This window comes from Sorex araneus, chromosome 6, assembly GCF_027595985.1.
Source record: "Sorex araneus isolate mSorAra2 chromosome 6, mSorAra2.pri, whole genome shotgun sequence".
Lineage (NCBI taxonomy): Eukaryota > Metazoa > Chordata > Mammalia > Eulipotyphla > Soricidae > Sorex > Sorex araneus.
The window spans coordinates 168,791,394-168,859,799 of record NC_073307.1 but is presented as its reverse complement, the minus strand read 5'-3'; the positions used below and the strand labels follow the sequence as shown (position 1 = coordinate 168,859,799).

The 68,406-nt window shown below is 51.9% G+C and overlaps 6 protein-coding genes across 6 annotated transcripts; 4 read left to right on the top strand and 2 right to left on the bottom strand.

Moving 5' to 3' along the window:
- Window positions 1-21,557: 21,557 nt before the first annotated feature.
- NLRP6 (NLR family pyrin domain containing 6) lies at window positions 21,558-26,508 on the top strand. Its single transcript, XM_004603154.2, has 7 exons — window positions 21,558-21,846; window positions 22,004-22,042; window positions 22,128-23,895; window positions 24,603-24,698; window positions 25,596-25,766; window positions 25,843-26,010; window positions 26,370-26,508. Exons 1-7 carry the CDS (start codon window positions 21,558-21,560, stop codon window positions 26,506-26,508), a joined length of 2,670 nt encoding a protein of 889 aa, XP_004603211.2.
- A 3,168-nt stretch (window positions 26,509-29,676) lies between these two features.
- PGGHG (protein-glucosylgalactosylhydroxylysine glucosidase) lies at window positions 29,677-36,063 on the top strand. Its single transcript, XM_004603153.2, has 14 exons — window positions 29,677-29,730; window positions 30,299-30,614; window positions 30,864-31,074; window positions 31,150-31,585; window positions 32,599-32,718; window positions 33,474-33,605; window positions 33,702-33,813; window positions 33,936-34,008; window positions 34,079-34,215; window positions 34,293-34,426; window positions 34,512-34,607; window positions 34,681-34,778; window positions 34,846-35,057; window positions 35,137-36,063. Exons 2-14 carry the CDS (start codon window positions 30,323-30,325, stop codon window positions 35,271-35,273), a joined length of 2,190 nt encoding a protein of 729 aa, XP_004603210.2. The 5' UTR covers window positions 29,677-29,730; window positions 30,299-30,322; the 3' UTR covers window positions 35,274-36,063.
- A 508-nt stretch (window positions 36,064-36,571) lies between these two features.
- IFITM5 (interferon induced transmembrane protein 5) lies at window positions 36,572-38,025 on the bottom strand. The gene is made up of 2 exons (XM_004602887.2): window positions 37,801-38,025; window positions 36,572-36,917 (listed from the first exon to the last, which is right to left on the bottom strand). Exons 1-2 carry the CDS (start codon window positions 37,975-37,977, stop codon window positions 36,705-36,707), a joined length of 390 nt encoding a protein of 129 aa, XP_004602944.1. The 5' UTR covers window positions 37,978-38,025; the 3' UTR covers window positions 36,572-36,704.
- A 2,721-nt stretch (window positions 38,026-40,746) lies between these two features.
- Window positions 40,747-42,853, top strand: LOC101552964 (interferon-induced transmembrane protein 1). The gene is made up of 2 exons (XM_055141718.1): window positions 40,747-41,039; window positions 42,547-42,853. The coding sequence occupies exons 1-2, from the start codon at window positions 40,821-40,823 to the stop codon at window positions 42,736-42,738; spliced, it is 411 nt and encodes a 136-aa protein (XP_054997693.1). The 5' UTR covers window positions 40,747-40,820; the 3' UTR covers window positions 42,739-42,853.
- A 6,888-nt stretch (window positions 42,854-49,741) lies between these two features.
- LOC101552691 (interferon-induced transmembrane protein 3-like) lies at window positions 49,742-51,300 on the top strand. The gene is made up of 2 exons (XM_012936165.2): window positions 49,742-49,994; window positions 51,089-51,300. The coding sequence occupies exons 1-2, from the start codon at window positions 49,803-49,805 to the stop codon at window positions 51,278-51,280; spliced, it is 384 nt and encodes a 127-aa protein (XP_012791619.2). The 5' UTR covers window positions 49,742-49,802; the 3' UTR covers window positions 51,281-51,300.
- An 8,901-nt stretch (window positions 51,301-60,201) lies between these two features.
- On the bottom strand, window positions 60,202-61,477 carry LOC101552436 (interferon-induced transmembrane protein 3-like). The gene is made up of 2 exons (XM_004603150.2): window positions 61,208-61,477; window positions 60,202-60,393 (listed from the first exon to the last, which is right to left on the bottom strand). The coding sequence occupies exons 1-2, from the start codon at window positions 61,454-61,456 to the stop codon at window positions 60,202-60,204; spliced, it is 441 nt and encodes a 146-aa protein (XP_004603207.2). The 5' UTR covers window positions 61,457-61,477.
- Between the last annotated feature and the right edge of the window lie 6,929 nt (window positions 61,478-68,406).

Below are 68,406 nucleotides of genomic sequence, written 5' to 3'. Positions count from 1 at the left end.
CTGGTTCAAAGGGAACACAACCTAGAGGCATTACAAAGCCCTGGTATACTGCCAGTAGGCAAAATACTTCTTAAGGGTTTTTTCTCCTTTTCTTAGTCCAAACAGTCATTAACATCTTAATACTAGTTTTTTTTGTATGGACATAGCAAGAGATACATTGAGGCTGGCAAGGCAGCTCTCCTGGCAACATCTTGCCACAGACTCAAGACTACAGCACTCAGGCCAGATTAATCACTCCTAACCCTAGCAGGGTCCGAATCTAGTTATCACTGTTTGGATCATGACAGCACTTGTCCATGACCAAGCTCTTAACTTATAGTTAAGCATTAGGCACTTTAGCCAGGCCCATCTCAATGCCAGAGTAGCACACAACTCACTGCTTGCCCTGGATCCATCCCGTCCTTCGTCAGGACCCTGCTTTTGGGGATGCTAGGAAGTAAGGGCAGCTGAGGCTTAGGTCCAGAGAACAGATGCCCAGGAGGAAAATATCATGTAGAGTCAAAAGCATAGCATTTGCTAAGTCTTCCTGTGTCCATACAAAAGGACATGGCTCTGAATAAACTATGCAAAGAACTCAAGGAGAAGAGAAAAACAATATTTAGAAGTCAACAGAACACAAAGAAAGAAGCTACAAATAAACACAGAGGAATGGAGCACTGTGAATGGAGTAACCCAATAAACCTAAGCTACCTGAGGCTATGTTATCCTACAGGGAACCATATGGGATGCTGATTATCGAACCCAGGTGGGCCATGTGCAAGGCAAATGCCCTACCGGCTGGACTATCGATCTGGCCCCTTGGGCTGCAATTTTGATTGCTTGAACTTTCCTTAACATTCATTTGGGAAATGAGGGGAGGGAAAGAGAGAACATGGGCCTCACCGGCATGGAGAAGACAGAGCAATACCCCATACAGAGCACAGGGAATCCCCAGGATGGGGAATGTGCACCCTAAAGAAAGTGCACTTGGCAGGCAGATGCAGGAAAATAGTCTCACCCTCCAGTCCAGATTTCCCAGCATTGGAGCAGGAGCAATAGCACAGTGGGTCAGATGCTGGCCTTGTATGTGGACACCCTGGGTTCAATACCCAGCATCCCACATGGGCCCTGAGCATTTCAAGGAATTATCCCTAAGTGCAAAACCAGGAATAATCCTAAGCAGCCCTGGGTGTGGCCTCAAAAAAAAACAAAAACCCAACCCAACCCCGAGTTCCCGGCATCAATTTGGTTGTCAAGTCCCAGCAGACACCACCCAGTTCAGGACGTGGAGCCACTTCTCTGAGATTCCACAGAAAGGGGCCTGCTCCAGGGGCAGGCTGGAGTGTCTGAGGGAGGAGGAAGAGCCAGTGAAGGCAGCGGGCTTGATCCCAACGCTGAAATTGTTCAGGCTCCTCTCCTGCCCTGTGAAAGGCCAGCCACCAGCTACCCAGTCTGGCAGGGGGTAGTGGGTGGGGGAGGGGAGGGGTTGGGAGGTCTGGAGGAAGCGGCTGACACGACCCTGCCTCCCAGCCAACAGCGGAAGTGGCCAGAGATGTGAAGGGAAAGAATGTCTGACCTTCATAACTCTGACACTGAATCATTCCTTGCATAGCCCGGAGCCAAGAGTGTGATGAGCATTAACTGTTGCAGGCACACAGACAGGGGCCCTCTAGTGACAAGGCTTTCCTTTAGCAATAAAACCAAAATGTGATCAGGGGTCAGAGCAGTAGTCCAGTGGGAAGGGGACTGGCCTGTGAAAGTTCTGGGGACAGGCTTGCAGAAAGGAAGAAAGAGAGACCAAGAGGAGAGTCAGGCTGAAAGAGGCTATTGAAGTGCTCCTGGGCGAGGTACACGGGTTTCTAAAGAGACCTGTTTCAGGGCGGATTTACAGGGATGGAAAGGAGGTGTAGCATGGGGGAGGGACGCGCAGTTACTCGGTACCATCTCCTCTTTCTGCCTGATGAGAGGGTTGGCTCACAGCAGAGCCTGTCAAATGAGGGTCTTGGTGTGAGTCCTAAGTTGCCCCTCAACCTTGAGCCCCCTGGACTGACCCAACACCTTGCACATGGCCAACTCCACTTATCCCTAGCACCACATATGGTCCCCTGAGCACCACTAGGAGGGATACTGCAGTGCAGAGCCAGGAGTAAGCCCTGAGGACTGCCAGGGGTGGCCCCAACAAAGAAACAAATGTGATTAAAACTGCTTAGTCACCACCTCTGACACTGCCAAGGCACAACGACTTGAGAATGTTGGAGGTGGAGAACATGAGGCACCACCAGGAAAGAGTGAACTCCCTCAGCAAAGAAGCTTCAGACTCACTCTCCCTTTGTAGGATGACATTGCTTTGTCCTTTCTCCCCTGCCACAAGGAGCTTAGGTTTATAGGGTCACACCCGTCAAAGTGCTCCCGAGTCACTCCCATTCCTTTGTTTATCTGTAACCACTTCTCTATGCTCTCTTCCCCAACCAGATAATGGGCTTTCCCGCCTGCGCCCCCCGCCCCCCCCCCACCAATCAGTCTCTGTTGATTTGTAAGGTCAGATCTTTCTAGGACATTAAACTTGTATTGTAAGTTAATATTGCCTTTCTCCTCTCCTTGTGTTTTTTGAATAGTTTACTTTAAAGCAATATCCTTTTTGTATGGACAAAGGAAGACAGTTAAATTATGCTTTTGTAGGGGCTGGAGCAATAGCACAGCGGGTAGGGCGTTTGCCTTGCACCCCACCAACCTGGGTTCGATTCCCAGCATCCCATATGGTCCCCTGAGCACAGCCAGGGGTAATTCCTGAGTGCAGAGCCAGGAATAACCCCTGTGCATCGCCAGGTGTGACCCAAAAAGAAAAAAAAAATTATTATGCTTTTGTAACTTGGGATTTAATTGACTTCGAATATTATTCATTCCTGGGCATCTGCTTTCTCGACTTAAGCCTCAGTAGCCCTTAGTTCCTAGCACCCCTAAAGCAGGGTCCCGAGGAGGGACTGAAGAGACCCAGGGCATGCTGTGAGCTACCCTGGCATCGATATGGGCTAGGCCAAAGCGCCACGATTCTTCACTATAAGTTAAGAGCTTGATCATGGACACATGCTGTCATGATCCAAAAGCCAAGACAAGACTAGGACCCTGCTAGGGATAGGAAAGACTAATCTGGCCTGAGCACTTTAGTCTGAGATCGAGATGACCCCAGGAGAGCAATTCTATAAGATTAATGTATCTCTTACTGCATCCATACAAAATGATTAATATTATGAATGCTTATATGTTTGTTGGACAAGGAGATGAGAAATATACCCATGGGATTTTGCCCTTGGGTGGGTCGTCTTGCTGAAAGAGAATCTCCTAAAAGAAGCATCCCCTGAGGGGAAAAAAAACTTTACCCCTATTGATTGTGACCACACCTATGTGTAAGCCCCAACCCCTCACACCTCGGAGCTTTAATGAAGCTGGGGGGAGAGGGGCGAGGGGTTATGGGGAGAAACAGAGAGAGAGAGAGACAGGAGTGTATAGAGAGGAGATTGGAATAAATAGCAATTGAGGCCAACCAGCCTGGCTCCCATTCCTTCCTTTGCCTGCCCATAGTTATCGACCTTCCCAGGGTGTGGGAAGCAGCGTGAGACTACCGAAAGCGGGCGGTGGGAGAGATAGAGTGCCGCTGCCCCCTTTTTGTGTTTACACACTCTTGAGCATACATTTCTTCTCTTTCTCTCCCCCAAGTCTAAGTAAATTTTGTTCAGTAAAAATGATCTTGCTTCATACACACACAAAAAAAAACTTGAAAAAACTGAAGACTGTGATAAGAACATGAAAAAGACTCTCAAGAAATGGCCAGAGCAATAGTACAGCTGAAGGGCACTTGCCTTGCATACGGTAGATCCAGTTCAATGTCCAGCACCACATGCCCCAGAGCCAGCCTGGAGAAGTTCATGCATGTTATCTGTCTCTGTCTCTGTGTCTTTCTGTCTCTGTGTCTGTCTTTTTTTTTTTTTTCTTTCTGAGTCACACCCAGCAATGCTCAGGGGTTACTCCTGGCTCTGCACTTAGGCATTACTTCTGGCAGTGCTTGGGGTACCATATGGGATGCCGAGGATTGAACTCGGGTCGGCCGCATGCAAGGCAAACTCACTACCCACTGTACTATTGCTCGGCCCCTGAAATTCTTTTCTATGAGGAAACAGTGACTGACCTGAAAAGCCTGGGTAAAATTTAGGGCTGATTTTCCTTTCCTGCAAAGAGCATTTCCCCAGCCAGCCTGGGATCCCCCAGAAATCAGGTGGGATTATATCCAACACATGGCAAAACAAGTGGAATCAGATGCTATATGACAACTTCATGGGGCTCGTGAGACACCTGTGTGCTGCAGAGACTCATTCTTACCTTGATCTAGGAATCTTAATCTAGATCCAGATCTGTACTCTCAGCCCTAGAGTTTCCCAGACCCTTCCCTGCTGACAGGGGAGCAAGAGGCAAGTACGAGGCTCCCTTCTCAAGGCTGCTACTTCTTTCCCCTCTCTGGGAAACCTTACTCTGCTGTTAGGCGTCACGTCTCCCACCAGCAACAACAGGACCAATCAAGCTGGGCAGGTGGTAGGAAAATCCTGTGGACAAGTGAGATGAGGCTTGGATCAGGGCAGAGGCTGTATAGGAGGTGAGACTAATCTTGGTGAGAGAACCAGCAGACCTCTGTGAAGAGTAGGTGGGTTTGGAGAGTGCATGTGGAAGTCCAAGATGAATCCAGGGCTTAGGATCTAAGGACAGAAAAGGGGAGTGGCCAGCCTCTGAGATGGGGAGGGGGTCAGGTGAAGCAGCCGTAATCATCTCCAGGACATGATCCAGAGAGACAGGCAGTTAGAGCTGAGGTGGGAGTTTAGGAAAAGGAGAAATCTGGTGCAAATCCTAAATCTGGGAGACTCAGCCTCTAGACAGAAAAGTCATGGGTCCAAAGAAGAGGACCAGGGAGAGGAAGGCAGCAGGAGGGGAGCCAAAGGGAAGGAGAGCAGCCCCAGAGACAGGGCTGAGGCATAGGGCTGGGGCACAGGGTTAGGGTTAGGTGTTTTAAAATGCAAGGTGTTTTCAGCTATCTCCCTCCTACAGGAAGGAGACATTGGAGGGAGGGAGGGAGGGAGGCAGGGAGGGAGGGAGATGGTAACTGTTTCAGGGGCTGTGGGGAAGGAAGATGCCCAGGCTGGTCACCTCCAGCCTACTCCAATTCATGGGCCTGGAGTGGTAGTTGGGCTAATGGAGGCAAAGGGCAGCAAGGGCTCCTCACTGGTCTGTGTGTGGCAGGCCCAGGTAGGCTATCGAGGACAGCAGCAGAACTCCCAGCCTTCCTACATCTACTGGCCTGCCCCAGGGATGCCCTCAGCAGCCATGAAGGACCTGCCTGGAAGAATATCTACAGATGACAAGCATGACCCAAGTTCTCTCCCAGAAGGGAGTTGTGTTCAGGTGCTTCTGCTCCGGCTGGGCCTATTCCTCTGGACGCTGGACCTCCCACAGAGATGGAAGTCCTTCTTGTCCTTGTCATGAGGCACAAAAGTGGTGCCTGTCCCTGAATTGGGGGAGGGGTGGAGATCTGATTCATGGGCCTCCTCCAAGCCCCACCCTGGAGGGCCCTGGAGGTCTGGCAGGTTTGAGAATCTCAGAGCCCTGCACAGCTGAATATCTGCCCCTCTCTCAAGCAGGCGGTACTGTGACCAAAGGTTTGGACACCCTGCCAGGCACTCCTGCTGCTAAAGGCAGGGAGTGATTCCGTCCTAGGGTGCCTCAGAAGCTACCTGCCCAGGATCCAAAGGGAGAAGAACTTGGGGCCCATAGCAGGCCCCTGCTTCTCGGGGGTGGCAAGGGTCAGTAGGAGATAAGCTGGATAAAACTTTATGGGCCTGTTCCCTAGGGTGGAGCACTTTAATGTTCTCAAGGTCCTGCTAACAGACCTTCCTGTCTCAACAAAGAAACTGGTTTCTGACTTATCTGGGGAGAACACGAGCTAATAATTAATCAGCTCTCAGAAACATTGGCTTTCAATGTCTTATTCGCAATTGTTGTAAAATACACCTGACCAGCAATTTCCCGTTGTAACTGTGCCCTGTGCAAGGCTCAGGCACGAAGCACAGCCAAAGGGTTGGGCAACCTCCTTCCTATTCTCCAGGCCATTCTCCTCCTTCACACTGATCCTCTGTCCTAGCCCCCAGCTCCTTCCCTCTGCTCACGCTGACTCCAGGTCCTGGAGTGAGTAGGATCCCACAGTGCTTATTTTTTGTGATGGGTTTGTTTCACTTAGCATGAGGTCCATCCCCTGCCTTTTAAGGCTGATTGATAGGTCTGTCTCCTTTTTAAGACCAGTGTAGCCTTTGGTTATTTGTTCCTACCTTGTTGTATATCTTAGAACTGATCCACACAATTGAGTTGGGGGTAAGGGGCACTTGGAGTCCTTGGGGGAGGGAGGTACACTGGTGATGGGTATGATGTTGGAATCATGTACATGGAAAACCACCAATAACAGAACCATAAATCACAAAACTTCAATCAATCAATTAAAATAAATTTTATAAATAAATAAAATAAAGGCCAGTATAAACATTCCTTTTTGGCTGCTATCAGACCTCTAGGGAGAGCAGATGCCCAGCAATGGAACTTCCTGGGGAAGGAGCCTCCTTTCAAGCTCCGGGGAGAAGTCATTCCTAGAGAAAATGACCCTTGGTCTGGCTCTTACAGCAGCAGCTGCATAGTCACAGGGGGGCAAGTTCAAGGCCAAGTGCACAGTTGAAGAACTTTAGAGGTGGCCCTGAGGGTGCCTGATTCTCTCCTGCCTCTCCTGCCACGGAAAAGTGTTCCTCCCCAGGCCCTGTGTACATGTGCTTGTAGGACATAGGGGAGAGAGGAGAGGGCACAGGCTGTGCCTCCCACCAAGCCCCAGTGGGGACACAGTGGCTTTCCCACAAAAAAATATCCAACTCCCTCCTGCACGTGGTTTTCTCCTGAGTTTTGCTTTGCTTGCAGAAGGCACCAAACTAACCCACAGGAATTGTGGTTTGCTGGGGGGAGGTGGTGCCTCAGGGGTGCTGAGAGGAAGTGTGAGTTTTTGTTGTTTTGGTTTGGGGGTTGGGGGTACACATAGCAGTGCTCAGGGCTTACTCCTGGCTCTGCACTTAAGGATGTCTCCTGGCTGGTTCAGGGGATCATATATGGTGCCTGAGATCAAACCCAGGTCAGCACCCTACCTGTTGTACTATGTGTTGGAAAGAGAGCTTAGAAGGCCCTTGACCAAGTGCTCGTGTTGGTGGGGCTTTTCTGTACCTCTCAAAAGAAGCAGGCAAAGGGAAGGGGGCCAGGCCAGCCCATAAGAGACACTAGTTTGTTATTTCCCTTCCTTGTCATGTTGTTGGTTTCAGAGATAGTGGTTGTTTAATCTAAATTTAATCCAACTAAGAAGTGTTCCCTAGGCCAGAGTGATAAGACAGTCTGTAAGGCTCTTGCCTCGAATGTAACCAACTGGATTTGATCTTTGGCCCCCCATATAGTCCCCAGAGCCTGTCAGGAGTGTTCCCTGAGTGCAAAGCCAGGAGCAATCCCTGAGCACTGCTGGCTGTGGTACAAAAAACAAACAACAACAACAAAAGAAGTGTTCTCTCTGCTTCTATTTATGCACCTACCCTACGGAGTGTAGTCCCGGGAGGGTGTGTGCACCACCACCAGATGTGGAACTGACCATCTCAGCAATAGCAGCAGTGAAAGGAAGGGAAGGGGACATCTTAGTAGGATTGTCTGGGCCTGGTCTCTTTTTTTATGTTTATTAAAGCACAATATCGGCAACTATCGCCCAATCTGCCTGTTGTCTGTTGTTCACTCGAGTCATCCTGAATAGAATAGGCAGAACACTAGATGAAGGACAACCATGCGAGCAAGCCGGGTTCTGAAAAGGATTTAGCACGATCGACCATATGGTTACCAAGCTCATTGAAGTTTCGCAAGAGTTCAAGATGCCGCTCTGTCTAACGTTCATCGACTTAAGTAAGGCCTTTGATTCTGTTGAGACTGAAGCAGTCATCGAAGCCCTAGCCAAACAGGGTGTTCAAACTCAGTACATCAAGATCCTCTGCGAGCTGTATTACGGATTCACCACCAGAATCTCACCATTCTACAAGGAAGTGATCATTGACATAACGAGAGGGGTTCGGCAGGGTGATACCATTTCACCGAAACTCTTCAGTGCCACCCTCAAGAATGTCATGCGATGACTGGAATGGGAAGGAATGGGAGTGGAGATAGACACTTGGCAACTACACCACCTCCACTTCGCTGATGACATTGCTCTCATAACACCAAACATTAGCCAAGCGGCACAAATGCTGGCCGACTTTGACCGTGAGTGTGGAAAGGTCGGACTGCAGCTGAATCTCAGCAAAACAATGTTCATGAAAAATGAACTAGTCCCTGACATTCCATTTGCTCTCAATGGAATGAATATCTCCGAATGCAGCAGCTATGTGTACCTGGGTCAAGAACTCAACATGAGGAATGACTTGGCGCCAGAACTGTGCAGGAGGAAAACAGCAGCATGGAATGCCTTCAAGAGCATCGAAGAAGTGGTTAAGAGGATGAAGAACCTCTGGCTCCGGACACATCTTTTCAACTCCACCATTCTTCCTGCACTTACATACGCCTCAGAGACCCGGGCCCTATGCAAACAGGATGAGAATGCTATTCTGGTATCCCAAAGAGGAACGAAAGAGCTATGCTTGGAGTATCACATTTCACTCAAGTGAGAGATAGGAATCTGGGGTTCCGACCTCCGTCGATGGTCAAGAATCAGGGATACTGTCTCGTTTGCCAAGGCGTTGAAAATCAGATGGGCCGGACACGTAATGCAATTCAGAGATGATGGCTGGACTAGAGCTGTTATCGACTGGATTCCACAAGACGTCAAAAGACCGCGTGGCTGCCCACCAACGAGATGGTCAGACTTCGTCAAAATCCTGAATGAACGGTTTGTGGCTCTTCCTGTTCCTGGAACGAGCAGATATCATTGGGCTACACTAGCATGTGACAGGGACGAATGGAGACGTTACTGGCACCCGCTCAAGCAAATTGAAGAGTAACAGGATGACAAGTGATGCAAGTGATACAAGTGAATCAAGTGACTAAAGCATTGTGATTTACAAAGTTATTTATAATACAATTGTTTTAGGCATGCAATGTTTTAACACCAATACCAGCTGTGACCTTCCTTCCACAAGTGTCTCTGGTTTTCCCTCCACCACCCACCCCCACAGTTTAGCAAGTAAAAAAACAAATTTATTTCATATTGCTTTCTCTGAGAAAACTTAGAGAAATAAAAAAACACAATAATATGTAATCTCCGGACGGCTAGGGAGACCTCGCGGCTCTCTCCCACCACCTGCTTTCAGTGGACTCGGGACAGCCAATGCCGTGGGCGGATGGAGGAGGAAAGGAGGCTCTAGGCTGGTTGGTGATTAGTTGCCATTTATTCCATTCCCCCCCAGGCGCCTGTTCCAGTCACACTGAGCCCCTCATTCCAGTCTCACACTGCCCCTCATTCCCATCTCCTCCTGTCTCTCCCAGTCATCTCTCCATGCCCCCTCTCGCAGCCACATCTCTCATCTCTCCATGCACCTGCTCCTGCATTATTCCCCTACATTTTTCTCCCTCTGTCTCCCTTGCTAGTCTCTCCATGCTCCATTCTGCTGCCCTGGTCTCTCTCTAGTCTCTCTCTCCACCTCCCCAGCATTGGGGGTATCACTTGTATCACTTGTCATCCCGTTGACCTTCAATTTGCTCGAGCGGGCGCCAGTAACATCTCCATTTGTCCCTGTCACATGCTAGTGTAGCCCAATGATATCTGCTTGCTCCCAGAACAGGAAGAGCCTCAAGCCATTCATTCAGGGTTTTGACAAAGAAGTATGATCATCTCGTTGGCGGGCCGCCACGCGGTCTTTTGACATCCCATGTAATCCAGTCGGTAACAGCTCTAGTTGTCCAGTGGTCATCTCTGAATCGCATTACACGTCCGGCCCATCTGATGGGGGTAGCCGTTCAACATATCAAAAGCCCTTCCTGATGGCTTATCAGGCTCAAGGTCAGAAATATCACCCAGGGGTGTTTCTCCTCTCCTTAGTACAATAACTTCATTAACATCTTAATTAACATATTAATTCTACTATTTTTTTTGGCTTTTTGGGTCACACCTGGTGATACACAGAGGTTACTCCTGGCTCTGCACTCAGGAATTACTCCTGGCAGTGCTCAGGGGACCATATGGGATGCTGAGATTTGAACCCGGGTCGACCGCGTTCAAGGCAAACGCCCTACCTGCTGTGCTATTTCTCCAGCCCCCTTAATTCTATTTCTTAATATTAGTTGTTTTGTATGGACACAGTAAGAGATGCATTGAGCTTATAGGGTGGCTCTCCTGGGAACATTTCGCCATAGATCTCAGACTATAGTGCTCAGGCCAGAATAATTTTTCCTAACCCTAGCAGGCTCCTACTCCAATTATTACTTTTTAGATCATGACAGAATTTGTCCATGACTATGCTCTTAACTTATAGTTAAGTATTACGGTGCTTTGGCCAGGACCATTTTGATCCCAGGGTAGCTCACAGCTTGCCCTGGGTCCATCCAGTCCCTCATCAGGACCCTGCTTTTGGGGTTCTAACAAGTAAAGGCAACTGAAGCTTAAGTCGAGAGAAAGGTGCTGAGGAGTGAATATCATTTGGAGTCAATTAATTCCCAAATTATAAATGCATAGCATTAACTGTCTTCCTGTGTCTATACTAAAAGGACATTGCTCTCAATTAACTATGCAAAGGATTTAAGGAGAAGAGAAAAAACATATTTACAAGCTAACAGAGTCTGATTAGTAGATAAAGGTGATTCCCTGGTTGGGGAAACAGAGCACAAAGAAAGAAGTTACAAGTAAACACAGAGGAATGGGAGCACTGTGATGGGAGTAACCCAATAAACATAAGCTACCTGTGGCAAGGAGGAGAGGACAAACCAATGCTATCCTACACTTTCTCTGAGAAAACTTATCACTGTATCACTATATCACTGTCATCCTGTTGTTCATCAATTTACTCAAGCAGGCACCGGTAATGTCTCTATTCCTCCCAGCCCTGAGATTTTAGCAGCCTCTCCTTACTCATCTTTCCCAACAATTGGAGATTCTTTCAGGATCAGGGGAATAAGACCTATTGTTACTGTTTTTGGCATATTGAATACGCCATGGGTAGCTTGCCAGGCTCTGCCCGTGCAGATATATATACATATATATAAAGCTTCCTATGATTTGTTGCCTACTGTTTGAACTCCATCAAATATGGTGTGGTAATTATTTGGAGCGGGGAGTGTTCTCACCCACCTCCCTCTGGGGCGCTCTGAGTGAAAACAGCCTGGCACAGAGTCCAGGCTAAAGCAATATTTTATATTAAATTAATATAAATATTCAATATTTTGGGGCTGGAGTGATAGCACAGCGGGTAGGGCATTTGCCTTGCACACGGCTGACCCGGGTTCAAATCCCAGCATCCCATATGGTCCCCTAAGCACCGCCCATAGTAATTCCTGAGTGAAGAGCCAGGAGTAACCCCTGTGCATTGCTGGGTGTGACCCAAAAAGCAAAAAAAAAAATTAATATTTCATCTAAAACAAGATTTACTGTTATTTAAAAATAATATTTAATATTATTGAAAATCATATTTAATAGTTAAAATTTGGGAATAGAAGGACACTTGTAGAATAGAAGGACAATAGACCTAAGTGCAAAACGCAAATCTCCAAGCTCCTAGAATGCATCATTTGAAGAGAACCTGGCTGGGCTTGGGTTTGGTGATAACTTTTTAGATACAACAAAGGCAAGAATCGTCAAAGAACTGATAAGTGAGTGGGTCATCACGCTTACAAATGTCTGCTCTGCAAAGACCCTGCCAAGAGAATGAAAAGAGAAAGAAATCACGGACTGAATAAAAAGAGAGAGAGAAAACTTCGAGAAATGGAAAACACAATAATAAAAATAAATCAACAAAAGTCAAATTGTGATGATTTGATTAATATATGATTTTAACCTTTAAAGAAACTAAAATCATTTAATATAGTATAATGCCTACTCTTAATTTTTATTTTAACGTATTTTTTTCTTTTTGGGTTACACCCAGTGATGCACAGGGATTACTCTTGGCTCTGCACTCAGGAATTACCCCTGGCGGTGCTCAGGAGACCATATGGGGTGCTGGGAATCGAACCCGGGTCAGCCGTGTGCAAGGCAAACACCCTACCAGCTGTGCTATGACTACAGCCCCCTTAATTTTTATTTTAGACTTTTATATTATTATGGTAATAGTACTATTTTCCATGTTATTAATAAAACCTTTTGAAAAATTGTTGTTAATATATTTCAGCGGGCTGGAGCGATAGCACAGCGGTTGGGCTTTCGCCTTTCATGCGGCCAACCCGTGTTCAATTCCTCCGCCCCTCTCGGAGAGCCCGGCAAGCTACTGACAGTATCGAGCCCATGCGGCAGAGCCTGGCAAGCTACCCGTGTGTATTGGATATGCCAAAACCAGTAACAATAAGTCTCTCAATGAGAGACGTTACTGGTGCCCGCTCAAACGAATCAATGAGCAACGGGATGACAGGAATGACAGGAATATATTTCAGAGTTTACTGGAGAAATAGTATGGGTAAGGCATTTGTCTTGCATGCAGCTGATCCAGGTTTGGTACCCTGCATCCCATTTGGTCCCCCCAGCATATCCAGGAATAATTCTTGAGTTCAGAACCAGGAGTAACCCCTGAGCATTTCCAGATGTGTCCACCAAAAAAAATAAAAATAAAAATAAAATAAAACAAGAAAATTTAAAGGGAAAAGCCAGAACAGGCATTGAACAATAGTACATGTATCAGCCTAAGAAAGAGGGTATTGGAAAGACTGATAAAACATAGCACAGTCAAAATACATGAGTGAGACCTTATTTAATTATTAAAAATTTTAAAAATTCCTTAGCAAGCTACAAGCAAATATACCTTCCTAAGTACCATGAGTGACTGTCACACTCAATGGTACTTGCTGAGAAGTTTATCCTGTCCTTTAAGACACTCCTTTAAGGCTTCTTGTAAAACTAGTTTCAAGGCTATGAATTCCCCATGCTATTGCCTGTCCCTGAAGCTTTGTATACTTCGTTCAAAATTACATTTTTTGGGAAACTTTATTTAGAAAGATGTGAGAGGAGAGAAAGGGAGAAATACATGTTGGAAGTGAAGGTAGGCTTCTCTAGGGTGGAAAAGGCAAATGGAGAAATGGACAAGCAGGCAAAATACGTATTCTAGAACACAGGCTTGAAGAGCAAGCCCTCCCTTCAAATCTTAATGATAATCTAGCTGGAAAGAGTATTCTTGATTGGAGTGTTCATTTTGTTGCATTTTTGTACTATATTCCTACTACTTTCTCTTCTGATTTTTATAATCTCATTTGGTAGATCTACTGTGAATCTTATGGACTTTCCTTTGTATGTAAATTGTTTTATTATTAATCTTGCTGCTTTCAATATTCTGTCTCTATCTTTGGAAATTTTCATTTTGAGTACAATGTGTCTTGAAGTTTTCCTAGTTGGGTCTATTTTAACTGGGACCCTTCTGACCTCTTCAATCTCAGTGCCTATTTTCCTCAAATCTAGGAAATTACTCTCTATGATTTTGATTTCTTTAAATATTGTTTTTAAAACACTTTGCCCTCCTATTCTTCGGGGAGTCCAATAATTCTTATACTCCAAAAATGATCTTGCACTCATCCCATAGTTCTCTGGTGTGTAGTTAATTTCTTTACAGACTACTTTTTTAGCAGTCTCCTTCATCTCATCTTGGAGTTCCTTGATCCTTTGCTCGGCTGCTGTTAATATGCTTTCAGAGCACCGATCATTCTCTTCATTTCTGCTTGTAGATTTCTCTTTCAGAACTCATTCTTTCTTCTGCACTGCTGGTGGTGCTAGCTACTGTGCTATTGTTTCTTTGATCTCACTAAACATCCTCTCAATGGAGTCACTGTCTGGGGATTTACTGAGCTGTGGTGCTAGTTGAATCCTCTTGTTCTTATTTTCATTCATTGAGCTCAGTGAACTCTATTCTTCCACATCAGACCTGCCATGCCCCTAGTGGGCCGGGATGCTGTGGCAGCTGCAGTTTGGGAGTTATGGAGCTAGATCCTTTGCTGTGGTGAAATTCAGGTTGTGGGAGTTTCCAGGCTTAGCCAGAAGGGAAGGGAATCCACCCAACCAGTAGTCTGAAAAAGAGGGAGGGACAGAGAAGTGTCTGCTATAGAGGAAGGCTGTGGAGGCTGGAGAGAAACTAGGGATATTGATGGTGGGAAATATGCACTGGTGAAGGGATGGGTGATAGAATATTGTATGACTAAAACCCAATCATGAACAACTTTGTAACTGTGTATCTCAAAGTGATTCAATAAAAAAAAAGACTTGCACTTTAACCCTTGCACTATCTCTCTCTCTCTCTCTCTCTCTCTCTCTATCTATCTATCTATCTATCTATCTATCTATCTATCTGTGTGTGTGTGTGTTTCTGGTATTGATGTTACTGCTCACCCTCTTGTTTCCTAGTTTCTTTTTTTAAATTTTGTCTTAAGGCCACACCCAACAGTGCTCAGGGCTTAATCCTGGTTCTGTGCTCAGGAATCACTCCTATGCTCGGGGAACCATATGGGATGCCAGTAATCACACCCAGGTTGGCAGAGTGTGTTATCCACTGTACTATCACTCCAACCTCACTCCTAGTTTCTTTTTTTTTTCTTTCATTGAATCACTGTGAGAACAGTTACAAAGCCTTCAGGTTTAAGTCTCAGTCATACAATGATCAGACCCCCATCCCTTCACCAGTGCACATGTTCCACCACCAAGAACCCCAGTATACTCCGCAACCCACCCCCAACCCTGCCTGTGTGGCAGATGATTTTCACTTTATTCTCTCTTTATTTTGATTACATTCAATTATTTGACAGAAGACCCACTATTACTATTTGGAATTTTCCTCCAACAATCAGACCTGACAAAAGGCATCATTAGATAATTTGTTTTCTATTGCTGATAATGAAGAGCATATGATGTTGCACGGCTACTGTTGCGGCTGCACGGTTTTAGATTTCTGGTATTTTAGTAATTAAGTCCAGAGGGATTTCTTCCAGAAGCTGCTAGGTTCCGAGATTGGCTTGTGTGCCTCTGGGATCATGGCCGTTCAGTAGTGGAGGAGTTGTTCGTGGGTGGCAACTTAGGGTCTCGTCTGGGCAGGGAACAGGGCCAGTTCCACCCCTGCCCCATCTCAAGATTTCACTCGAGCCCTGTCACTGCAAGCTCCTACACTTCTGTCCAATAGGCTCTGAAAGATGGTGGTGGCCATGCTGCCATGGAGGGGAAAAGGCAGAAAGACAAAAACCCTTCCCCTCCCGGGGCAGCACGGGGCTGGAGCTTAGTTCACAGTCCAGAAGCATTTCTGCCAGAAGCTGCTGTACTCCTAGTTTCTTTTTTTTTTTTTTTTTTGCTTTTTGGGTCACACCCGGCGATGCACAGGGGTTACTCCTGGCTCTGCACTCAGGAATTACCCCCTGGCAGTGCTAAGGGGACCATATGGGATGCTGGGAATCGAACCCAGGTCGGCAGCGTGCAAGGAAAACGCCCTACCCGCTGTGCTATTTCTCCAGCCCAACATTCCTAGTTTCTTAAGAGAAAAATTTATATCATTGATTTTAGAACAAATTTCTTTCCTAATACATATTCAATGATGTAAATTTCTCTACAAACACTACTTCGGATAAATCTCATAATTTATAATTTTTTTTGGCTTTTTGGGTCACATTCAGCGATGCACATGGGTTAGTCCTGGCTCATGCACTCAGGAATCACTTCTGGCGGTGCTCCGGGGACCATATGGGATGCTGGGAATCGAACCCAGGTCGATCACATGCAAGGTTAAAGCCCTACCCGCTGTGCTATCACTCCAACCCCAAATCTCATAAATTTTAATAAGTAGCATTTTAATTTTCATTAAAATTTTTTTGGGGGGACCACACCCAGCAGTGCTCAGGGCTTACTCCTGACTCTGTATTCAGGGGTCTCTCCTGGCCAGCCTCAAGAGAACATATGGGGTGCGGGGATCTAACCCAGGTCATCCCCAGGTAATGGCAACTACCCTGCCGACTATATTATCTCCCCAAGTTAAAGTACTTTTTAATTTTTTTCTTAATAGTTTTTCCTTTATTCAGTTTTTAATTTTCTAATTATCTTTGTGTAATTTTATTTCCAGTTTAATTCCAACATAGTCTGAGAACAAAAATTCTATGACTGCTACTATATTAAATTAGTTAAGGTATGACCCAGAATGAGCTTTATTTGGTGATTACCCATTTTTTTTAACATTCTTTCTTTTTATTTTTTTAAAAATTTTATCACCATGTGAAAAGTTACAGAGTTCTCAGGTTTATGTCTCAGTTATACTGTATTCAAACACCATCCCTTCACCAGTGCCCATATTCCACCACCAAAATCCCCGGTATACCCCCCGCCCCCCACCCCAACTGTATAACTGATGAACCTCACTTTATTTTCTCTTCACCTTGATTACGTTCCATATTTCAACACAAAACTCACTATTGTTGTGGGAGTTATATCCCCAAACAAGATAACCCTAATAAGGAGGCATTTGATAATTAGTTTTCCATTCAAAGATTGTATGTTTTCAGGTTTTAGAAAAGGTCGTGCGGCCGCATTAGCGGCCTCGCGGCTCAGATCTGTCCCAGTCCCGAATCCTGGAGCCGTGTTAGTTGCTCAGTGTCGCCAGGGTTCCATCTGGAGAAGGTGTGCAGGCGGCACCTCCTCCCTCCGGCCCCCCAGTGTTGCTGGCCCCGATTCGGGTCCGGAGCATTGTCCGGGCCGCGTTGCTCACCAGAATGCCTGCCACTTCTCTGTGGATTGTGGCATCAAGATGGCGCCGAGGGTGGGTCGAGGGCGTGACTTCCCGCGGCCGGGACCACTCAGAGTTTTGGGCTGGCGCCGCCCCACCCCAGTGGCCCCCGAGGCTCGGATCTGTCCCAGTCCCAAATCCTGGAGCCGTGTTAGTTGCTCAGTGGTGATTACCCATTTGAACAGAAGTGCAATGTGTATTTTGCTCCTAAGGAATGAAGTAGACACGTAATGCGATTTAGAGATGACCGCTGGACTAGAGCTGTTACCGACTGGATTCCAGAAGATGTCAAAAGACCGCGTGGCCACCCACTAACGAGATGGTCAGACTTCTTCGTCAAAACCCTGAACAAGCGGTTTGAGGCTCTTCATGTTCCTGGAGCAAGCAGATACCATTGGGCTACAGTAGCATGCGACAGGAACAAATGGAGATGTTACTAGCACCTGCTCGAACAAATCGAAGATCAATGGGATGACAAGTGATACAAGTGACAAGTGTTCAGGGAACCATATGGGATGCTGGGGGATGGAACCCGGGTTGGCCACACACAAGGTAAATGCCCTTCCCATTGTACTATCGCTCCAGCCCCAACTTGGAATATTTTCTATACAACATGACTTGAGTCTTTTCTTTGTAACCTGGGTGACTTGTTTGTTTGTTTGTTTGTTTGTTTGGGGGCTATATCTGGCAATGTTCAGGGTTTACTCCAGCTCTGTGCTCAGGGATCATACCTGGTGGTGGGCTTGGGAGATCTTATGGGATGCTAGGGATCAAACCCAGGTTGGCTGTGTATATGGCAAGTGCCTGACCTGCTGTACTATCTCTCTGGCCCCTAACCTGGATTATTTTTATTTCAAATTTTTGCAAAGTTGGGGGCTGGAGCAATAGCACAGCGGGTAGGGCGTTTGCCTTGCACGCGGCCGACCCAGGTTTGATTCCCAGCATCCCATATTGTCCCCTGAGCACCTCCAGGAGTAAGTCCTGAGTGCAGAGCCATGAGTAAACCCTGTGCATTGCCAGATGTGGCCCCAAAACAAAACAAAACAAAAACCAAATTCTTGCAAAGTTGCTTGAGTTTTATCATTGTCCTATAGGAGTGGTGGAAGAAGATACCTTTGTCTGGTTCCTGACCTCATGGGAAAGTGCTTGTCTGCCTTTATTGAGTGCGATGTCAGCCACGAGATTTTTCAGAGTTGCCTTTATCAAGATGAACTTCCCAATTCCTAGATTGTTGAATCACAAAGGAATGTGAGATATTGTAAAATGGTTTGTCTCAATCTGTTAGGTTGATCATAGTTTTTTGTCCTATTTATGAGTTTATTTTGGGGTGTTAAACTGCCCTATACTCCTGGGGTAAAATGCCCTTAAGTCAAGATGTACTATTCTCATATGCCACTGGACTCTGTTTGATGGTAGTTTGTGAGAATTTTTCGTGTTTCTCTAAGTGGTATTGGGTTTTATCTTGTGATGTCATTGATCCTGGTATCAGGGTAATAGGACCCCAAGAATAAATTGGGAACTATTACCTCTATGTGCAATGTTTTTAGGAGATAATAGAAAAGTGGTATTATTTTTTATATTTGTGATATGATCACCAATGATGATGACATCTGGCAGAGGTCTTACTTTGTGGAAGTTTTATTTTGTTTCATTTTGGAGTCATAGCCAGCATAGCTCAGGAGTTACTCCTGGCCCTGTGCTCAGGGTCACTCCTGGCAGTGCTTAGGGGACCATGCAGTAAAGGGCGTCACTTGGACTTACCAGACGTAAAGCACATGCTCCAGCCCAATGAGGTATCCCCTGGGCCCTCTATGTGGGAATGTTTTATTATTCATTCAATCTCCTCTCATAGGTCCATTTAGATATAAATTCTATTTAGATTTTTGTTTCATTTCTTTTGAGTCAGTTTCAGGACTTGTGATTTTTCCAGGAAGCCATGCACTTCACTGCAGACATCTATCTTGTTGGCATACAGGGCAATGGGTCAGCTGTTGTTCTCTGCTGCCAAGCACAGTGAAGCTGCAAAGCTTTATACTGCAAAGTAAGGAAGTGAGAACAGGGAAGAGTGTTCAGGATAGGTGCTCAGAAACCATCTTATCGAAGGCAGGAGAACTGGGTGGTAGGTCAAGAAGGGGGATGCTGAGGGCATGGCCAGGAGGAGACATGAGGATAGGGAAGGGTCCCAGACATCCCTAAAGTTCTTGCTGAGCCCCTGGGGGTGAGGGGGCTTTGAGGAGACTCACTACAGTCCAGTTCTTTGTCAGAAGTTCTGGTGATTGTTTCTCACCTAATGCTTCCTAGAAGTGCTTGTTGAGTTGGCCTGGTGGCCTGCATCTCCTTCAGGCTCACGTGTAGATGTTGCTTATCAGAACTGGACTTTAGTCAATGGGCTGTTCACTCAAGTAAGGAGATAGGCTAGCCTTTCAGACACAGGTAGCCCCCTGGCTTCATCCTCAGGTTCCCACACAGTGCCTGCCAAAAGCATGTCCAGAAAGCCTGGGAAAGGCAGGAGAATAAGATGGGCAGCTACAAGATGGGCCAAGAAGACTGAACAGAGAAGAGAAAGCCAAAGGGACAGATTTAATCATTATAAAGTCATTAGGGCAGAGAAAATGAGGAGCAGAAGAATCAAGCTTGAGGTTGAGAAGTCTCAAAAGGGAGCTCTCCTAAAACTTTTCCAGAAAGACCCTGCTCTTAGGGTCCCAGCGACAAAGACGACCACTGTAGACAAGAAGGTACCTACCCCAAAAGCCCCTCCCAAAGCTCAAAGGGTCTGAAAGCATCTGACAGGAAGCACAAGAGCACACAGGCTTCTCCCAAAATGATGTTCTTGATGACAAAAAAGAAAAAAACAATGATGTGGCTTTGAAATATGTCTACTGAGAAGCTGGACAAGTGGGGATGCAAATCCGGACGAACCCAGTTCCTATGCTGGCTCCAGCCTCTCCCTCCTTGGGTTTAGGTTTTCTCAGCAGCTTACCGCTCCCCTCCTCAGCCCTGCTCCCACATCCCATCTCCAGGGCAGAGTTTCCTGTGGCTTCTGTTATCAAAGCCTTGGTTTCCAGGGCTGCTATCAACAGGTGCTCAGTGGTTATAGCACGAAGTCCATTCAAGTTGAGTCTGTCTTAAAAGATGGGGTGAACTTAGAATCCCTAAATCATAGGCCTTAGGGTCCTGATCCTTCATGCTGATTAGGACATAACAACTAGAGCTCCTGGACCCCAGGTCACAGGCCCAGTGTTGTCTTTGACCTCACCATCTGTCCCCTTTACCCAGGTGACAAGGGCATCTTAAAGAGAAAGTCCAGATCAGCATGAAGCATGGAATCAAGGTTCAAAACTTGAAACATTCTTGGTGACAACAGGAAGCACAGCTGCTAAAAGCATTCACAGAGGTGCCAGCGTGTGCCTGGCCAGTGTGCGCCAGGTCAGCACTCTGCGACTCTCTTCTCAGTGCCATCACCTTCTATGGCCCCACTCTGTGACACTGTGATGGCAGCACAGAGTCCGTGTCCCAACCTGATACCTAGATTTGCCTCCATGTGGGCCTGACTCGGTCTCTGTTCCCAGGGCCTCCTGCCTGGAGCTCACACACAGTGACCCTGAGGTCATCATGGGCTGTGCAGACACTGTCATACGGTCATGGCCTGGCAGTCCCAGGGGCCCCCAGTCAGTCACACACATGCCACACATGGGAACCCCTTCCCCTCAGACCTGCTTAAGCATGCTGGGAATCCCCAAGGTCATCCCAGGCCCCAACTCCCAGCCCTGAGTGAAACCTTCCTTTGTCTGTCCCTGTGTAAGCCCTACCTGAGTGCTCAGCTATCCCTCTGCCTAGCAAGGTCCTCCTTGCCTCCTCCTCCTGAATCAAAACTTCCCAAGGGCTGGAAGCCTGTTGTCTAGATCTGGCTCTGAGCCCCACAGCCCATCTACTCTGCAGATTTGCCCCTTTGCTCCCAAACATGCCACACCCAGGGCACTCCGAGAGTGGTAACCCAACACAGGAGGAAGAGAACTCAAAGGTCACCAAATGGAGATCATAAAGGGTGTGTGCCAGTGTCACAGAGCCTGAGTTTGGGAACTTGGTGACTCTAACAGACGCCTGAAAACACTGGCTCCCTGCACTGGGGCCCAGGGCATGGACGGGACTGAAGAGCTCCCCTAGGACTTGGGAGGGGTGACCTCTCAGAGACCCACCTCAGACCTGGAGTGAGACCCCGCTGACTGGGCAGAGTCCTGCCCCAGGTGAGTGCTGGCTCTGAGCAGTGCTTGGTGCTGTAACACCTGGACCTCCCATACCTTGTGGCAGAGGCTGCCCTCTCCCACCTCAGCTCCAGGTTCCAGGGACAAGGCATCCTTGTGGTCTGTCTCATAAGACCACAGGGAGCAAAGACGCCTGGGGAGAGGAGCCACACCTGCCTGGTCAGCGCAGCTCCCTAGGAGGAGAGGAGGGGAAGAGGAAAGGGGGAAAGGGGGAGATGAGGAAGAGGGTGAGGGAAAGACACGGAGGTGAAGGGGCGAGAGGAGATGAGGAAGAAAGGGAGGAGAGAGCAAGGAGGAGAGGTGGATCCCCTCCGGACTCGCTGACCCCTGCCTCCCCAGCATGGACGCGGAGGGGCGCTGCGCCGCGGTGGCCAGCGAGCTGCTCCTGGCTGCACTGGAGGACCTGAGCCAGGAGCAGCTGAAGCGCTTCTGCCTCAAGCTGCGTGATGAGCCCATGGAGGGCCGCAGCATCCCGCGGGGGCGCCTAGAGCGCACGGACGCCGTGGAGCTCGCCCAACTGCTGATTCAGTTCTACGGGCCGGAGCCCGCGCTGGACGTAGCCCTCAAGACCCTGAAGAGGGCCGACGTGCGCGACGTGGCGGCGCAGCTCAAGGAGCAGCGGCTTCAGCGTGAGCGCGGGGTGGAGAGGGGGGTCCCCGCCCGCCTCCCTCGCGGCATCCCCGGGCCCCAGCGCGCCGCGCGCACGCTCAGCTCCCAGGGCGCTCTCGGGGGGCCGGCCCCCAGCGCCCTCCCGCTCCTCTCGCGCTCATCCCTGTCTCTTTCCAGGGCTCGGCCTCGGCTCGGCGGCGATGCTCTCCGTGTCCGGTAGGTGCGGGAGCGGGCGGGGGCGGGGTGGGGGGGCGCGGCGGGGGCGCGCGGCGGACCCGCCTCACCGGCCCCTTGCCCGCAGAGTACAAGAAGAAGTACCGCGAGCACGTGCTGCGGGAGCACGCCAAGGTGAAGGAGCGCAACGCGCGCTCGGTGAAGATCAGTAAGCGCTTCACCAAGCTGCTCATCGCGCCCGAGAGCCCCGAGCCCGCTGATGAGGCCCCGGGCGCCGCGGCCGACGAGCCTGAGCAGGAGCGCGCGCGGCGCTCGGACACGCACACCTTCAACCGTCTGTTCCGCCGCGACCCCGAGGGCCAGCGGCCCCTGACTGTGGTGCTGCAGGGCCCGGCGGGCATCGGCAAGACCATGGCGGCCAAGAAGATCCTGTACGACTGGGCGGCGGGCAAGCTGTACCACGGCAAGGTGGACTTCGCCTTCTTCCTGCCGTGCCGCGAGCTGCTGGAGCGGCCCGCTGCGTGCAGCCTGGCCGACCTGCTGCTGGAGCAGTGCGCCGACCGCGGCGCGCCCCTGCCGCAGATGCTGCAGCGGCCGGAGCGGCTGCTCTTTATCCTGGACGGCGCGGACGAGGTGCCCGACGGCCTGGCCTGCAGCGACCCCTTCCAGCCCGTGGAGGTGTCGCGCGTGCTGGGTGGCCTCCTGAGCAAGGCGCTGCTTCCCGACGCGCGCCTGTTGGTGACCTCGCGTGCCGCCACTGCCTCCAGGGTGCAGGGCCGCTTGCGCTCCCCACAGTGCGCCGAGGTGCGGGGCTTCTCCGACAAAGACAAGAAGAAGTATTTCTACAAGTTCTTCGGGGACGAGTGGAAGGCGGAGCGCGCCTACCACCTGGTCAAGGAGAACGAGACGCTGTACTCGCTGTGCTTCGTGCCCTTCGTGTGCTGGATCGTGTGCACCGTTCTGCGCCAGCAGCTGGAGGGCGGCCAGGACCTGTCGCGCGCCTCCAAGACCACCACATCCGTGTACCTGCTTTTCATCGTCAGTTTCCTGGGCTCTGGCGCCCGGGAGTCCCAGTTGCAGAGCGAGATGCGCAAGCTGAGCCGCCTAGCCCGGGAAGGAGTGCTTGGGTGCAAGGCCCAGTTTTCAGAAAGGGACCTGGACCGGCTGGAGCTTCGTGGCTCCAAGGCCCAGGAGCTTTTTCTCATCAAGAAGGAGCTGCCAGGTGTGCTGGAGCCCGAAGTTAGCTACCAGTTCATGGATCACAGCTTCCAGGAATTCTTTGCTGCCGTGTCTTACCTACTAGAGGATGAGGAGGCTCCCAGGGCAGCGCCTGAGAGCATCAGGTCACTTCTACACAGGTACAAGGAGGAGCACGGCCACCTGCCACTCACTGTCCGCTTCCTCTTTGGCCTGCTAAACACCGAGCGGATGCAAGAAGTTGAGCACCACTTTGGCTGCATGGTCTCCCAAAGGGTGAAGCAGGATGTCCTCAAGTGGGTGCAGGGCCAGGGCCAGGACCACGGCCAAGGCACCCAGAAGGCAGCACCAGAGGAAACAGTGGAGGCCGAAAGGCAGGAGAGCAGCCGGGAGTCTGAGGAGCTGGAGGAGGAGGAGGAGGAGGAGGGTCTGGAGCTCTGCTACCCACTGGAGCTGCTGTACTGCCTGTACGAGTCACAGGAGCCCCCATTTGTACGCCAGGCCCTGCAAGGCTTCCCACAGCTGACACTGGAGCGAGTGCGCTTAAGCCGCATGGATGTCACTGTCCTGAGTTATTGCATCCGCTGCTGCCCCCCAGGACAAGCGCTGCAACTGACTGCCTGCAGACTGACTGCTGCTCCCGAGAAGAAAAAGAAGAGCCTGATGAAGCGGCTGAGGGGCAGCCTGGGCGGCTCCTCGTGAGTCTGGGGAAGGGCCCTCCCAGGCAACAGGAACGCTTCTGGGGGCAGGTTTGGGGGGCAAGCTACCCCAGGGGCAGGCAGGACACTCCAGCTGATTTAGCCCACACACTTGCGCAGAGACCGCCCAGTGCCCAGCTTCCTCCAAAGGTGCCTGACTGGGACACTGACTGCCCCAGTCACCACCACGCCCACCCTGCTTTCTTGCACAAAATTGTGGGTGGTGAGCCTTCCATCTGCTGCCTGTCCTCAAACCTTCTGGGCTGCCCCATATGTCCTGTCTGACTCCACAGAGCCCTATGGACCATCCTATGTCACACACCTGCCCATGACTGCCCCCTCTGCCAGGCCTTCTGCTTCTACAGGGCTAGCCTGCATAGGCTTCCTGGCTCTTGGTTCCAACCCATCACCTGGCCCAGGTGTCCAGCATAAGTAGGACATTGAGGGGCCTGGGAGAGGGCCAGAACCCCTCGGCAGCACTGGCAGGTCTCCCTGGACACCTCAGAGGAGAGGTGCTCAGAGAGCAGCTTCCCTCTGGGTTTGGGGTCAAGACAGGGAAGGGTCCTGGCTCAGTGTGGAGGTGGGGGGTATCTCAGGACTGCAGGAAGGAGCACAGGACCTGGGAGTAGTCCAGCTCATCACCTCTCTCTCTCTCTCTCTCTCTCTCTCTATCTCTCTCTCTCTTTCTCTTTCTCTCTCTCTCGCAGCAGCTCCGCAGCTCCCACAAGAAAGCCCCCCATCTCCCTGCTGCGTCCTCTCTGTGAGGCCATCACCGACCAGCAGTGTGGTCTGAGCAGCCTCACGTGAGTAACCATACCCCAATCCCTCCATGGGAGGGATGCAGCATGGGTCAGCCCATTCAGGGACAAGTGTGGTCCTATCTGGGGAGGTCTGTGGGCACAGGCTAAGAGCCCGGGGTGGTCGGTCCTGGGCTGGACTGACTGCCCAGCCACCCAGGAAAGACAAGGGAAGGGGACCTGGGGCAGGATGCTTGGGAAGAGGGCTTGGCCCTGCTGTGAGAGGTCAGCTCAGCTTTGTGGGGAGGGATAAAGAAGAGCAGAAGGTTTTCCTTCCAAAGGAAGGCTGCTGTTGGGTACACTGGAACAACCAGGCAGTTCTTCATGTATTTTGTAACAATGGAGGAAGGTATCCAGAGCACCAGGTCTGAGACAGATGGCGGCCCGATGTCCTCAGGCCAATCAGATTCCTCCCCTTCCACCTCTGAGGGGATACAAAAACCAAGAGGTCACGCAGCTGAGCTCCCAGCATGCCAGAAGAAAGTGAGGAGGGCGACAGCCAGATGGGCATCACCACACCTGAGGGCTGTGCACAGCCACGGGAGGCCCATCTGTTGCCCTTTGGAAACAGACACTGGAGACATAAAGGGGATGTGAACGTGGGTCTGTCCTTTCTGTGGCTTGACTAAGTGCATGCAGAGGCTCATCACTACATTATCGGGAAAGGAAACAGTTGGCACAATCCACATGTGCACCTCTTAGGGCCAGCCAGCTACGAGAGAGATGCTGGCTTGGCCTGGAAGCCCCCACAGGGAGGCAGATGGAGGGGAAGGTGCCAACCCCCATCTGAAAACTTCGAAAGATGGTGTCCCGGGCGGCAGCTGGCATGACTGGCACATGCAGGCTGTGCCCTGAGGGCTGATGCAGTGAGGTGGGAACTTACCAGTGTGTGCTCCCGGCCAGGCTGTCCTACTGCAAGATCCCCGACTCCGTGTGCCGAGACCTCGCGGGGGCCGTGAGGCGCGCCCCTGCCCTGAGTGAGCTGGCTCTTCTCCACAGCGGGCTCAGCGAGACGGGCATGCATGTGCTGAGTGAGGGCCTGGCCTGGCCCCAGTGCCGGGTGCGAGTGCTCAGGTGAGACCCAGCTGGGACAAAACCCCGGAGGGACTGGGGAGGAAGCACAGCAGTTCCTGATGCCCGTGTCTCCCAGAGTGCAGCAGCCCAGTGCCCCAGATGCATTGCAGTACCTGCTGGGCATGCTCTGGCAGAGCCCGGCACTGATCACCCTGGACCTCAGCGGCTGTCAGCTGTCGGAACCTTTAGTGACCTACCTGTGCGGTGTCCTGCAGCACCCAGAGTGCCGCCTGCAGACCCTCAGGTACAGCCAGGGGCAGGGACCATACCTGGGAGCTTACTCGGGCTGGATCTGGAGCATCTCTCCAGCCCCGTGTGACTACCCTTAGCCCCTCCCATATGAAACCCTACCCAGTACTTGGCCTTGGCCACTCTGCCAGACCTGATAGCCTAGGCCAGTGGTCCTCACCCCCCTCCTCCAAAGCCCGCAGCCCAGTCCACCCTCTCCTCATCCTGACAGCCCCTGAAAACCACATGTCTGTCACCGTATGCCTTGAGCACAGTCCAGACTGTCAGCCCCTGACTGCCTGCTCTCCATGCCCATCTCTCCTGGCCCAGCCTAGGAACCCCACTAATTCCCTCTGTCCTCTGCATGTGCTCCAGCCTGACGTCTGTGGAGCTGAAGGAGGCATCGCTGCAGGAGCTGCAGGCCTTGAGGACAGCCAAACCAGGCCTGGTCATAACACATCCTGCACTGGAGCATACCCCTGAGCCTTCCCAGGACAACAGCAGTGCCCTGTGAGGCCTGAAGGCCAGAGCCAGGAAAGAGGTGACACAGCCTCAGGACCTTCCTCCCCTTAGTGGGCAGCTCTTCGGTGGGGCCCTGGGTGCAGACTTGTCCCTACCTGGGCCTGGAGCCGCATACCCTGACTGAACTTCCCCCAACTTCCCCATCCACCTTACTCCAACCACCCTCCTCTCCTTTAACCCTCAGGCATTCCCCTGAAAGACATCCCCCCACACAGACATGGTGACAAGCCTCCACCATCCAGCATCCCCAGTGCTGGACTGCCCCTGTCTCCAAGCCCAGTGTGTGCCTCTGGAGATGAAGCAGGAGATGACCAATGACAAAGGGACCCATTTCCCAGGACTGTGGGTCTTGGCAGTAAGAGTGACACTGAGCCTGGAGAAATAATATAGCAAGTAAAGCATCCACCTTGCACATGGCCAACCCATGAGTAATCCCTGGACACAATTGGGTATTCCCGCCCCCCCAAAAAAGAGTGAAATAATCACAGAGATTGTGCAGTCCAAGCCAGAGGGACATGGGTGCTGAGGCCTTCAGTGTCTCTAGACGGGAGCTGTGTTGGTATGGGTGAGATAACTCCCTCTCTTTCCCTCCCTTCCCCATAATAAATTCTTCTTTGCACTCATTTCCACTGGCTTCTGTAACACTTACTTTATCACTCATCCTACTGGTGTTCACAGTTCTTCCTTCGGTCCCTGTGACTCATGGGGGTGGGTATCGACCCTTATTTCCCCCATACTTGGCTTTCTACTCCTGCCTATACATTGGAGTTTTCAGGAGTGCTGTTTTCTGAGAGACTGACAGCTCCAGGAGCAGAGTTTTCATCTGTTCCGTAGAATTTGAAAATGGACTGTGCAAGAGAATGTCCCCTGGGACATGAAGGTGCTGACTCCCATCTGGCTGGGTGCTCAGGGAATAACAGACAGAGGGCAGCTCCAAAGGGAGCCTTGGCCACAGTGCCCGACTCCACAAGGTTTCTCCCATTCAACCCAGCTGGGTCGCCCAGTTCCTGAGAGCACTGACAGATAGGAGTCAGCCATTTCACATCCCAGGGGACATTCTCTTTCAGCCCACTTTCAAATTCTACAGAACAGATAAAAACTGTTCCTGGAGGTGGCAGTCTCTGGGAAACTGCACTCTGAAACCTCCAATGCATAGGCAAGAGTGGAAAGCCAAGTATGGGGGGGGCGAATGCTCCTTGGACAGTTGTGTTCTGGAAGGAGTCTAGGAACTATAGTCAAGAACAGGGCTTCTTCAAAAGAGCTCCCCAAGAAAGGGCTGCAGGCATGTGGGAAGGCATATGGCTACCCAAGCACCACCAAGTTCCTCCCCAAAGCTTTGGAAGAGGAGCTTCTCAGGTCCCTCTTCCTGCTGCAGTCGCAGCCTTCCTGCAGGGCAGCAGCTGGAGAGGGAAGGGCTGCAGTCACCAAGGTACCCTGATGACCTAACCCTCAAGCCCCACCTCTAAATGCCAGTGTAGACCAACATGGAAGCGGATGGTAGTTTCTGCAGAGCGGAACATGAGGGCCCACAGTATGAGGCATCCCCCCACAGCATGAGGTGTCCCCCACAGCACAAGGCATCCCTCATAGCACCAGGCATCCCCCACAGCACCAGGCATCCCCCACAGCACCAGGCATCCCCCACAGAATGAGGCACCCCCCACAGTATGAGGCACCCCCCACAGCATGAGGCACCCCCACAGCATGAGGCATCCCCCACAGCATGAGGCACCCCCCACAGTATGAGGCATTCTCCCACAGCATGAGGCACCCCCACAGCATGAGGCATCCCCCACAGCACGAGGCACCCCCACAGCATGAGGCACCCCCACAGCATGAGGCATCCCCCACAGCACGAGGCACCCCCACAGCATGAGGCATCCCCCACAGTATGAGGCACCCCCCACAGCACGAGGCATCCCCCACAGTATGAGGCACCCCCCACAGCATGAGGCACCCCCACAGCATGAGGCATCCCCCACAGCATGAGGCATCCCCCACAGTACGAGGCATCCCCCACATGACGAGGCACCCCCCACAGCATGAGGCACATCCCCCACAGTATGAGGCATTCCCCCACAGCATGAGGAATCCCCCACAGCATGAAACACCTCCCACAGCAGGAAGCATTCCCCACAGCATGAAACACCCCCCACAGCATGAATCACCCCCCCACAGCATGCAGCATCCTCCACAGCATGAATCATCCCCCCACAGCATGAAGCATCCCCCACAGCTTGAAGCATCCCCCACAGCATGAGGCATCCCCCACAGCATGAAGCAGCCCCCACAGCATGAAGCAACCCTCACAACATGAGGCAACTCCCAAAGCATGAGACACCCCCCACAGAATGAAGCACCCCCCCACAGCATGCAGTATCCTCCACAGAATGAAGCACCCCCAACATCATGAGACACCCCCACAGCATGAAGCATCCCCCACAGCATGAAGCAACCCCCACAACATGAAGCACCCCCCACAGCATGAGGCAACCCCCACAACATGAAGCACCCGCCATAGCATGAGGCATCCCCCACAGCATGAGGCATCCCCCACAGCATGAGGCATCCTCCACAGCATGAAGCGTCCCCCACAGAGTAGCAGTCCCTGGGAAGCAGGTGGACAGCTTGAGAAAGGTCAGCTCAGACCATGTCCTGCGTGCACACCAGCACAGGCCTCACTAAGTCCAAGCCAGGGGGAGGCCCTCAGCACCCCCAGCTGCTCCACCCCTCCCCTGGAGCCCCCAGTCAGCCCACACACAGTGTGCAAGAGACAAGGAGAGACTGGGCATTTCCGGCGGGAGCCTGTGACAGAAAGGGGAGAGGCCCACCCTCTTGCCACCCCACTGAAGGAGGGTCCCAGCACTGGGCTCCCCACAGGCCACAGGCCCCAGGCCTCGCAGCTCTGCCCTGGAACATCCGGCTCCGGCAGAGCTGGACTGAGCCTCAGATGTTTCCTGCGCGGGTCCGTGTGCCTCAGTCCGCGGTCCGCGCAGGGAATGCGCCGGGCCTGGCTCGCTTCAGCCACATGGAGAGGCGCTGCGGTCCCCCGCTGGAGGTGGGCACCGGTGGCTTCTGGTCCCGCCCCCGCCCGGCCGGGACGGGGCGGGGACGGAGCTGCCCTCCCCGGGGGCGGGGACCTCCGCGCCTTCCGGGATTTTGCGGGGACTTTCTGGAGACTTTGGAGCAGAGGGTCCGAGAGTCCGTCAGTGCGGTGAGACTCCGTGCACTGTCCCGCGCCTGCCGGTCCACTTCCCCACCCCGAGATCGCTCCTCCGCCGGCCCAACACCGCTTCTGTCCGGAGCTGAGGCCTTCCCCCTCCCAGCGGGCCGGAGAGGACTGGAGGGTGCGGGGTGGAGATGGGAGATGGGTGGCCCTGGGACCAACTCGAGGGAGGGGTGGCCCGGGACGGTCTGGGATGACTTGAAAGTGGGGGGTTGAGGAGGCCAGGGATAGCACTGTGGGAAGGTGTTTGTCCTGCATGCAGGAGGACCAGCTTGCATGGCCAAGAGTGATCCCACCAAAAGGTAGAAGGGCAGGAGAAGCAGTACAGAGGGTAAGGCGCCCCGGTACCGTTTCCAGCACCCCATATGATCCCCAAGCCCCGCCTGGAGTGATTCCTGAGCACAGAGCCAAGAGTAAGCCCTGGGCACTGCTGGGTGTGTCCCCAAAACAAAACAAAACAAAATAGAAAAGGGAGTGACTCTGGAAGGTCCAGCTTTGGGTGTAGTCATGCTCTCTGGGCTCCAGCCTCACCCCAGGGGGTCTCTGTGATTTACAGCTGGAAAAGGCCCAGGATGAGCTGATGCCACCTCCAGGCCCCCACCCTCAACTTCCCATGGAGTGTGCTGGCGAGGATCCCACTGTCTTCACTGCCCATTCTCTGCCCACTGACCCCCGGCTCTTGGCCACTGTGACCAACGTGTATCTGGGCACACGCGTGTATCATGACACACTGCATGTGAGTGGTGTGTACAATGGGGCTCAGGGGGATACACACCGGGCAGTTCTGCCCAGTCCCCTCAATGTCCAGCTGGAGGCTGCTGCAGGGACAGAAGAGAAGCTGACCAAGACCTTTGCCCTGGACACTAACACAGGTACCAGCCCTTGCCCTGCTGCCCCTGGAAACTGCCTTAGCTGAGTGGGGCCCCAGAGCTGAGATACCCAGGCACCTGTGGACTGGAGAGGGGTGGCCTCCAGGCCACAGTGCTTGGCCTCTGGACCAAGGGCCTGGGGGTCCCCGTGCAACTGGCTCCTGGATGAGCCTGTGAGCCCAGCCAGGCAGGCAGCTCTGCACCATCCCCAGCAGCCCTCAAAGGTGCCTTCTCATCCTGTGTCCTCCCTAGGCTCCTTCCTGCACACCCTGGAGGGGTCCAACTTCCGGGCATCACAGTGCATCTACGCCCACCGCACGCTCCCTCATGTCCTGGCCTTCAGTGTGTCCATCTCCCGTTTGACTGAGGGGCGCTGCCCCATCACCGTGCTGCTGCAGACCCCCTTCTCTCCAGAAAGCCCAGACCTGGACCTGCATCTGGGTCCCGACTTCCAGGGTGCACGGTGAGGACGGCTGTCAGGCCTGTAGGGCTGCCTCAGGAGGGAGCCGAGCCCTGAGACTCAGCTGTGCTTTTGCAGGTACCTGCACGGCTACACGCGAACCCCTGAGCAGCCAGGGGGACAGCTGCAGGAGGTGCACATGCTGTGGACACCCGTGCCCCCCGCCGTGACCCTCGGGAAGGATGAAGAAGAAGGATCCTGGGAGTTCCTGACGGTGGTGGGAGGCAGCCAGGAGGAGGCTCAAGCCTGCTTCACAGAGGCCCTGCAGCTGCAGGCTGGGGGCACTCTGTACTCGGCCCACACCCAGGCCTGGGCCCAGCTCTGGGCAGACTGTGGCCTGGATGTGGTGGGGGACCTGCCTCTGCGCCAGGCCCTGCGTGGAGCCCTCTACTACCTGTTCAGTTCCCTGCCCCAGCCCGGGACCCCAAGCTATGTCTGCCACGGCCTCAGCCCTGGGGGCCTCTCCAATGGGAGCCATGATGAGTGCTACTGGGGCCACGTCTTCTGGGACCAGGTGCGTAGGCTTCCCCAACCTGTCCCGTGTGTCCACCCAGCACATGCCCACCCTGTGTGTCCACCTGCCACACGCCCACCCTGTGTGTCCACCCACCACATGCCCACCCTTGTGCCCACCCAGCACATGCCCACCCCGTGTGTCCACCTACCACATGCCCCCCATGTGTCCACGCAGCACATGCCCACTCCGTGTGTCCACCCAGCACATGCCCACCCTTGTGCCCACCCAGCACATGCCCACCCCATGTGTCCACCCACCACATGCCCCCCATGTGTCCATCCACCACATGCCCCCCATGTGTCCACCCAGCACATGCCCACCCCATGTGTCCACCCAGCACATGCCCACCCTTGTGCCCACCCAGCACGTGTCCACCCAGCACATGCCCATCCCATGTCCACCCAGCACATGTCCACTCCGTGTGTCCACCCAGTACATGCCCACCCTTGTGCCCACCCAGCACATGCCCACCCCATGCGTCCACCCACCACATGCCCCCCATGTGTCCATCCACCACATGCCCCCCATGTGTCCACCCAGCACATGCCCACCCCATGTGTCCACCCAGCACATGCCCACCCTTGTGCCCACCCAGCACGTGTCCACCCAGCACATGCCCATCCCATGTCCACCCAGCACATGTCCACCCCGTGTGTCCACCCAGCACATGCCCACTCCATGTGTCCACCCACCACATGTGTCCACCCACCACATGCCCACCCTGTGTGTCCACCCACCACATGCCCACCCACCACATGCCCACCCATGTGCCTGCCATGACACGCACCCATCTCACAGCTCACCTGACGTGTGCCAGGCCTGCCCTGTGCCTGTGTCGCTTCCTCCAGGCCACAAAGCTACTGCTCTGGTCTGAGCCCTGGGGGAGCCCAGGTGCCTGCAGAGACCCTGAATGGGGCACGGGGAACAGAGTGGGCAGGCAGGGGTCTGGAGGGTCAGCACCAGCTGGCTGTGAGGCAGGCCCTGCATCAAGGCCCTTCTCCATGCTCCAGGATCTCTGGATGTTCCCCAGCATCCTCCTCTTCCACCCTGAGGCCGCCAGGGCGCTCCTGCAGTACCGGATTCGGACACTGGGTGGTGCCTTGGAGAACGCCCAGACTCTCGGCTACCAGGTGATTTCGTCTGGAAGGCCAGGACCCAGCAAAGGGCTGGTGGCCCACCTGTGTCGGGGTGGAACAGGCATCACCTACATCTAGAATTTATTTGAAGTGGGGAGGGGGGTTTGGTCTGCATCCAGTGTTGCTCAGAGCCCTGCAGCGCCGGAATGAAACACAGGTCTCCTGCATGCAAAGCCCGCACTCCAGTGCACTGAACAATCTCCCTGGCCCCAGAATCCCTTTATTGTTGGCCACATCCTGCTGTGCTCCGGTCTTATTCCTGACACTGTGCTCGGGGATCACCCCTGGCAGGGATCAGGAGACCATAAGGAGACTTGGGGTGCTGGTGATTGAGGCTGGGTCGGCCGCGTGCAAGGCAAGAGCACTCCCCCTGTACTTTCACTCCAGCCTCCCAACTCTGTTTTTGCAGGGAGGTGGGACATAGTCAAACTTTGGGTCTCTCTGCACTGCTCAGGGGACCATGCCACCTGGGATAGAGTGCAGCCTCTCGTACCCAGAGCGTGTATTCGGCCCGTTACGCTTTCTGTCGGGAAACCGGAACCCTGGATCTTCGAAGGGGTGGGCAGCATTACACAGCTTTGCACTGTGGGGACAGTCATCTCTCTGGGAACCCAGGGCCTCTGGTGGCCTCCACCCAGCAGATGCCATGAGGTCTGGGGACACAAGGTGCCCCTTCCTTCATCTGCACACACTCCACCCCGGAGAGCATAGGCTCATGGGTGCCCCAGCCAGTTGTCCCCCACCTGCAGGGAGCTAAGTTTGCCTGGGAGAGTGCGAGCTCTGGCAGGGAGGTCTGCCCCGAGGACATCTACGGGACCCAGGAGATCCACATCAATGGGGCTGTGGTGTTGGCTTTTGAGCTCTACTACCACACCACCCAGGTGAGCACTGCCCACGGCCCTCAGACTCTGCAGAAAAGAAGTAGCCAGTGAGGAGCAGAATCCAGGGGGCTTGCTTCACTTTCCACTGCTCCCCAGGACCTGCAACTCTTCCGAGAGGCTGGCGGCTGGGCCGTGGTCAGCGCTGTGGCTGAGTTCTGGTGCAGCCGCGTGGTGTGGAGTCCAGAGGAGGAGAAGTACCACCTGCGGGGTAAGGCCCTGGTGGGCAGGTGGGCACACCTCGCTCATGTGTGATGGCCACCCCAGGCACAACCCGCCATTGGGGCCATCCCTGGGGCCCTGCTGAGGCACATCCTGTGTGTGTGTCCTCAGGAGTCATGCCCCCAGACGAGTACCACTCAGGTGTCAACAACTCTGTGTACACCAACGTCCTGGCCCAGAACAGGTGAGACCGACCCCACTCTCCTCGACCTGGCCAATGAGGGGCAATGGCTGCAGCCCCTCCCTGCCCCCAGCCTGCGCTTTGCTGCTACCCTGGCTCAGGACCTGGGTCATCCTGTCCCGGACCAGTGGTTGGAGGTGGCTGATCAGATCAAGGTGCCCTTTGACTCGCAGCAAAACTTCCACCCTGAATTTGATGGCTATGATCCTGGTGAGTGAGCCCCAGAGTCCCTTGGTAGCCCCTCAGGCCAGCTCCAGGCCCCTCACCTTCCTGACTCCTCCCCTCAGGGGAGGAGGTGAAGCAGGCAGATGTCGTGCTCCTGGGGTACCCCGTCCCCTTCCCGCTGAGCCCTGAGGTGCGCAGGAAGAACCTGGAGACCTATGAGGCTGTGACATCTCCCCGGGGCCCGGCTATGACCTGGGTAAGGCAGTGTGCCCGGGGCACAGCCGAGGGTTCTCACCTGGGTCCAGTGCATGGGGCTCAGCCGCCACTTGTCACCTGCCCAGAGCATGTTCGCCATAGGCTGGATGGAGCTCAGGGATCCCAGCCGGGCACGGGGCCTCCTGGATAGGAGCTTCGCCCACATCTCAGAACCCTTCAAGGTGAGCCTGGCCGTGCCCTTAGAGGCAGGTGGGCAGCAGCCTCCTTCATAGCCCACATGGCACCACCTTGCAGGTATGGACGGAGAATGCTGATGGCTCAGGGGCCGTGAACTTCCTCACCGGGCTGGGGGGCTTCCTGCAGGCAGCGCTTTTCGGCTTCACAGGGTTCCGGTAAGCACAGTGACCCACAAGGGATGGACTCCCACTCCCAGCTCCTCACGAAAGGCTCCTCCCACAGGGTCACCAGCACAGGTGTGACCTTCGACCCCCTTTGCCCAGGAGGGGTCTGTGGAGTCCATATCACTGGTGTCTGCTACTTGGGGAACAGACTTGACTTCTCCTTCTCCGAGTGCTCCATGACCATGGGGGTCACAGCCCGGGACAGGCCCTGGGCCCCACCACTGGAGGTCCAGCTCTGGCCATCCCAGGCTCGTTTCCCTCTGGCTCCAGGTAGGCAGCTTCCCCTAGACCAGTGAAGGAGTCCAGGTCACTCCCTGGGGCAGACACCCAGGATGGCTCCCTCCTGCAGGACACTCGGTCTCCTTCCCTCGCTCAGCTGGCCGGATACAGAGGTCATTCCTGGGGGAGGCTGCACAGCCAGCTCTCTCTGAAGACCAGACACCTGCCCCAAGCCTGCAGCACCTTCCTGCCCCCCACACTGAGTGACCAGGGGTGCAGGCCCAGCGGTGTCCCAAGAACACGTCTGATGCTACAGTCTGCACAACTATGCTGTTCTGAAGCCAGTGCAGGGAGCAGCCAGAATATTCCTTCCACACAGGATGGTGGCAGAGAAGGACCGATGGTGGAGATCTGAGCAGTGGGCCCCGTGTGTGCCCCTCTGCCCGCTGCCCCCCTGGGGGGGGTAGATGAGGATGGCGTTCAGCCCTCTGGAAACAGAAACCAGCAGAGCTGTGACAGCAGGGGCCAGTGGGCAGCAGCACAGCCTGCCCACAGCAAGCTGGCTCTCAGCTGACCAAGCTCTTTTCCTGGGTCAGATGGAGGTGGGTGGCCAAACGGGACAAAAGCAGCCCCTTGATTGGGGTCCCTCGTTCTGACTGGGCACTGCTAGGGCCTTTCCTGCCCTGCTCAGTGCCCTCTGGCTTCAGCACCCGGCCACGGGCCAAACCACCCCCACTCCCTTAACCACACAGGCTGAGACCCCCAGTCCTGGTTTGTCCTGTCTTGGGTCAGACCTGGCCCGAGGCCACTGCCTATCTGCTGTGTGTCGTGGGTCCTGGGGCTGTGCCACTGGGATCTGGCTGAACCACAGGCAGTCCTGGGAACCCCTGAGACCTCCCAGGGGTTCTGGGTGGGGCTGTGCAGCCCAGAGCCACCCTCTAGTTAAGGCACTGCAGGCCACCTGCCCTGTCATTGCCTGACCACAGCAGGCCTCAGGAGCCCTACCCCAGCCACACAGGGTGTGTGCAAGTCCCCGCAGCCCTTCTTCTGCATTGTCTGCCCACCCCCCCAGGACCTGCTGGTTCTTGGGGGTGGTGGGGTGGGGAAGGGGGCAGTGCTCAGGGGAAGTAAAGTGATAAGATGGAACAAAGCCATGAGATGTTTTCTCTCTGTCAGCCTTTGTGTGTGTGTGTGGGGGGGGCCGGGCTGAGGCCCACTGATGCCATTCATGAGCTGGTATGGCTCAGCAGATGTGACTGCGGAGACAGACGGCCCAGAGGAGGTGGACTCTCGACAGAAGCTCTGGGGCAGGCACTTGGATCTGGCCAGGAGCGGCCGAGCAGCCTGACATGCCACTGGCAGCATAGATCACCAGCAACTAACCCAGGTGGAGCGTAGTTGACGGTGAAACGGGGAGCTGCGGGGGTAGTTCCTAGGGCAGTCCTGTGCGCAGACCACTCCGCTCTAGCTGGAAGAGAGGCCCAGGCAGCCCTTTCTGGAACCAGGGACTTTTAATTGTAAAACTAAGATTAAGCCTGGTGCCAGGAGGGATGGTTTTGCTGGGGGCAGAAGGGGTGGGTGGGGGACATCGAGATTCAGGTGAGGCCCCAGGGCTCACACAGGCTCCGTGGAGATCAGGCCCTGGAATGAGGCTGGGGTCCAGGGGGCAAGGGGTGGGTCAGGACGAGGCTCAGCCTGTCAGTCATAGTCCGGGTCCTCGAACTTAGTGGTGAAGAAAGCGGCGGAGTCCTTGGCCAGCCGGGACAGGTGCAGGGCACCAGTCACCACCAGCGCCAGGAGGAGCAGAGGTGGCACCAGTGTCCACATAGTTGCCAGGATGTTGTAGCACTTAGCTTTGGAGCCGAAACGCCGGGCTGCCTCCAGGTCTCCAGCGACCTTCTGGTCTCGGGCCTGTGGACCAGGCAGGGTCAGTTCTCAAGGGCCCTACTTCACTCCTGTGCCCACCCAGGAGCCACAGGCCACCACTGAGAGGGCCCACAGGACCCAGAGTCCGGAGGGTAGCTTCATTCACTCCCTTCACTGCCCCTTCTTCACAGGGGTCATAGGGACTCAGCCGAGTGGGAGCAGGGGTCCTGCACGGCAGCTGCTCCAGGAGCCACTGGCTGCCAAAACCCCAAGCTAGGGCTGAGTCCAGGGAGGAACCCCATTAGATCAGAGCCCTCCCGGTGGAAGCCAAGGGCTCTGCCCCTTTGGGGGGGCTTTGGCCTTCTTTCTTTCGAGAACAACACCCCACCTCTGTCCATAGGACAGAGCCAGGTCCTCCAGCAGGGTCCTTCAGCCAACACGGGGCAGCCACCACAAGTGCAGCCGCCACACGCATCTCCCTGTGTACCCCTCCTCTGCCCCACCTAGCAGCCAGCCCCCCGGAGATTCAGTGCCCCCATCTTTGCGAGCAAGCCCCCCTCAGAAAACTCTACCCTAGACCCAAATGATAGGCAGCCCCCTGGGGACACCCTCGGCCCCTGTACCCAGGCCCCAGAGAGCCTTTACATGAGCGGGGAGGGCAGCACCCACCTTGACATGAGCGGGGAGGGCAGCACCCACCTTGACAGAGTACATGAGCGGGGAGGGCAGCACCCACCTTGACAGAGTACATGAGCAGGGAGGGCAGCACCCACCTTGACAGAGTACATGAGTGGGGAGGGCAGCACCCACCTTGACAGAGTACATGAGCGGGGAGGGCCAGCACCCACCTTGACAGGGTACATGAGCAAGCGGGGAGGGCCAGCACCCACCTTGACAGAGTACATGAGCGGGGAGGGCCAGCACCCACCTTGACAGAGTAGGCCAGAGCCAGGAAACCCAGGCAGCAGAGGTTCAGGTAGAGGGCGCTGAACACCGACCAAATCAGGTGGTCTCTCGGCGGGGGTCTCGGGGCTCCGAGCCCAGGGAGTGAGTGGGCAGCACCATCAGCTTTCCGGGGACCCTCGCGGGGGTATGACGTGTCCATAGGTTCCAGTGCCGTCTCCTCCGAGCGCAGCGTCTGCCCCGAGTGGGTGCCCAGTGCTGCTTATACCCCCTCCACCTTCCCACCCAGGCAGCCTTAGCTAAATATAACGACAAATTACAGACCTCACAGCCCCACCCGCCCCTACGAGCCAAGGGCTCCCGCAGGCACTGCCTGCCAGAGCCAATGCCCACAGAGGGGGCCTCGCTGCCACCAAGCAGTTGGCAGAGACCCCCAGAGGATCTGAGGTGCAGCGTGGGGACAAAGGGCACAGTGCAAAATGCCAAGGGAAATCATTCTTGCTAGCATCAATGCACATAACGGGAAGGCACAAATCAGTGCTATCCAAAGGAACAGAGAAAGATGTAATAAATCAGAACAAACAAACAAACAGTTCTGTTTCCAGCCATTCTGGCGGAAGGAAACAGCACCAAGCCCAGCTGAGCTAGAGAGGAGCAGCTCGGGTCACCAGGCTCCCCAGTGGTGGCTGAGACACTTTGCACTGGTGTCTCCTCATTGCAGTGGGAAGTGGCACAGGTGAGCTGCCCCCACTCCTTGTCTCCAGGATGGGGTGTCACAGGAGAGTGTCCCCAGACATGCTGCCAGGTTCCAGGCTCTGAGCCACCCCTGCCACCCCTCCGCCTCGGGCTTGCTCCTGCTGCTGCTTCTCTGCTGGGCAGCTCGTCCCCACCCCCTGCAGGGCTGTCCAGGGGGCTGTGCCCCAAGCTGCAGCCTGAGCCCGCACACTCAGCAGCCGTCCACATCGTGGGCTCGGCAGGACACAGGACACTGGGCTCCCATGGCGGGTGCCACCCCCAAAGGGGCTGCAGGAAAGTCCTGTGACCTGCGGAGCTCACAATGTGGGTCCCGGGTGGCAGAGGCAGATGGAGAGAAAGTGACCGTCTTTCTCCTCCCCACTTCACGTGAGCCACCCATGGGGTCCACGGACATCAAATCCAGTAGCCCTAGGTCCCAGCTGGCAGAGGCGGATGGAGAGAAAGTGACCGTCTTTTTCTTCCCGCTTCTCATAAGTCACCCATGGGGCCCACCTTGAACAAAGAAAGGGCTCCCATATGCTGCCCCGGCCCATGTGCTGCTTGTGCTCCCGTGTCAGAGCATATGAGGTACCTGAGCACATGTGTTGCCCGCATCAACCCTCTTGAGATGTGGGCTTTCATGTTTTCATGCCTAATGCTGGGGTATGTGTAGGGTTCTCTCTGCCCTTGGGGAATCCCAGGTTCTCTCTTGAGCACGATCTCTCCACCCTCCCACTCTCTCTTCCACTTTCTCTCCCTCCTTCCCTTCAAAACCTCCAAACAGAAACTAATGTCAGGGGCTGGAGCAATAGCACGGCGGGTAGGGTGTGTGCCTTGAATGCGGCCGACCCAGTTCGATTCCCAGCATCCCATATGGTCCCCTGAACACCACCAGGAGTAATTCCTGAGGGCAAAGCCAGGATTAACCCCTGAGCATCGCCGGGTGTGACCCAAAAAAAAAAAAAAAAACCTGTAATTTCACTGCTCGTCTACTCTAAATTCCTTTCTGTGTGGTGAGACAAGAATCCAGTAACCCTAGGTCCCAGCTGGCAGAGGCGAATTGAGAGAAAGTGACCGTCTTTCTCCTTCCCATGTTGGACACAGAGCAGGGCAATAGCAACTCCATCATGCCTGGCTCCTGCTTCACGTCTTTTTTTACTTAAACCTTTATGTTTTTCTTAAAAGCCTGCTTCTCCCCCCTGACCATCTACAAAGGAAGGACAACTGGGCTGAAAACTCGGCCTTGGCAAATAGTTTCATAACCACTAACCACTATGTATATATAGAAGGGACGCAGGCGGGGTGGGCAGCTGCCAGAATGTTCTGAAAACATGTCTAGATGACCTATCTGTAACTATTTGTTTGTACTATTTGAAATTATGTTTTCTTCTGAATTATGAAACTTGCAATTTTCACTTACATTTTTGTTTGAATTTGTTAGCATGGGCTATGATGTAAGTATTGACTATAAAACTTGCAGTTTCTCCCTTGTTCATCGTCTTGCTTTGGCCTGCATGCCTGAGAGCTTGACCCAGCTAGCTGGCTTAATAAACTCCGCTTGTGCGTTACATTACTGGCTGAACTCTTTGTGCGGTTCGGAGAGGGGGAAATCATCGACTCCAGATCCTAACACCCGCTTCACATCAGCCACCCATGGGGCCCACCAACATCAAGCTGAGCTACCCAAGACCAACTCAGGCTGCCCTGCCCAGCGGCACCTTCCTGTAGCCCCTCGTGAGAGGGTGGCACCTGAGGGGCCCAGGGACTGCCCGCCCAGCCGGGCAGCAGCAGCCAGAGGCCTCACCCGCCTGGTGTCAGGAAGCCTCCGTACCCTGGACACACAGGGCTGTTCTTAGGGCCAGGCAGCCCAGATCACTGGGTCCTGACCTCTGACCTGGGAAGTCCCCTGGACCCTGTGGAACAGGGATGGACCAGAAATCACCCACAGCTGAGTGTGGGGTGGGGGCTGGGGGGCCTGCACAGGAAAGGGGCTGCCCAGGCTGTGAAGCCTCCCAGGGCCCACCCTCACTCCTGCATGAGGAGGGAACTTGCTGCCTGGGACAGGAAACTGCCCTGTGCAGGGCACACCCCCAACCCAGTGAAACCTGATTCCCTGTGTTTTCTCCAGCCCAGAGCCAGCCCATTCCTGGCCCCCAAACCAGGAAAAGAAACTTCAGAGAAATCGAAACTGAGGGGAAAGGAGGGAGGGGAAGAGGGGATCCTTCTTCTGAGGGGACTCGCCCATCTTGGAAACAACAAAGAGAGACTGAGGCCCTGACTCTAGTTCTTGTCGCTGCCCCGAGAGTGACTATGAACTACATCCCTCGGCCCTTCCAGCAGGGCAGCCCCCCGAACTATGCTGTGCTAGAGGAGAACGAGATGGGAGAGCAGGGCGTGGCCGGGAGCTCCACGGTGATCAGCATCCAGCCTGAGATCTCGGTGCCTGACCACATCGTCTGGTCCCTGTTCAATGCCTTCTTCATGAACGTTTGCTGTCTGGGCTTCGTGGCTTTTGCCTACTCTGTGAAGGTTTGTGGTGGGTGGGGAGTCTCCTGGGGTCTGCGTGCGGGGCTGAGATGAGAGTTCCTGTGAGTGCCCTGTGTGTGTGATTGTGAGTTAGTGAGTGGGTGAGTGGGAATCCATGTGAGTGAGTGGATGAGCAGGGGTTAATGTGTGTGTGTGTGTGTGTGTGTGTGTGTGTGTGTGTGTGTGCGTGCGCGCGTGTGTGTGCATGTGTGAGTGAGCTGTGGTGGGGATCTGTCCTGTGAGAGCACAGGTAATGCTGCATGTGATGTTGGTGGGCCCCACAGGTTATTTAATGTGAAGCGGAGAGGAGAAACATGATCACTTTCTCCCGATCTGCCTCTGCCACCCGGGACCCAGGGTTACTGGGTTCTTGTCTCACCTCACAGAAAAGAATTTCAGGAGTGGACAAGCAGTGAAGTAAAATAGATGTATTTGGAGGTTTTGAAGAGAAGGAAGAAGGAAAGTGGGAGAGAGTGGAGAGTAACATGCTCGAGAGAACCCAGGCTTCTCCACGGGCAGAGAGAGCCCCTACACACATCCCAGCATTAGGAAAGCATGAAAGTGCACATCTCAAGAGGGGAGATGTGGGCTACACATGTGCTCGGCCATGTGGGCGCAAGCAGCACATGGGCTCAGGAGCATATGTTCCCTTCCTTTGTTCAAGGTGGCTTTTTTTTTTCTTTTTGGGTTTACTCCTGGCTTTGCACTCAGGAATTACTCCTGGCAGTGCTCAGGGGACCGTATGGGATGCTGGGAATCGAACCTGCATCAGGCGGTGTGCAAGGCAAACGCCCTACCCGCTGCACTATTGCTCCAGCCCCAACGTGGCTTTTATAGAGTATTTACTCGGGATGTCTTGGCCTGGAATTTTCTGGAATCTCTGGCCTGAATCACTAAAGTTAATTGGGTTAAGGGGAGCGGTCTGAGGGTATTGAGGAATTTCCTTCATGAGTAGGTGTCCAGTATCCTCAGGGTCCATTGCTGGTGCCAGGTGAGGCTGTTCATAGGCTTAGTTCCTGTTTTCTGCAAGGTTGGCCTTTGCCACTTCAGAGCTAACACTTCCTAGGAATTGTACTGCCATCTCCTGGGGAGTGGGCCTTCCCTATCTGCCTGCCTGCCTCCGTCATGTTGACCAGAGCAGAGGGAGGAGAGCCTGGTGCCTCCTCATGTGTGCATGTGTGTGTGCCTTTGTGTGCACATCTGTGTGCATATATATGTGAGTGCTGTGGTGGTAGAGATCTGTCCTGTGAGAACACGGGTGAGGCTATCTGGACCAGAGTGAGTGAGGAGAGCCTGGTGCCTCCCAGAGGGCCTGAGAGTCTGTGGGGAGGAGGCTGACCAGAGGGAGGGCAGCAGGCCCTGTCCTGCTCAGGCTGCAGGGAATGGGGGTGGGGAGGGGCCCCTGATGTGCTCAGGCAGCCGGAAGTGCTGTGGCACGACTACAGGGAGACTGAGGCAGAGCCCCTGGGTCAGCAGGAGCTGCTACAGCCCCCCACCCCCTTCTCCCCAGTCTAGGGACAGGAAGATGGTTGGCGACATGATTGGGGCCCGGAGCTATGCGTCCACCGCCAAGTGCCTGAACATCAGCGCCCTGATCCTGGGCATCCTCTTCAACATTGGAATCATCGTCGCTGTGGTGTTTGCTGTCATAATATTTTACAAAATGTACTATCAAAGTATGCAGAGGGGTGGAGGCTTCTAGAACCTCCCCACCGTCTGATGGCTCCACCTCCAGCTATGTGGGCTGGGCCTGCCCGGGGCCCAGCCCCTCATCAGCAGTTTCTGCAGACAAGCCCTCAGTGTCGATGTCAATAAAGATTCTCATAGGTGACACTGTGTGGTGGTCCTTGGGGTGCGCGTTCCCTGTATCTCCCTGACACTGACCCACCTGCTGGGCCTTGTGCCACTGCCCTGGGGAGGGTGGGGTGAGGCCTGGCTCTGTTGCTGACGGGAGACAGACCCCCACTAGTGAAGGTGAAGAGTTCCCAGGTGGCCGAGAGTCTGTGAAGAGCACCTGCATGGTGCAGACCTCAAGTTTCCACCAACCCACGAGGCAACCCTAATCCGTGCTCTGCACAGCATGGGAAATGGTCTCTGACACCTGATTTCTCGGGGAACCCATGGACTCAGTTGGAGCAAACACTTGCTCTTTGTAGGAAAGGAAAGTTGGTCCTAACTCTGAGCCAGGCTTTTGGGGTCCAGCTGCCATTTCCTGACAGAAAAGTATTTTCACTGTGTGGTGGTCCCTAGGATGTGGTTTCCTGTAGGATAACATAGCCTCTGATAGTTTAGATTTATTGGGTTACTCCCGTTACAGTGCTCCCATTCCTCTGTGTTTATTTGTAGCTTCTTTCTTAGTGTTCTGTTGACTTGTAAATATTGTTTTTCTCTTCTCCTTGAGTCCTTTGCATAGTTTATTGAGAGCCATGTCCTTTTTGTGTAGACACAAGAAGACAATATTATGCTTTTGTAAGTTGGGACTTAATTGGCTTCGAATATTATTCATTCCCGGGCATCTGCTTTCTCCACTTAAGCCTCAGTTGCCCTCAGTTCCTAGCACTCCAAAAGCAGGGTCCCGACGAGGGACGGGACAGATCCAGGGCAAGCGGTGAGTTATGTGCTACCCTGGCATCGAGATGGGCCTGGCCAAAGTGCCTAATTCTTAATTATAAGTTAAGAGCTTGATCATGGGCAAATGCTGTCATGATCCAAAAGTAATGACGAGACTAGGACCCTGCTAGGGATAGGAAAGACTGATCTGGCCTGAGCACTGTAGTCTGAGATCGAGATGGCCCCAGGAGAGCAATTCTATAAGCTTTAATGCATTTCTTATTGTGTCCATACGAAATGATTAATATTTTGAATGCTTATATGTTTGCTGATGAGAAGAGAAACACACTCATGGGACTCCACCCTTGGGTGGATCCTCCTGCTGAAAAAGAATCAGTCCTAGGAGAAGCATCCCCTGACGGAAAGGAACTTACCCCTATTGATTTGTGACCACACCTATGTGTAAGCCCCAACCCCCTCAAGCTGGGGGGATTTAACTAGGCTTTAAGAGTGGGTTGGGGGACGAGATACAGAGATCCTGAGAGAGATCAAGAGCCGGGAGAGAAGCAGAGAGAGAGAATGAAATAGAATGAAATAAACTGATCGAGCAACCAGTTTGGCTTTCTTCCTTCTGTCACCTGCCCTTGACCAACAGCACACACAGCGGTTCCAGAGAATGGAACGTGGGTGGTGAGACAGAGCCGCCCGGAGAGCCCGAGAGTGCACACGCCCGTCGGCGAGCTTTAGTTTTTTACAGTTTCCAACAGGGCAGAGCTCATAGAAGTTGACTTTTTATTTTTTCTTTTCAGGTCACACCCTGTGACGCACAGGGGTTACTACTGGCTCTGCACTCAGGAATTACTCCTGGCGGTGCTCAGGGTGTGAGGAATTGGCGCAGAACAGACCAGGCGCCCCAGGTTGCAAGTCAGACCAGATAACCAGATGCCTCTTACAAAACCCATGCCACTAGACCCATGACTGCCCTAAAACCCAGGACATTCCTGAACATTGACGTAAATGCTGATCTCTAAAACTATAGGCTAAGGAGTGATGTCCTTCTAAATGGATTGGTTAGGAAAATATGCAGCATTACAAATCTATTGGATATGAAACGCGTGGGCTCTGCTGTAACGGTCGGCGAAGACCTATATAAGATCTCCTTTGAAGAAGCTCGGGGCCTTGCCTCGCACACGGGACCTGCGTGTCGCTGTGTGCATATGCACAACCCTGGCTATCCAGCTTAATAAACTACCCGCTTGCCAATTGCATTCCGGTGTGGTCCTTGTCTGCAGTCAGAGATCCAGAACCGTGCCCTAACAGGGAGACCATATGGGATGCTGGGAATCGAAACCGGCTGGGCCGTGTGCAAGGCAAAGGCCCTACCCGCTGTGCTGTCGCTCCAGCCCTGAAGTTGACATTCTTTTGAGGCTCTTTTTTGGCCTTTCTTTCAGCCTGTATCCTATCCTCCCAACATGGGGTTCAACCACCAGTCTTCTCACAAAGCCTCCTGCCCTGGTCTGAAATTACGCATTTCAATGATTTCCCTGACTTCTGAAATGGGTCTTCTGTGTTAAAGCAGGCAGGCTGGCAGATAGAGAAGGGTCGCCATGGTAATGGCACTCCTGGGATGGAATAAAATCCTTAGCCCCAACTCGACAAGAGCCCACCTGTGAGCACAGGGCACAAGGCCTGAAAAGACCTGGTGCCAGAGCAGACCCTGAGGAGGCAACAAACTTCAGCAAAGACAAAAACTAAGACCAGGACCTTAGGAGGTTCACCAAAAACTACAAATTCCTTCTTTTACGACAGTGCCTGATCAGCTCTCAATTCACTGAAAACTCCAGAAGGCAACCTGAAGAATGTCCATATAAAAGCCACTCAGGGCTGCCTTTGGAGAAGCCACTTCTCTTTTGCACTTTACTCTCTCTCTCTCCTCTCTTCCTTCCCCTTCCTCAAAAACTTTTAAAGGAAATCTGTTTTTATTCAACTGTTCAGCTCCTCCTGAAATTCTTTCATGAGAGAAAGGTGAAGGACCCACGAGGCCTGGGTAAGGCTAGGACCGACTTTCCTTTCCTGCAAAGAGCAATTCCTCACTCCAACCTGAGTCCATGGTGTAGGGGTGAAACTGACGCCATGATCCACAGCAGAAATGAGAAAAATCAGGTAGCCTCAGGTTCAGTTTCTGGAACTGAAACAGTCTCTATTTCCCAGCAATGAAACAATGTATAACTAGTCAACCTGAACCCACCTGGCAGAGTCTGTGGACCAGCAAGTGGGCTCAATCAATCACTATGCCCTCAGTCAAAATGTCCCAGAAATTGTCTTTTGTTAACCTTAAAAGAAGGAGTAGCTTATGTAACCATGAACTGTTACTGGAAACTATTGTTTAACTATTGCCTGACCACTGTTACCCTAGACACTTGCCAAAACACCTTTGTTTGGTTACTAGATAAGGTTTTTTCTGAAACAATAAGGCATGTACTGCTTAGTAATCAAACCCTATATAAACTGCTTGCTGCCTGAAGTCGGGGTCGCTATCAAGAGACCACTCTGGATGAGATCATTGACTCCAGTACACTGGAATAAAACTTCTACTGCTATTGTATTATCGTGTTCGTGTCTCTGTCCATCTCGCTGCTTGGGAACCCATAGACCCTGGCTTAACAATGGCTCCTAAGAAATTGAATGATGGGGATTAGCTCTCGTGCTAGGCAGAACAAGTGGACATTAGGTGTGGCTTGGCCGCTACCTCGTGGGGCTGGCCAAACTAGAGTTTCGTTCCATGCAGGAGCTCATGGCAGATTTAATCAGTCCTAGACTTCCTAGCCAGTCCTGGAGTGGTAGAGGTGGATCGGGAGAAAGAGGCTGTCTGCTTCACATAAGTTGCCTGGGGTCACACCGGTCATCATTACTTGGTCTGCTGCTGGCACCAAGAAGGTCTTATCAGGCCTTAGCTCCTGAACCTACAAGGTGGGTCCTGACAGCCTTAAGGCTAGTTGGTTTTGTTATTTCCCAAGGAATCCCATTGACCTGTGACCCCTTCCCTAACTCCCTGCTTGCCCCAAGGGAACAGTGGGCCATTCTCAGTGTCTGGGCCTGAGCAGGAAATCCTGAGAGGAAGAACTAATTTGTCCTTTGTGAGTTAGAACGGCGGTGGACGTGCCCAAGAACCATTCCCCTGTCTGGTCCACGATGATGCGTCTACAATGAAAGACCAGGGAACGGAGAAACAGGGCCCCAGGCTGGGGTTGGTCATCAGTTTATTTCTCTCTCCTCCCCAGCGTAGTCTGATCTCTCCCCTTACTGCACATTCATAGTAGTAGTTTTGGTTGTAGTCCCAATTATCATAGTTCCATCATCCTAGTCTCCTCATACACCTCAAAGTCCTCTCCTACTTCTTATCTTCATCATAGTCCCCTCTTTCTCCTTACAGCATAGTTACATAGAAATCGTAAAGGGTGAGGGTACACATAAGTGGGGTTGAACATTATCATAACAACAAACAGATGTAAAGCCATTCCTTCCGGGGAAGTTCTAGAAGATTAACTCAAAGACAAAAATCTCATCTGAAGGTTCAACACTCCAGATTACTAGAAGATCCGCTCAAGGGTGGGATTTCACTCAGTTGCTTCGTCCTTTCCTCAGCTAGTAATCTATTTAAACAATCATAGTAAATTTACTTCTTATAATATTTCTAGTCATTTTGTGACTAGAATACATGAATACAGTAAGAGATATATTAAGCTTAAAGGTTGTCTCTTCCTGAGGACCTCGCTCAATATATACCAGACTACACTCCTAATCCCAGCAGGGTCCTTATTCAGTTACTTCTTTTTGGGTCATGACAGAGTTTGTTCTATGACCATGCTCTTAACTTATTATACTTCTTATGGCACTTAACTTGTTCCCTTTTGATGCCAAAGTAGCTTACAGCTTGCCCTGGGTCTATCCAGTCCCTTGATGGGACCCTGCTCTTGGAGTGCTAGGAACTAAGGGTAACTGAGACTTAAGTCAAGTAAATATAGATTCCCGGGAGTAAATATTATTTTGGAGTCAATTAACTCCCATGTTACAAAGCATAGCATGAACTGTCTTCCTGTGTCCTGTGTCTATACAAAAAGGACAATGCTAAACTATGCAAGAGACATAAAGGAAAGAGAAAAGCAATATAGAATTATTAGTGCTTGATGGAATTGGGTGTGCCTCAAGGCCACTATTGTGGGAGTAGCTCAATAAACAGAAGCTCCCTGCGGGAGGACCAAGGACAACCCAATATTATCCAACAGTCCTTCTCACAGGCAGCCTACAGGGGGGCCGCTGATCAGTCAGGTGGACCCTGGAATTGATGCAGATGTTGCTGGAACAGTGATGGCAGGTCTCTGTTAGTGATTCCCTGGTTCTTCAATATTTTCAAGAATAAATATGTTGAGTAACAAAGATGCTCAGAGGAAAGTAGAAAAGTTTATTGGAAAATAGAAAAGAAAGGAAAAGGAACTCCCCATGTAGGGAGGAACTTAGTATAGGACTAAGTTAAAGGGGAGTTTTTTGTGTCCCCCTTTAGAGGCTCCTTGTATTTCTTATCTGTTTATAGTATGTACAAAAGATGCCAGAAAAATCACAGGAGTGTCTAGTTGGTCTAAATCTCTCCAGGCATCATCATCATCATCATCATCATCATCATCATCATCCCATTGATCGTCGAATTTCTCGAGCAGTCTCAGTAACGTCTCCATTCGTCCTAGCCCTGAGATTTTAGAAGCCTCTCTCTACTGTCCTTCCCAACGATGCCGTATTGGAGGCTCTTTGAGGGTCAGAAGAATGAGACCCAACTTGTTATTGGTTTTGTCATATTAATACACCATGGGGACCTTGAGAGGCTCTCCCATGTGGGCAGGAAACTCCTGGTAGTTTGCCAGGTTCTTCCAGAAGAAGGCTATAAGATATCATGCGGCCCCAAAGCAGCCACGGCTTCTGGGAGCTTGCTTTTAAGTCTCTGGATGCTGGCCTTTGACAAGATTACTCGGCGCTCACGCCGGAGGCAGTACCTGGGTGTGGCCGCCTAGCTGCTAGGAAATGGGAAATCTGGGCAGAGGAGGCCCAGACCCAATCTGAGCAGGCTTGGAGGTCTCACCCCAGGTCCCACACACCTGGGTTCCTCTGCTGGTACCTTCATGCGTGAGGCTTGTCCGAACGTGTGGAGAGGGGCCTTGAACATGGCTGTGGCTAGGCTCTGAAGGTCTTTGGCCGCAGGGAGCTCTGCTCGGGGTGGGGAGGGAAGCTGGAGCCCATCCCCTCCGAGGGGCCCCAAGGAAGACAGCCAGGCGGGCGGGCAAGAGACTCTCTGAGTTGCTCTCTTTTTTTTTTTTTTTTTTTTTTTTTTTTTTGCTTTTTTGGGTCACACCCAGCGATGCTCAGGGGTTACTCCTGGCTTTGCACTCAGGAATTACTCCTGGCAGTGCTTGGGGGACCATATGGGATGCCGGGGATCGAACCCGGGTCGGGCGCGTGCAAGGCAAACGCCCTACCCGCTGTGCTATCGCTCCGGCCCCGCTGAGTTGCTCTCTTCTGGGAGCTTGCTTTTAAGTCTCTGGATGCTCTCCAGGAATAACTGTCCATTATCTTAGTTTCTCTGTTAGCCTAGGCTCCAGGGTAAGGTTTTATGTTCTTGGGAAACCCAGAGAATTCTGAGACAGAACACTTGGGATGGAATGTGTCAGATGATGGGGGAGAGATAGAACATGTGGAGAGAGAAAACTCTGGCTTACTCTCACTCGCAAGGGGGAAATGAGGATTCTTCTTTCAGGATGGGGCAGCTGAAGTCAACATTGTACATGGTCCTCCAAAGTTCATTCTGTGGGTGTTGGGATGTGGGGGGGGGCCTTAACCCAAGCTGGAGTGAGGAATACAGGAAACCTCCCGGCCCGTAAGGAAGAGGGGGTCACTGAGACAAGCCTCCAGACTGTGGCCTTTGTGATTCTGTTGCCCTGGGACAGCCGACGTGTTCTTCCCGCCCAGCTCAGGGTGAAATCTAAGTGAGCTGAATGTGAAGTCCCCAGGGGATAGAGGCCTCCTCTGACAAATGGAAAATAACCAGGAGAGGAGGGGCCTGGCCCCACCCTCATCCTGCGCAGAGCAGCTCAGGTCTGCGTCAGAAACCCACTTCCCTACCATCAAATCTTTTCTCTGTGAAATCTTTTGCTTCCCCCACAAAGAAAGATGATCAAGGAGGAGCATGAGGTGGCCATGCTGGGGGCGCCCCAGCATAGGGGAGCCCCTGTGACCTCCACCGTGATCAACATCCAGCCTGAGATCCCCTCGGAGCCCGACCATGTCGTCTGGTCTCTGTTCAACACCCTCTTCATGAACGTCTGCTGCCTGGGCTTCCTGGCTTTCGCCTACTCTGTGAAGGTGTGTGGTGGGGTGGCGTCTCCCAGAATGCAGGTAGAGACTATCTAGATGGTTGAGTCAGAGTCTGAGATGTGTGTGTGTGTGTATGTGAGAGAGCGATTGAGGGAGCGAGTGGATGAGTGTGTGTGAGTGTGTGTGTTTGAGTGACTGAGTGGATAAGTGAGTAGATAAAGTGAGTGGATAAGGGAGTAGATAAGTGAGTGAGTAAGTGAGTGGATAAGGGAGTGGATAAGTGAATAGATATGGGAGTGGAAAAGGGAGTCAATAAGTGGGTAGATAGGTGAGTGGATAAGGGAGTGGATAAGGGAGTAGATAAGGGAGTAGATAAGTGAATAGATAAGGGAGTAGATAAGGGAGTGTGAGTGAGTAGAGGACTATGAATGAGTGAAAGTGTATGAGTGGATATCTCAGTGAGTGTGTGTATGAGTGAATGTGTGTTGGAGAAGTGTGTGAATGAGTGAGTGAATGCTCATGGGCTCAAATCTCTTCATATGTGTATATGTGTATTTGTGTGTACATGTAGAGTGAATTAACAAGATTGACTGTGAATGTGTGTCAGCTTGGTACTTCTTGTAGGTGTATACATGTGCATGCATGTGTATATGTGTGTATGAGTGTCTGTGTGTGTGAGTGGATGAGCAGGGGTTAATAGATGTGTTTGTAAAAAAATAGATGTGTTTGAGTGTGTGTGCACGTGTCTCTGTGTGTATATGTGTGTGTGAGTGAGTGAATGAGCAGGGGTTAATGGATGTATGTGTTTGTGTGTGTGTGTGCGCGTGTATCTGTTTGTGTATGTGAGTGAGTGAGTGCTGTGGTTGGGATCTGTCCTGTGAGAACACAGGTGAAGCTAGCTGGACCAGAGTAAGGGAGGAGATCCTAGTACTTCCCAGAGGGCCTGAGAGTCTGTGGGGAGGAGGCTGACCAGAGGGAGGGCAGCAGGCCCTGTCCTGCTCAGGCTAAAGGGAATGGGGGTGGGGGAGGGGCCCCTGATGTGCTCTGGCAGCCGGAAGTGCTGTGGCATGACTGCAGGGAGACTGAAGCAGAGCCCCTGGGTCAGCAGGAGCTGCTACAGCCCATCATCCCCTTCTCCCCAGTCTAGGGACAGGAAGATGGTTGGCGACATGATTGGGGCCCGGAGCTATGCGTCCACCGCCAAGTGCCTGAACATCAGCGCCCTGATCCTGGGCATCCTCTTCAACATTGGAATCATCGTCGCTGTGGTGTTTGCTGCCTTATTGTTTTCCAAAATATACTACCAAAGTGTGCATAAGGGTGGAGGCCTCTAGAATCTCCCCACCGTCTGATGTGCCCCACCTCCAGCTATGTGGGCTGGGCCTGCCCTGCATCAGCAGTTTCTGCAGACAAGCCCTCAGCATCAATGTCAATAAAGATTCTCATAGGTGACACTGTGTGGTGGTCCTTGGGGTGCGGGTTCCCTGTGTCACACCTCCCTGACACTGACCCACCTGCCAGGACCATGACCTGAGGAGCAACCGAGGTCGGGCCTGGCTGGTGTCTGCTGGAGCAGCATCTGGACCAGGCTCCCAGGGAAGTTCTTCCTCCGTGGAGCCTTGACAAGGCTCTCCCTGTGAGGCTACAGCCCCTGATCTGGGCTGCTGGGGGGTTGGGGCTGGGGAGAGGTTTCTGGTCCATGGGGAGCTCTGGGCCAGTTCAGTGTGGGTTTAGGACTCAGGGAGCTGGGCCCTCTCTCTTTGGTCACACAGTTTACTTACTTCCTACACTTCCTACACTGTCTCCTGATACCAGATTCTGCTCTGGCAGTGGACTTAGCGTGGAGCACAGCTAACCACGCTTGCTCCTAACATAGTTGAGGAGAGGAAGTCGGAGCAGAATGGGTCTGAGAGAAGGATGGGTTGAAGCTGCTGTGGCAGATTGATATTCATTTGTCATTGTGCAAGGAGAACATTTCTCCCCATGCTGGTCTTCAAGTGAACCCAGGAGGAAAAAGCTCGAATTTGGCCATCTGGCTTCAACAGGAGTGGGTGGGGTATGAGTTGTTTCAAGGTAAAATTCAAACTGCTGGTCATGACTCCTGGAGGACAGTCCACTTCCCAGACCAATGGTGGCCATGGGACCGACCTCTGATACCTGCTTCAAACAATCAGGCCTGATGGCCTGCAGGCCCTTCATGGGAAAAGTGGAGTTGGAACACCCCATGATATTTCTTCAGGGACATATTCACACACAGAAGTGAGCTCCTTCGTGCCACGAGTCAGAGTACGTACCCTCATGGGCCTGGGCTCACTTTTAACACTAGGCAGGAAAAGTCCCTATGACTCCTCAGTGGGACCCCAAGATTGGCTGCCTTGGGTTTTTTTTTTTTTTTTGGCTTTTTGGGTCACTCCCGGCTTGTGTACTCAGGAATTACTTGTGGTGCTTGGGGGACCATATGGGATGCTGGGAATGGAACCCGAGTTGGCCGTGTGCAAGGCCAACCGCCCTACCCGCTGTGCTATCGCTCCAGCCCCAAGATTGGCTGCCTTGTTGGTGTGACAGGGACCAGAAGCTGAGAGCCCATTGCTTGCTCAGAAGAGGGCAGGCATATCCCTAGGCCTTTTCTATGGGGAGGGGTAGGGCAGTGACAGGACAGGCCAGCATGTTCCTCTGGGCGGGTGTGAGCCCCAGACACACAACAGCTTTGCTCCATGAGGAGCTGTACCTGTGGAGAGAGCAATGGGAGCTCAACCTGAGAGGCAGCATCTGTGCAGACCCCGGAGCCTCAAGTCCCAGGTCCCTGCACTGAGTCCCACCCCCTGCCTCCCCAGCGCAGCACCTGTGTCCTGCCGGGCCCTGGAGATGCAGTGGATGACAGAGACAGCAGGGGGCTCCTCTGTGCTACAGAAATATAGTGGAGAAAAGAACCCCGTCCTGAGGCCTTGGCCATCATGCACAATGCCCAAGCCTGATAGTGCCCACCCGGTGTCCTGGGTCACACCCAGGGACAGTGCTCACATTCAGCTGTAGGTGCATTTGAAACCTTTGTACCATTGAGGATGAGCTATAGCACAGGTCGAGACCACCCTCCTGTCCCCACAGAATTGGAGAGAAGGAGGCGGAGGACCCCAACCCTGGCCTTGGAGGGCACAGACCCACTGGGCTACAAGCCATGGCAGGCAGACCCTAGCCATGGCTTCTCCCCTGCGCAGGGGCAGCCCCTGCACCCCCAGCAATGGTCGGGAGATGCAGCCCCGCGCTCTCCCAGTTCCTTCCCATTTCTCAAGTGTATCTGCTCAGGGTTAGTTCCCTTAGGTTTTACCATGAGCTGGGAGGTGACATGTCGGCAGGTCCCCAGCACAGCCCAGAGCCTTGTCTCAGCTGACCCTCTCTGCACTGTGAGGAGGTTTTCTGTGCTCTTTGCTCCAGTCTTGGGTTAACACTCCCTTCCCCCTCCCAACACCCCCAGAATGAGCTAAGTGGGACTATTCCAATACTGGCTCAGCTGCCCCATCCCAATGACCACCTGGCTGACCAAGGGTCCCATCCAGTACCCAAGGGTCCAGAGCTAGTGTGTATTCAAAAAATAAAATATGAGGGAGCCTCGCGGCTTCCCCCACCCGGGGTGGCTGATGATGATGGGCGGATGAAGAAGGTAATGAGGGCCAGGCTGGTTGGACTCAATTGCAGTTTATTCCAATCTCATCTCCATTCTCCTCTGATTCTCCTCCAGATCTTACCCTCTCCTGATCCCCCTCATCCTCCTCTTGGATCCTGCTTCCTCATCCTTCTCCTTCCTCCTCTGCCTCCTGCTTCTACTTCATACTCCATCTCGATCCCCCAGCCCACTCTTGCAGCCTAGTTAAATACCAAAGCATGAGGGGTTGGGGATTACACATAGGTGTGGTCATAAAGTCCTTCCCTAAGGGGAAGCTTCTTCTAGGACAGATTCTCATTCAGCATGACGACCCACCCAAGAGCAGAATCCCATGCGTGTGTTTCTCCTCTCCTTGTCCAACAAACTGTTGGTGCCCAACCAGACTGTTAGGACGAGGCTGTGGAGACTGACCCGCAAGCAGGCAGAAACACAGGCCCCATGAAAATGGGCGAGCCATGACTCGTGTGTCTGAACTGGTCTGGACAGTGTTAACATCTCTTCCTTTGGCTGCCTTTTAGCTCTTAGTCTTACATAGAGCAATCTTCCCTGTCTCACAGATCCCTGACTCAGCTCAGCTTTGGAATGCAGAAGTTCTCCCACATGCCCTTATCACTCTAGGTGCAAGGGGCTGCAGCTCATGGTGCCAGGCCGCTTGGCCTTGCATTCCTCTCCGGAGGCTGCGACTGTTGGACTTGCAAACATGACAAGAACAATGTAGTTTTTGCTGTCTTGATATGCTCCTGTAACCCCTTTCCCCATTAATGCTTTCTTTGTTCTGAGTGCATGTGAGTACGTAGGATAGTGAATAAAAGAGGCCGTGGGTCGCTGCTTCACTGCCGGGAAGAGCAAGGAGCCTCTCCAGCAAATCTCATTCCTCTCGCAGCCCCCTTTTTGGGTCACACCCGGCGATGCTCATGGGTTACTCCTAGCTCTGCACTCAAGAATTACTCCTGGCGGTACTCAGGAGATCATATGGGATGCTGGGTCTGTTACTTGCAAGGCAAATGCCCTACCAGCTGTGCTATTGTTCCAGCCTCCCTCTCACGTCTCTTATCTCATGCCCCCAACCGAAAGAATATTCACACAACATCAAACATATAAACATTCATAATAATCATTTTGTATGGAGACAGTAAGAGATACATTAAGCTTATAGGATTGCTCTCCTGGGGCCATCTCGCTATAGATCTCAGACTACAGTGCTCAGACCAGATTAGTCTTTCCTAACACTAGCAGGGTCCTAATCTCATCGTTACCTTTTGGATCATGACAGCATTTGTCCATGACAATGTTCTTAACTTATAGTTAAGTATTGTGGCACTTGGCCTGGCTCATTTCAATGCCAGGGTAGCTCACAGCTTGCCCTGTGTCTACTCAGTATCTCATCAGGACTCTGCTTTTGGGGTACTAGGAACCAAGGGCAACTGAGGCTTAAGTCAAGAAAGCAGATACCTGGGAGTGAATATTATTTAGAGTCAATTAACTCCCATGTTACAAAAGCATAATATCAACTGTCTTCCTGTGCCCGTACAAAAAGGACATTGCTTTAAAGAAAACTATGCAAAAGACATAAGGAGAGGATATCACCGTCACTGTCATTCCATTGCTTATCGATTTGCTCAAGCGGGCACCAGTAATGTCTCCATTGTGAGACTTGTTACTGTTTTTGGCATATCGAATATGCCACGGGTAGCTTGCCAGGCTCTCCCGTGCAGGTGAGATACTCTCGGTAGGTTGCTGGGCTCTATGAGAGGGGCGGAGGAATTGAGCCCGGGTCAGCCACGTGCAAGGCAAACACCCTACCGCTGTGCTATCGCTCCAGCCCAAGGAGAGGATAAAGCCAATATATAACTTACAATACAAGTTCAGTGTCCTTGAAGGATCTGACCTTATAAGTTAACAGAGTCTGATTAGGGGAAAAGGTGATAGACCGGTTGGGGAAGAAAGCACAGAGAAGTTACAGATAAGCACAGAGGAATGGGAGTGACTCGAGAGCACTGTGATGGGTGTAACCCAATAAACCTAAGCTCCCTGTGGCAAGAGAGAAAGGACAAACCAACGTTATCCTACAAGCTGGGACATCCCTGTTGGCACTTATGAGTTCAGGTGTGCAATGTTTTTGGCAGGCCTCCACAGCAGAGAAACAAAGAGATGGGGGACGTATAGAGAGACAGTCAAATGGCCTGTTTATTGCAAAGTTGTTGGCATATTTATTGAATATCTGATGGTTGTTGAGGTATAGAACTGCACCTAGGTGTGACTGACAATTTACTGAGGTAAAGCATTTCAATGGAGGCAATTCTCGGGGGATTAACTCAAGGAGACGATCTGTCTCCCAGAGGCATCTGTATTGCTTTTTTCTTTCCTTTGCTACTAGTACATCTTAAACAATTTTTACTTCTTAATAAGTAACTTTTTAATAGTTGCAGTTATTTGTTTAAACACACAGTAAAAGATACAGATCCCGGGGGCTGAAGCAATAGTACAGTGGGTAGGGCGTTTGCCTTGCATGCAGCCCACCGGGGTTCGATTCCCAGCATCCCATATGGTCCACTGACTACTGCCAGGAGTGATTCCTGAGTGCAGAGCCAGGAATAACCCCCTGTGCATCGCCAGGTGTGACCCAAAAATAATAATAATAATAAAAAAGTTATAGATCCCAAAGCATAGGTTTTCCCCTCTGCCCCCCCCCCCAAGAGCAAGCAAGGTTTTTACCATAAGTCCCAGACTAAGTCCTCAGGCCAGTTCAGCTTGTCCTGTTTCTTAAGTCATAATAGCTTGCATCAAGACCATGCTTTACACTTTCTAGACTGTCCCATTTTGATGCTGAGGTAGCTTGGCCGCTCGCCCCCAGATCCATCCCAGTCCCATGGCAGGACCTCTTTTGTGGAGTGTAGGAACTATGGAAACCAAAGCCTGAGTCAAGTATTTATGATGGATGCACAGGAGTAGATGTATTACAGAGTCAATCAACTCCCAAATATTAGGAACAGAGTATTAACGGTCTTTCTGTGTTTAAGCAAATAATATTTCTCTAGAGTAAAATATAAGGTAATAGAGGAAATAGAAAAACAGGTAATTCACTGTTGGATATCATTGATTTTTCCTTTATCCCTTGCCACAGAATTTGGGTTTATCTGGTAATAATCTCTAAACAATTCTAGACTGCATTGGTACGTCCTGCTCCCCTTGCCACTAGGAGCTTAGGTATATCAGTCACACCCATCAAAGTGCTCCTGAGTCACTCCCATTCCTTTGTTTATTTGTAACCACTTCTACCAGTTTATCTGCTCTTCCTCTAATCAGACTCTGTTAATTTGTAAGGTTAGACTTGTTAGGACAGTGAACTTGTAAGTTAATATTGTCTTTCTCCTCTCTTATGTCTTTTGAATAGTTTACTTTAAAACAATATCCTTTTTGTATGGACAAAAAAAGACAGTTGTTGGGGCCGGAGCGATAGCACAGCGGGTAGGGCGTTTGCCTTGCACGCAGCCGACCCGGGTTCGATCCCCGGCATCCCATATGGTCCCCCAAGCACCGCCAGGAGTAGTTCCTGAGTGCAAAGCCAGGAGTAACCCCTGAGCATCGTTGGTTGTGACCAAAAAAAAAAAAAAGCAAAAAAAAAAAGACAGTTGTTAATATGCTTTGGTAACATGGGATTCAATTGGCTTCAAATATTATTCATCCCTGGGCATCTGCTTTTTCGACTTAAGCCTCAGCTGCCTTTACTTCCTAGCACCCCCAAAAGTAGGGTCCCGACGAGAGACGGGATGGACCCAGGGCAAGCGGTGAGTTATGTGCTACGCTGACATTGAGATGGGCCTGGCCAAAGCACCTAATGCTTAACTATTTGTTAAGAGCTTGGTCATGGACATGTCATGTCATGATCCAGAAGCAACAACAAGACTAAGACCCTGCTAGGGATAGGAAAGACTAATCTGGCCTGGGCACTGTAGTCTGAGATCGCGGTGAACCCCGGAGAGCAATTCTATAAGCTTAACGTGTCTCTTGCTATGTCCTTATGTTAGTTGGACAAAGAGAGGAGAAACACACCCATGGGATTCCGCTCTTGGGCGGATGTCCTGCTGAGAGAGATTCTGTCCTAGTGAAAGCATCCCCTAAGGGATAGAACTTTACCCCCTATTGATTGTAACCACACCTATGCATAAGCCCCGGCCCCCCAGATGCGGGGTGGGGGGGATTTAACGAGGCTGTGAGAGAGGCGAGTGCTGTTGAGGCCCAGGTCTAGTCCCGGCCAGTCCCAGGGTCATTCCCAATGCCAGATCTGGGGAAGCTAGATCGAGACCCAGATCCAGAGGAGAAGGAGAATGAAGTAGGATGGGAGAGGAAGAAGCAGGAGGAGAATCAGAGGAGAATGGAGATGGGAATGGAATAAACTGCAACTGAGACCAACCAGTCTGGCCTCCATTCCTTCCTTTGCCTGTCTCATCATTGCCATCAACCTCCCCGGGGTGGGGGAAGTGGCTGGAGACTACCGAACACGGGTGGCGGGAGAGTCAGCGCTGATGCCCTGTGCCCAGTGCCCGGCGCGGTGCGGTGAGGTGCTCCTCGCCCCTTTCTTTTTCTTTTTTGTGTTTTTACACAATTCACAACAAATACAAAACCCAGAGTCACCAGAAGGTTTACTTTATAAGCAACCAAGCCTGACTTGAAGAATTTAGTAGTTAACAATGAGAGGTAAAGTGCAAAGGAAAAGTTAAAGATAAACTCGGGGGATTGGGAGTGCTCATAAGAGCACTGTTAGCTCCTCTGGGGGGAAGAAAAAGAGCAATTCATTAATGAGGCCTAAAACACATAGGGTTAATATCCAACAGTCACTGTGTTGGATATCATTGGTTTGTCCTGCTCCCCTTGCCACTAGGAGCTTAGGTATATCAGTCACGCCCATCAGAGTGCTCCTGAGTCACTCCCATTCCTTTGTTTATCTGTAACCACTTCTACCAGTTTATCTGCTCTTCCTCTAATCAAACTCTGTTAATTTGTAAGGTCAGACCTTGCTAGGACAAGTGTACTTGTATTGTAAGTTAATACTGTCTTTCTCCTCTCTTATGTCTTTTGAATAGTTTACTTTAAAATAATATCCTTTTTGTATGGACAAAGAAAGACATTTATTAATATGCTTTGGTAACATGGGATTTAATTGGTGTCAAATATTATTCATTCCTGGGCATCTGCTTTCTCGACTTAAGCCTCAGCTGCCCTTGCTTCCTAGCACCACCAAAAAGCGGGGTCCCGACGAGGGACGGGACAGACCCAGGGCAAGCGGTGAGTTATGTGCTACGCTGGCATCGAGATGGGCCTGGCCAAAGCGCCTAATGCTTAACTATATGTTAAGAGCTTGGTCATGGGCATGTCATGTTGTGATCCAAAAGCAACGACGAGACTAGGGCCCTGCTAGGGCAAGAAAAGACTAATTTGGCCTGAGCGCTGTAGTCTGAGATCGAGGTGACCCCCGGAGAGCAATTCTATAAGCTTAACGCGTCTCTTGCTATGTCCATACAAAATGATTTATAATATGAATACTTATATGTTTAGCTGGACAAGGAGAGGAGAAACACACCCACGGGATTCCGCTCTTGGGCGGATGTCCCGCTGAAAGAGATTCTGTCCTAGTGAAAGCATCCCCTAAAGGATAGAATTTTACCCCCTATTGATTGTAACCACACCTATGCATAAGCCCCATTCTGCCACATCCAGAGCCGGATGCGGGGGGATTTAAGGTAGCCGTATGAGGGGGCTGGGGGCGAGTTCCAGAGAAGCAGAGAGAGAGACGGGAGTGTATAGAGAGAAGATTGGAATAAACTGCGATTGAGACCAACCATCTTGCCTCCGTTCCTTCATTCGCCCTGTGCCTGGCTCGGTGCGGTGAGGCATTCCTCCCACACCCCGTCCTTTTTATTTTTGTGTTTTACACACACTCGTCGAAAGTTCCCCTGCAGGCCATCCCTGTGTGAAGGACAAGTCAGTTCTTCCCCTCAGGGTTTCTTGCTCAGGCTCAAGGACACAGAGGATGGGTCTCCCAGTCTGCCCACCACTGGCCACTCTGTCCCTTCAGGCCCCTGGCAAACTGTCCCCGATGCACACACAGGGTTGGGGTAGAGCCTAGCATCAGGAGACACTGTGGGAGACACATAACTGTGTGACCAAAGAGAGAGGGCCCAGCTCCCTGAGTCCTAAACCCACACTGAACTGGCCCAGAGCTCCCCATGGACCAGAAACCTCTCCCCAGCCCCAACCCCCCAGCAGCCCAGATCAGGGGCTTTAGCCTCACAGGGAGAGACTTGTCAAGGCTCCACGGAGGAAGAACTTCCCTGGGAGCCTGGTCCAGATGCTGCTCCAGCAGACACCAGCCAGGCCCGACCTCGGTTGCTCCTCAGGTCATGGTCCTGGCAGGTGGGTCAGTGTCAGGGAGGTGTGACACAGGGAACCCGCACCCCAAGGACCACCACACAGTGTCACCTATGAGAATCTTTATTGACATTGATGCTGAGGGCTTGTCTGCAGAAACTGCTGATGCAGGGCAGGCCCAGCCCACATAGCTGGAGGTGGGGCACATCAGACGGTGGGGAGATTCTAGAGGCCTCCACCCTTATGCACACTTTGGTAGTATATTTTGGAAAACAATAAGGCAGTAAACACTACAGAGACGATGATTCCAATGTTGAAGAGGATGCCCAGGATCACGGTGCTGATGTTCAGGCACTTGGCAGTGGACGCATAGCTCCGGGCCCCAATCATGTCGCCAACCATCTTCCTGTCCCTAGACTGGGGAGAAGGGGGTGGGGGGCTGTAGCAGCTCCTGCTGACCCAGGGGCTCTGCCTCAGTCTCCCTGCAGTCATGCCACAGCACTTCCGGCTGCCTGAGCACATCAGGGGCCCCTCCCCACCCCCATTCCCTGCAGCCCGAGCAGGACAGGGCCTGCTGCCCTCCCTCTGGTCAGTCTCCTCCCCACAGACTCTCAGGCCCTCTGGGAGGCACCAGGCTCTCCTCCCTCACTCTGGTCCAGATAGCCTCACCTGTGTTCTCACAGGACAGATCCCTACCAACACAGCACTTATATATATATATATATATATATACACAAATGTGCATACAAATGCACACACATGCACATGTACATACATGCATACATACATACACATACATGTATGTTCATGTGTGCACATGCACACACATACATGGAGATGTACATATTCCATCCCTAGCACAGACTCACACACACAGACATGCATGCGCGCGCGCACACACACACACACACACGCACATACTCTCAGGACACTCACCCTCTCACTCACTCACTCACTCACTCACTCACTCACTCTCTTGCTCTCCCACTCACCCACTCAGTTACTCCCTCTTAACCTCTCACTCATAAGGGCATTCACTCACTTATGTACTCTTCTGTTCACTCATTCACACACACTGGCACTCTCACTCATTCTCTTACTCTCACACACTTCCTTTCTCACTCATTCCTTTGCTCTTTTTCTCACTCTCACACTCACTCTCATGTTGGGGTTCCCCACCTGGGTGCAGTCTGCTCCATGCTTTTCTGGTGCCCACCCACCCACCACACACCTTCACAGAATATACGAAAGCCAAGAAGCCCAGACAGCAGAAGTTCAAGTAGAGAGTATTGAACAGGGACCAGACAATGTGGTCAGGCTCCGAGATCTCAGGCTGGATGCTGACCACGGTGGAGGTCACAGGCGCTGAAGGCTGGGGTGCTCCAACTTCTCCTATCTCATACTCCTCCTTGTTCATGGTATAGCTTGGTGGGGCGGCGATATGGGCTCCTGTGAGGAAGGGCCGAGGAGTGTGGCTCATGGTTCCACTGGAAGCAGCAGCTGTGCTTTGCGCTGCAAAGGGCTGCTCCTGAGGTCTTGGGAAACCCTCCTCTTTCCTCTTAGTTTCGATTTCTCCAAAACCGCTTTTCCCGGAGTATGCCACGTGGCACATTATAAGACACTTTCTACCCATTTTTCATAATTACTACACTATATTTGGTTCAGACAGTAGGCAACAAATCATATAGAGTAATATATATAGAGAGAATAATATATATAGAATAATATATATATATACACACCCAAAACAATAACAATAGGTCTCATTCCCCTGACCCTGGAAGAGCCTCCAATAGTTGGGAAAGACGAGTAATGAGAGGCTGCTAAAATCTCAGGGCTGGGAGGAATAGAGATGTTACTGGTGCCTGCAAGAGTAAATCCACTAAGGAACAAAGGGATGACAGTGATATAGTGATGGAGACTGATCACAGGGAATCAGGTTTCACGGGGATGGGGGCGTGCCCTGCATAGAGCAGTTTCCTGTCCCAGGCAGCAAGTTCCCTCCTCATGCAGGGGTGAGGGTGGGCCCTGGGAGGCTTCACAGCCTGGGCAGCCCCTTTCCTGTGCAGGCCCCCCAGCCCCCACCCCACACTCATCTGTGGGTGATTTCTGGTCCATCCCTGTTCCACAGGGTCCAGGGGGCTTCCCAGGTCAGAGGTCAGGACCTAGTGGTCTGGGCTGCCTGGCCCTAAGAACAGCCTTGTGTGTCCAGGGTACGGAGGCTTCCTGACACCAGGCGGGTGAGGCCTCTGGCTGCTGCTGCCAGGCTGGGCGGGCAGTACCTGGGCCCCTCAGGTGCCACCCTCTCACGAGGGGCTACAGGGAGGTGCCGCTGGGCAGGGCATCCTCTGTCTTCGGGGCCTGAGCTGGTCTCAGGCAGCTCAGTTCAGCCCTCCATGGACACTGCCCTCACTTCTCCACCAAACATCAGCACTGCCCCTGCCTCTGGTCTTCCCTTGTGTGGGGGAGTGGGATTCCACGGTTCAGGCTGGGTGCTGAGAGGAGTTACGGGGCCCGTGGGCTCAACGCTGGGCCTCGCTGCCCTGAGGTCTGCTCTGGGGTCTCCTGCAGAGTTCGGGGTTCTGCTGCTTCTGCCTCTTCCCTGGGGTCAACCACTGGATGGCAGCAGGGAGCTCCTCTGGCTCTGCAGGTCACAGGACTTTTCTGCAGCCCCCTTGGGGGTGGCACGCGCTCTGGGAGCCCAGTGTTCTGTGTCCTGCCGAGCCCACGACGTGGACGGCTGCTGAGGTGGGGGCTCAGGCTGCAGCTTGGGGCACAGCCCCCTGGACAGCCCTGCAGGGTGAAAGCCTTGCCAGGCTTTAGTGACATCTGAGCTTCTTTGCTTTACCTGTTCAGTAATGGTATCCCACATTTGTCCCAGTTGGGTTGGATGGATACTTGAATTAGTTCCCTGGTCAGACTCCAAGTAGCTACCAAGATCTGTGTTAGTACAGATCTGGTTCCCTGACCATCACGGGGTCTGCTTCTGAGGGGAACGCAGCTCATTGTCACAGGAACTTCCAGCTGCTTTCCTGGTGGCATCCCTCGAGCAGTGCCCATGGATCTAGGTTCTGCACAGCCTCCCACAGGCAGTTTATCTTTCAGTCCAGCCAAGGAACAGCATGTAGTAGTTTGGACATGCACTTCTCTGGTGACTAATGATGAGAGTATCTTTGCTTGCCTAAAATATAACTGGACTAGATTCCTTAGAGAAATGTGAGGTCCTTTGACCACTATATTTATGTATTTATGGTGCTTATTCTCTATTTTCCCTCTTTAAGATGTAGTTGTCTTCTACTATTGTGCTGTTTTTGACACAATCTGACCAGAAGTCCTTAGAGCTTACTCCTGGTTCTCATCCAGAAGTGCTCATAGGGACCATAAGGGATGTCTGAGATTGAAACTGAGTCAGCTGTATGCAAGTCAAGAGCCATGCCCACTGTACCCTCTGTTCTGGATTCTGTATTTTTTTTCCTACTTTTTGGGCCACACTCAGCATGCTCTGGGGTTCTGTGCTCAGGGATCACTCCAGGAGGATTTCAGGGCACTCTATGAGGTTCCAGGGTTCAAACCTGGTTTGACCCCATACAAGGCAAGTAAGTAACCTACATGCTAAAATACTGCTCCAGTCCTCTGAGCAGTGCTTTTTTTTTTCAACTATCCCTGGTGTCACATACTAATCTGATTGAGTATTTGCAAACATTTCTCCTGTCTGTGTCTTGTTATCACACATAGGAATACTTTTCCAAACTGTGGTAGCCAATGCTCCTTTTTAATTGTGGTAAAAGACCCACAGTCCTCCCATGTCCATGTCAGAGCCTCACTGTGTGAGGTGTCTGCCCACCCTGTCAGGTGTCTGCCACCATGTCAGTTACCTTCCTACTGCATTGCACTCTTCAGATTTCTCCCGCAAAATGGAGCCACCTGCATCAAACAGTGCCCATCCCTGCTTGGGCTCATACCCAGACACTCCTGTCCTGCTTTCTGAAGCTAAGAATTTGGTAGTCTCATGTGATCACTTGCCACATCTGGTCTTGTTTCTGTTATTTAGTTCACTAGCCACAGTGTGGCAAGGTTGTTTCCTGCTGTAGCCTGCATGAAAAATCAGTCTTTCATGGGGCTGGAGAGATAGTACAGAAGGTTGGATGCTTGCCTTGCACACAGATGACCTGGGTTTGATCCCCAGAGTCCCATATAGTCCCCCAAGCCCACCAGGAGTGATTCCTGAGCCATAAGTAACCCCTAGCACCATTGGGTATGGCCCAAAAGCCAAAAAGAAAGCAAAGAAAAGAAGAGAGGGAGGGAGAGAGGGAGATAGGGAGAGAGAGAGAAATAAGGAAAGAAAGAAAGAAAGAAAGAAAGAAAGAAAGAAAGAAAGAAAGAAAGAAAGAAAGAAAGAAAGAAAGAAAGAAAGAAAGAAAGAAAGAAAGAAAGAAGAGAAAGAAGGAAGGAAGGAAGGATAGAGAAAGAAAGAAAAAGAAAGAAAGAAAGAAAGAAAGAAAGAAAGAAAGAAAGAAAGAAAGAAAGAAGAAAAGGAGGAAAGAAAGAAGGAAAGAAGGAGGAAAGAGGAAAGAAAAAAAGAAAAAAAGAATCAGTCCTTTCAAAGAAGAGGCGGGCTGTGGAAAAAGCTTAAAGGGCTGAGGTGGGGTGCAAGCTTTGCTAAGCTTTACATGCTGGAGCCCCGGGTTTGATCCAGAGGTCACAGAGACCTCTAAGCACCACCTGGATTGATCCCAGAACAGTTTTGTGTGATCCAACCACCAAAATAAAAAGATTAATAAAGACTGGATGATATCCCATCGTGTTTATGTGATAATGGGTTTATTCACTCTTTCCTAGATAGAGGTTGTCACTCTCCATGATTTGTAATAACCGTGCAATGCACAGGCCTCACATGTATGTTCTTGAGTCCTGATTTATATTACTTGGTCTCTACCAGGAAAGCAGTGTTGCTACATCCAGGTAATTCACTGTTTAGTTGGGGTTATTGGTATCTGAACTTTCTTTCCTTAAACAGGAGCGCTTCCCTGTCACTCAGGTCTTTACTTTCCATAACGTCTTCTCATTTTCAAAGGAACAGTTGGAACCTCCATGGTGAAACATTTCCCCCTGATATTTCATTAGTTTAGGACTACTGCAAATGGAATTGCCATTTCATTGTCTGATTGCTCTCTGAAAGTGTACAAAGAAGCACACTTTCCTACTGCTTTTGCAACCAAACTTGTTGCCATTCTCTGAGAGTGAACATCATTTTGTTGCTTTCACTCTTCTGAGCCTTCTATAGAAACATGGTCTGTTAGGGCTAGAGACATAGTACAGTAGGTAGAGGGTTTTACCTGCATGGGGCCAACCCAGATTCTGTTCCCAGCACCCCATATAGTCCCTGGATCCCTGACAAGAGTGATACCTGATTTTAGAGTCAAGAATAATCCCTGAGCACAGCCCGGAGGAGGAGGAAAAGAAGGGTGAGGAAGAGGAAAAGGAGGAAATAGTAGCATGCTAGCAGTCACATCGGGACAGACCTGGCTTTACATCACAGGAAATATTTCATCCTCTTGTAATTTTTGAAAAATTTGGATAACTGTCATTCATTCATTCTTCTTTTTCTTCTTTTATTAACTTTATTATTATTTTTCTATACCCAGTGTTGTATACTCCTGGCACTGTGCTCAGGGATTATTCCTAGTGGGTCTTGGGGGACCATATGTGGTTCCCGTGATCAAACCCAGGTCAGCTGCTTGCAATGCGCCTTACCCACTGTACTATCTCTCCAGCCCCCAAAACACAATTTACATATTTTTCTTCTATTTCTTAGTCATTAGAACATTGGTGACATTCTTCTCAGGAAAGGGACAATCAGATCCAGCCCCCACAGCAGACTATGGCCACTGTTTTCTGTTATCCTGTTGAGGTTCTTCCCTATCCCGTGTGGCCAGGACTTCCACTGCCCTCTCTGCTGAGGGAAGTTTGGACAGAGATTCCTAGTTGATGGCCAGATAGATAGTACAGAGGGTAGGACTCTTATCTTGCATATGGTCAGTCCATGTTTAATCTCCAGCATCCCATATGGTTCCCTGAGCACCACCAGGAGTGGTTCCTAAATGCAAAGCCAGGAGTATCACTTTTATCACTTGTCATCCCGTTGATCTTCGATTTGCTCCAGTGGGCACCAGTAACGTCTCCATTTGTCCCTGTTGCATGCTAGTGTAGCCCAATGATACCCGCTTGCTCCAGGAACAGGAAGAGCCTCAAACTGTTCATTCAGGATTTTGATGAAGAAGTCTGACCATCTCTTTGGTGGGTGGCTAGGCGGTCTTTTGACATTCCGTGGATCCAGTCGGTAACAGCTCTAGTCCAGCAGTCATCTCTGAATTGCATTACGTGTCCGACCCATCTGATTTTTGATGCCCTGGCAAACGAGACAGCATCCATGCTTTTGGTTTTTTTTGGCTTTTTGTGTCACACCTGGTGATGCACAGAGGTCACTCCTGGCTCATGCACTCATGAATTAACTCCTGGCAGTGCTCAGGGGACCATATGGGATGCTGGGAATCAAACTCGGGTCAGCCACGTGCAAAGCAAATGCCCTACCCGCTGTGCTATCGATCCAGCCCCGAGTCCCTGATTCTTGGCCATCGATGGAGGTCAGAACTCCAGATTCCTTCTCTCACTTGAGTGAAACATGATACTCCAAGCATAGCTCTTTCGATTCCTCTTTGGGATACATGAATAGCGTTCTCATCCTGTTTTCGTAGGGCCCAGGTCTCTGAGGTGAATATTAGTGCAGGAAGAACGGTGGAGTCAAAAAGATGTGCCCGGAGTCAGAAGTTCTTTGTCCTCTTAACCACTTCCTCGATGCTCTTGAAGGCGTTCCACGCTGCTCTCTTCTTCTTGTGCAGTTCTGGTGCCAAGTTGCTCCTCATGTTGAGTTCTCCACCCAGGTACACATAGCTGCTGCATTCAGAGATGTTCATTCCCTTGAGAGCAAATGGAACGTCAGGGACTAGTCTATTTTTCATGAACATTGTTTTGCTGAGATTCAGCTGCAGCCTGACCTTTCCACACTAGAGATCGAAGTCAGCCAGAATTTGTGCTGCTCGGCTAATGTTTGGTGTTATAAGAACGATGTCATCAGCGAAGCAGATGGACTTGTAGTTGCTGACCATCTATCTTCAGTCCCATTCCTTCCCATTCCACTCATCACATGATGTTCTCAAGGGTGGCACTGAAGAGTTTCGGTGATATGGTATCACCCTGCCGAACACCTCTCTTTACGTCAATGATCACTTCCTTGTAGAATGGTGAGATTCTGGTGGTGAATCCGTAATACAGCTTGAGGAGGATCTTGATGTACTGAGTTTGAACGCCCTATTTGGTTTGGGCTTCAATGACTGCCTCAGTCTCAACAGAATCAAAAGCCTTCTTTAAATTGATGAATGTTAGACAGAACGGCATCTTGAACTCTCTCAAAACTTCAATGACCTTGGTCACTGTACGGATATGGTCGATCGTGCTGAATCCTTTCGGAACCCGGCTTGCTCTCATGGTTGTCCTTCATCTAGTGTTCTGCCTATTCTGTTCAGGATGACTCAAATGAACAACTTGTAGATGACAGACAACAGGCAGATTGGGTGATAGTTGCCGATGTCGTGGATGTCTTCCTTCTTGTACAACAGAACAGTTCTGCTGGTTTTCCACTGGGACAGAACCTTGCATTTGGACAGGTAGTGTGTGAAGAGCTGGGCCAGTGTATTGACGAGTACTGGCAGTAGATTCTTCAGGTGTTCGGGTCTGACCTTGTCTGGACCGGATGCTGTACGCATCTTTACCGACAAAATGTTGTGTCGGATTTCAAAAGGGAGGATGTTGGAAATGACATATCCGCCCTGTGGAATTTTGTGTGTGGGCAGGTAGATGTGGCTGTCAAAGAGATCTGAGTAGAAGTTGTGAATAATCCTCTCCATTGCCCTTCTGGAAAATGTGATAGATCCATCAGGACGTCGGCGGGCAGTCATCTTGGTCTTGTAGTTGATGAAGGACAGGCGAGCATTGCGAATACTTTTCTCAGCTTCTGTTGCATCGGCCAACACTGCTGCTCTTCTCTCTTTGAGATCTTCCTTTATCGCATCTCTGCACAGCTTTGTGAGCTCGGTCATTAGCTTGTGGTTGCCTGAGGCTCATGCCAAACCACGTTGGTGAATGAGCTCGAGAGTCTTCGAAGACAGGCGTCTGTTTTTGGCTTTCCTACTCTCGGCATTCTTTGTGCAGTCATGGAGGTGCTGAACCAGTCAATCATATTCCTCATTGATGTTGTAAACGATGGCATCTTCCCACGTTGCTACAATAGTGCCAAACAGCTCCCAGTTGGTGGTCATGCTGGGAGTTCTCTTTTTAAACTTAAACTTTGCAGTCCTTTCTCCCCGCTCTGCT

Bases quoted from the DNA above. Each gene is read 5' to 3' on its own strand.
- IFITM5 (XM_004602887.2), bottom strand. From the start codon at position 37,977: ATGGACACGTCATACCCCCGCGAGGGTCCCCGGAAAGCTGATGGTGCT. The intron at 36,918-37,800 runs GTGGGTGCTGGC...CCTGGTCCACAG, and splicing joins CTCTGGCCTACTCTGTCAAG to GCCCGAGACCAGAAGGTCGC.
- PGGHG (XM_004603153.2), top strand. From the start codon at position 30,323: ATGCCACCTCCAGGCCCCCACCCTCAACTTCCCATGGAGTGTGCTGGC. The intron at 33,814-33,935 runs GTAAGGCCCTGG...GTGTGTCCTCAG, and splicing joins GGAGAAGTACCACCTGCGGG to GAGTCATGCCCCCAGACGAG. The intron at 35,058-35,136 runs GTAGGCAGCTTC...TCCCTCCTGCAG, and splicing joins TCGTTTCCCTCTGGCTCCAG to GACACTCGGTCTCCTTCCCT.
- LOC101552436 (XM_004603150.2), bottom strand. From the start codon at position 61,456: ATGAGCCACACTCCTCGGCCCTTCCTCACAGGAGCCCATATCGCCGCC. The intron at 60,394-61,207 runs GTGTGTGGTGGG...CCTTCTCCCCAG, and splicing joins CTTTCGTATATTCTGTGAAG to TCTAGGGACAGGAAGATGGT.
- LOC101552964 (XM_055141718.1), top strand. From the start codon at position 40,821: ATGAACTACATCCCTCGGCCCTTCCAGCAGGGCAGCCCCCCGAACTAT. The intron at 41,040-42,546 runs GTTTGTGGTGGG...CCTTCTCCCCAG, and splicing joins CTTTTGCCTACTCTGTGAAG to TCTAGGGACAGGAAGATGGT.
- LOC101552691 (XM_012936165.2), top strand. From the start codon at position 49,803: ATGATCAAGGAGGAGCATGAGGTGGCCATGCTGGGGGCGCCCCAGCAT. The intron at 49,995-51,088 runs GTGTGTGGTGGG...CCTTCTCCCCAG, and splicing joins CTTTCGCCTACTCTGTGAAG to TCTAGGGACAGGAAGATGGT.
- NLRP6 (XM_004603154.2), top strand. From the start codon at position 21,558: ATGGACGCGGAGGGGCGCTGCGCCGCGGTGGCCAGCGAGCTGCTCCTG. The intron at 22,043-22,127 runs GTAGGTGCGGGA...CCTTGCCCGCAG, and splicing joins GGCGATGCTCTCCGTGTCCG to AGTACAAGAAGAAGTACCGC. The intron at 25,767-25,842 runs GTGAGACCCAGC...CGTGTCTCCCAG, and splicing joins TGCCGGGTGCGAGTGCTCAG to AGTGCAGCAGCCCAGTGCCC.